This window comes from Arachis hypogaea, chromosome 13 (assembly GCF_003086295.3).
Source record: "Arachis hypogaea cultivar Tifrunner chromosome 13, arahy.Tifrunner.gnm2.J5K5, whole genome shotgun sequence".
Lineage (NCBI taxonomy): Eukaryota > Viridiplantae > Streptophyta > Magnoliopsida > Fabales > Fabaceae > Arachis > Arachis hypogaea.
Window position 1 is genome coordinate 6,063,907 of NC_092048.1, and position 71,413 is coordinate 6,135,319.

The 71,413-nt window shown below is 29.8% G+C and overlaps 6 protein-coding genes and 1 long non-coding RNA gene across 9 annotated transcripts; 2 read left to right on the plus strand and 5 right to left on the minus strand.

The window, feature by feature from the left end:
- The first annotated feature begins 258 nt into the window (after positions 1–258).
- LOC112736765 (linoleate 13S-lipoxygenase 2-1, chloroplastic) lies at positions 259–9,472 on the plus strand. The gene is made up of 8 exons (XM_025786353.2): positions 259–845; positions 2,634–2,902; positions 2,980–3,217; positions 4,304–4,627; positions 5,887–5,972; positions 6,047–6,459; positions 7,776–8,383; positions 8,920–9,472. The coding sequence occupies exons 1-8, from the start codon at positions 446–448 to the stop codon at positions 9,336–9,338; spliced, it is 2,757 nt and encodes a 918-aa protein (XP_025642138.1). The 5' UTR covers positions 259–445; the 3' UTR covers positions 9,339–9,472.
- A 1,219-nt stretch (positions 9,473–10,691) lies between these two features.
- On the plus strand, positions 10,692–20,801 carry LOC112736764 (linoleate 13S-lipoxygenase 2-1, chloroplastic). Its single transcript, XM_025786351.3, has 9 exons — positions 10,692–11,518; positions 15,361–15,629; positions 15,846–16,083; positions 16,154–16,495; positions 16,592–16,677; positions 17,008–17,118; positions 17,249–17,550; positions 18,815–19,081; positions 19,870–20,801. The coding sequence occupies exons 1-9, from the start codon at positions 11,071–11,073 to the stop codon at positions 20,627–20,629; spliced, it is 2,823 nt and encodes a 940-aa protein (XP_025642136.1). The 5' UTR covers positions 10,692–11,070; the 3' UTR covers positions 20,630–20,801.
- Positions 20,802–25,087: 4,286 nt separating this feature from the next.
- Positions 25,088–29,946, minus strand: LOC112736769 (beta-glucosidase 13-like). Its single transcript, XM_072213086.1, has 13 exons — positions 29,431–29,946; positions 29,036–29,105; positions 28,864–28,922; positions 28,552–28,627; positions 28,347–28,424; positions 28,114–28,201; positions 27,680–27,860; positions 26,693–26,808; positions 26,347–26,570; positions 25,873–25,904; positions 25,628–25,730; positions 25,439–25,547; positions 25,088–25,352 (listed from the first exon to the last, which is right to left on the minus strand). Exons 1-13 carry the CDS (start codon positions 29,608–29,610, stop codon positions 25,181–25,183), a joined length of 1,488 nt encoding a protein of 495 aa, XP_072069187.1. The 5' UTR covers positions 29,611–29,946; the 3' UTR covers positions 25,088–25,180.
- A 750-nt stretch (positions 29,947–30,696) lies between these two features.
- On the minus strand, positions 30,697–35,768 carry LOC112736768 (beta-glucosidase 12). Its single transcript, XM_025786357.2, has 12 exons — positions 35,507–35,768; positions 35,364–35,433; positions 34,526–34,584; positions 34,366–34,441; positions 34,180–34,257; positions 33,835–33,922; positions 33,549–33,729; positions 33,325–33,440; positions 32,015–32,235; positions 31,501–31,532; positions 31,181–31,392; positions 30,697–31,010 (listed from the first exon to the last, which is right to left on the minus strand). Exons 1-12 carry the CDS (start codon positions 35,678–35,680, stop codon positions 30,839–30,841), a joined length of 1,479 nt encoding a protein of 492 aa, XP_025642142.1. The 5' UTR covers positions 35,681–35,768; the 3' UTR covers positions 30,697–30,838.
- A 5,045-nt stretch (positions 35,769–40,813) lies between these two features.
- On the minus strand, positions 40,814–43,638 carry LOC112732491 (beta-glucosidase 13). Its single transcript, XM_025781235.2, has 6 exons — positions 43,464–43,638; positions 43,234–43,349; positions 42,040–42,263; positions 41,887–41,918; positions 41,526–41,737; positions 40,814–41,092 (listed from the first exon to the last, which is right to left on the minus strand). Exons 2-6 carry the CDS (start codon positions 43,242–43,244, stop codon positions 40,921–40,923), a joined length of 651 nt encoding a protein of 216 aa, XP_025637020.2. The 5' UTR covers positions 43,245–43,349; positions 43,464–43,638; the 3' UTR covers positions 40,814–40,920.
- Positions 43,639–49,742: 6,104 nt separating this feature from the next.
- Positions 49,743–50,492, minus strand: LOC140178058 (uncharacterized). The gene is made up of 2 exons (XR_011870171.1): positions 50,143–50,492; positions 49,743–49,990 (listed from the first exon to the last, which is right to left on the minus strand). It is a non-coding gene; the product is annotated as an uncharacterized lncRNA (long non-coding RNA).
- A 2,727-nt stretch (positions 50,493–53,219) lies between these two features.
- On the minus strand, positions 53,220–57,141 carry LOC112736766 (cyanogenic beta-glucosidase). 3 transcript variants are annotated; one of them, XR_011870169.1, is made up of 13 exons: positions 56,813–57,082; positions 56,656–56,725; positions 55,931–55,989; positions 55,721–55,796; positions 55,542–55,619; positions 55,368–55,455; positions 55,011–55,266; positions 54,698–54,813; positions 54,385–54,602; positions 54,180–54,211; positions 53,916–54,018; positions 53,689–53,838; positions 53,220–53,579 (listed from the first exon to the last, which is right to left on the minus strand). XR_011870169.1 is itself a non-coding variant. In XM_025786354.3 (13 exons), the coding sequence occupies exons 1-13, from the start codon at positions 56,969–56,971 to the stop codon at positions 53,408–53,410; spliced, it is 1,536 nt and encodes a 511-aa protein (XP_025642139.1). In that variant the 5' UTR covers positions 56,972–57,141; the 3' UTR covers positions 53,220–53,407. The 3 variants fall into 3 exon arrangements, 2 of the variants coding, with proteins under 2 accessions (XP_025642139.1, XP_025642140.1); XM_025786354.3 differs by having other exon boundaries at positions 53,689–53,797; positions 56,813–57,141; XM_025786355.3 differs by having other exon boundaries at positions 53,689–53,797; positions 55,931–55,996; positions 56,813–57,029.
- Positions 57,142–71,413: the final 14,272 nt, after the last annotated feature.

The window sequence follows — 71,413 nt, forward strand, 5'->3', positions numbered from 1 at the left end:
TATTTTTCAATGGTTAGGAACAAAAATGTCCGCGGGACAAAAGGTGAGGGACCTATTTGTCATTTTCTCTAAATAAAACAAATTTAGATTATTTTTACCTATTTTTTTATTATCAAATATTTCGATTAAACAAATGTGAAAACTTAGGTGCAGTCGACTTTATGTGAAGTTGATAGTTGAGAGTCGTTAAATGAAAATTTAGTCAAACCAGTCAAATCATCTAACAGCTTTCAGTTATCATCTTCATGTGAAGTCCTTAAACAAATAATGATGAAAAACAACTTCTTCCTTCCCTAACTTCATCTTATCAATCCCTCGCTCTCACTAAATATTTCTCTATATATAACCCATTTTCTTCATCCAAACCCCAAAAACATAAAGAGAATTAGAGAGAGAGGAAAACAAATACACACACATAATACACATTATATTCATATATAGAAAGATGATTACACCACAAATTCAAGTAACAAATTCTTCAAGCCCAACCTATCTCATATTTAACAAGCCAATAACAACAACAAGCCTCCATGGTAGTGGTGGTAGTAGTAGTATCTACCCTTCTTTTAGGGTTAGGACTAGTAGGCCAATATCATTCCGAAACCGTAGAAGGTGTAATAGGTATGGTTTAAGTGGTTGTAATAGTAGCAAAACAATCAAAGCTGTGGCTATGACTGAAGAAGAGAATAAGAAATCAATAATGAAGGTTAAAGCCACCATAAGAGTTCAACCAACCGTTGGAGGGATATTTTCGGAAATGGCCATAGAACGAGGGCTTGATGATATAACTGATTTGTTTGGTAAATCATTACTCTTGGAGCTTGTTAGCTCAACCCTTCATCAAAGTAAGTCATGGTTCTTCAAACCAATTTCAACCAAATATAATTTACAACATCTTTTTAGTTTCATCTCATGGATATCTTAACAAAAACCTATTTGTGCTAATATTTTTTGTTTGTACATTTTTCTACTATATATTCAAGTGTGATTATATGAAATGAGTTTAAGGTGTGTGTTGATTCAAATAATATATATATATATATATATATATATATATAAAAATTAAATTTGTTTACTTTAATTTTTAAAAACTTATGAAAAAAAAAGTTTTTGGTACATTTTTGAATAATGTTAGAGAACTAGTTTTTTAAAAGGTGGAAACTCAAGTGCAGTCGACTTTACGTGAAGTTGATACCTGAGAGCCGTTAGATGAAAATTCAGTCAAATCAGTCAAAATCATCTAACGGCTCTCAATATCAACTTCACGTGAAATCGACTTCACTTGAGTTTTCACCTTTTTAAAATTTATTTTGTTTATCTTAAAGTTTAGATTATAAATTTTAAATTTTAAATTTTAAATCTTTTAAAAAATTGAGATTTTTAAAATTAAAAAATTAATTAATATTGATTAACTAAAATTAGCTTTTTTTTATGTTTTTTAAATATTATTATCTGATTTAAACAAAGTAGAAATTATTGATGGGAGTCAAGTTGCATGGGTGATGAATTATTAGACCTTCATTTATGTATATACTATTTGCTGAAAGGTTAAAGACTTAAAGCCACTGCTTTTTGATTGAAAAAAAAAAATTCTATTTTATTTAAATACAAAAACATAAACGATACAAATATAAATGCTGCGTTAGACTATTTCTCTATCTTGATTACTAAGAGGCTAGAGGTTCATTGATATATTGTTTGCTTTTTTCCCCTTAAACATATGTATGAAAATACTCATACAGAACATTGCAATTTAAACTTAGAGAAACCTAAATGTGGAATCAAGTAGAATTGAACATTTTTCTTTTATTTTCTCTCTGTATAACATGAGTGTGTGTGTTTTTTTTTTTCAAATAGATATTTTTTTCTTATGTACTAATTGTCATTCATTTTTGTCCTATATATTTTTCTGGTCTAAAAACATCACCAATATTTTGGGAAAAGTCTTCCAAACAAATCAACCAAAATGAAAAGAAAAAGAAGAGCTATACATCCACAATTTTGTCATATCACAGACTCCACTAATAAATTCAAATTTCAAGCAACAAGATATTACTATTATTGAAAATCTCTCTCAAATCCAAAATCTCATTGCAGGCAAATCTCACAATATATATATATATCTCACTGTCATGAATCCCACCAAACACGTTGCAAGTTAGATTTAGGAGAATTTTGTAAGAAAAAGAGTTAATTTTTTTACAACCTTGCATTCTCACAAAGTAGTAGTAGTTTATATAGAGTTTAATTTTAGGTGTTTGCTATGGTGTCTAATAAGAAGTGCTAAAAATGAATATCTTATGCATGTTTGCATAAATTCTTATTGCACAAGGCTACAATGTGTAAAATTCCTGCGAAAACAAAAGAAGGAAAAAAGATGCGTGCTCAAGCTTACTTAACCTTAAAGACGACAAAATTAATATTCCACGACAAAATTATGATGTTGCACTTAAAATAAAAAAAGGAGTATTTAAGGGACAAAATAAATCAATTAAAATGGTCTAAATTTAACTTATTTATGAATGATTATTATATAATAAATTGTTACTACAATTAATAAAAGTTAAATAAAATAAATTAAAAAAAAATTCCCTAACATTACGGATAATTGACTGGTTTTGTTAACTGAATAGCGACGGGGCTGGAGAAGGAAACGATAAGCGGTTACGCCCACAGGACGGTTCAAACAGCAGAGGAGGTCAAGTATGAGGCTGAGATTGTGGTGCCACATGGTTTCGGAGAGATTGGTGGCATTTTCGTGGAGAATGAGCACCGTAGAGAGATGTTCATTAAGGATATTGTCCTTGATGGCTTTGAAACTGGTCCCCTTCGCTTCTCTTGCGACTCTTGGGTTCATTCCAAGTTTGACAACCCCGTTAAGAGGCTCTTTTTCACCAACAAGGTACCTTCTTATTTTTACCTTACTTTTACAAGTTGTTATTCCATACTTGTTTCTTACTCATTATACCTACTACACAGTCATATTTGCCATCAGAGACACCAGAAGGATTGAAGAGGCTAAGGGGAGAGGAGCTAGAGCTTCTCAGAGGGAATGGGCATGGCGAACGCAAGAGCTTCGACCGCATATACGATTACGATGTCTACAACGACCTTGGAGATCCAGACAACGATATCGAACTCAAGAGACCTGTTCTTGGTGGCAAACACAATCCATATCCACGTCGTTGCAGAACTGGAAGACCTCGCTCCAAAGCAGGTAATATAGGTTGAAATTCAGGTGCAGTTAATTTTATGAAGCTAATAGCAAATATTCGTTCAATGATTTGATATGTTTAACTAATGAAAAAGTATGGAGAGTTAATGGAATATTTGTACAATGTGTATACTAGAAGTTTAGGGTGTCCGATTCAGTATTAGAGATATAATCATTACTGTTATCTTTTATTATTTAAGCTTTTTGCCTTGTGTAAGTGGTCCATCATCTTCACTTGTAAAGACAAATATAGCTAGATGGACAAATAACACTACCCTGGTCCTAACTAACCTTATCCTTCTTACAATCAAGCGTGCCTTTCTGCTTTCTTTATTTCATATGCCACCAAACTTCAATCATGACTATTTAAGTGCAGAAATAATTTAGTTAAATATATTAAATTATTTATCAAGTTTTAAGTTTTAACTATCATTCTTTACTTGAAAACATAGTTATGGACACATGCATGGATGGATATAATCATAGAAATAGCAAATACAACAAAAGTTCTTATGAGATAGCTAGACTCAACAAACATTTCAAACTAATATAATAACTGGTTAGGGTAATGTTAGGGAGACAAAAAAAATAGCCAGAACTTGCTTTATTTATTATTTATTAATTGTTGCAACAATTAATGAATGCTAAATAAGGTAAGTTATGACTGTTTTTGGCTGATTTTCTTTGGCTATCAAACATTTTTGAATTGGTTAATACTCATGTATACCTACAATTATTTTTCGGAAATATTTGGTAACCAAAGAAAATCACCCAAAAATAGCAATAACTTGTCTTATTTAGCATTCATTAATTGTTGTGATAATTAATTAATGTTAAACAAGGCAAGTTCTGATTATTTTTTTTGTTTACCTAGCATTACCCTTATTTTTAGGTGAAGTTTACCAATAGTTAGATAATAGTTTAGTTAAATATATTAAATTATTTAATTAAATCGTCAATATAAAATGAAAATTGTGAAAATCATGGATGATATGATTAAACAATATATGGTGAATATATAGAAGCAGTGCATACATGATAATGTGTGTACATTTGTGATGATGACGTATGCATGTGTATTTGCATCAGACCCGTTATCGGAGGAAAGGAGTAGCAGCATCTATGTGCCAAGGGACGAAAGCTTCTCAGAAGTGAAGCAGTTAACGTTCTCGGCGAAGACGGTGTACTCGGTGCTGCACGCGGTGGTGCCGGCGGTACAGACGGCGATAGTTGACAGGGATCTAGGGTTTGAATTGTTCTCACACATAGATGATCTTTTCCATCAAGGGATTGGCTTGCCTCCTTCTTCAAAGAACAAAGGGGTTCTGAGTAACATGTTACCCAGGCTTATCAAGTTCATCAACGAAACCCAAGACGACCTTCTCCGTTTTGAGCCTCCCGCACCCATGGACAGTGAGTATATATATTACGGTAAAAACTTAGGTGAAGTCGATTTCGTGTAAAGTTGATATCTGAGAGCCGTTAGATGATTTGACTGATTTGACTAAATTTTCATCTAATAACTTTCAGATATCAAGTTCATGTGAATTCCACCTTTTACTTGTTACCTTTTTATTTTAAAATTACAATTATTAAATAATAAAAAAATATGACCTAAATTTGAGCTGCATTTTATAAGCGTTACCAAATTTCATAATAATAATTTAGTAATGATAGTCATAGTAGCATTTAACTATATATATTTATTATTATTTTCAATAATCAACTCATCACGTTAAAATATAAGTGTTAGAATTCATAATAAACTATAGACGAAATATTTAAATTACTCTTTGAAAAATTTTAAATTTAATATTTTGATTTTTAATAAACATTTTTTTTAAATCTTAGAAAATTGCTCTTACATATTGGTCATTCTTTTGCTTTTAATTAAATTTTATTTTAGAAAAAAAAAACAAATAGACTCCCCACCACTTGTTAAGTCAAAGATAAATAAATTTTTATTAATTAAAAATATAAAAAATGTCTCATCTTTTAAAATACAAAATATCTAAGTTCTTTTATTCATTAAGGGGCTCATCAATTGATTGATGATGAGATTTAAACTCTCAATACTTATTTTAATAGACGAATAAATTGACTACACCAATCTCACACCATTAAAACCATTTTGATAGCTATTTGATGGTTACAAATCACAAAAATTGCTGACTCCTAGCATTCCTCAAACTATATGTTGAAATGTATTATAATATACTCAGACGAATCTATTTATAGAATAAAAAGACAATATAATAATAATCATAATAATAACGCGATCAACTTAATTGATTAACATGGAATTAATGGTTCCGCTACGTTACCAACAGCATATCTGCCAACTTCTGCCAACTCTTATTTATAATTGTGTTTTATGGAAGTGTGTTTGTGGATGTGTCTAATAAAAATGTCTTTTTTATAACTGTGTTTAATAGAAGTGTCTTTATAAATATATTTTCTGGATGTGTCTCTTTATATATGTATTTAAAGTATATTAATTATTAGACACATCCACGAACACACTTCCATGAAACACAATTATAAATAAGAGTTGGCAGAAGTTGGCAGATAATATGTTGGTACCCTATACTTTTCCTGGAATTAATAAATCAACTTAAAGTTAGCCCAAATATACTTTGAACAATATGTATATATATGTACGTGACACGCAGGGGACAGGTTCTTTTGGTTTAGGGACGAAGAATTTGGAAGACAAACTCTTGCGGGTCTCAACCCATGTTGTATACAACTGGTGACGGTAAGCTATCTACCTTCACCATCATTATTATTCCTCTTTGCAATGAATTAATTGGTATGCATATATATATATAGGAATGGCCATTGAAGAGCAAACTGGACCCAAATGTTTATGGGCCTGCGGAATCAGCAATTACGAAAGAACTAGTTGAAAAGGAAATCAGAGGATTCTGTACGGTGGAAGAGGCTATAGAAGCCAAGAAATTGTTCGTATTGGACTACCACGATTTACTATTGCCAGTGGTAGAGCAAGTAAGGGAGCTTCAAGGGACAACACTATATGGATCTAGGGCACTCTTCTTCCTTACACCCGAATCCACACTCCGCCCACTCGCTATCGAGCTTGTTCGCCCTCCCATCAATGGAAACCCTCAGTGGAAGCAAGTCTATACCCCCACGTGGCACTCTACCGGTGATTGGCTTTGGAGGCTTGCCAAGGCTCATCTTCTTGCTCATGACTCTGGTTACCACCAACTTGTTAGTCACTGGTTCGTATCCATTCATCCACACAACAAATTAATCCAACACTTAAGGTAGCGTTTGGTGGAGAGAGAGACTAAAAGACTGAGACTGAAAGACGAGACTAAGAGACAGAGACGGAAATAAATCTCAGTATTCTGTTTGGTGCAAAGTGGGAGATAGAAACTAAAACAAGAATGAAACTCTAATTTAATTTGTACAAAAGGTAAAATTGGAATTAATTAATTGAAATGAGCGTATTTTAAGTATAAAATGTTATTAAAGTTTCAGTCTCTATTTCTAAAAATTTCAGTCCCCTGTGTCCTCACTTTTTGGAGGTATTGAAATACTGAAATTTTTGGGACAGAGACAGAAATTTTAGTACCAGTCTCTGAGCCAACAAACATAATACTGAGTCTCAGTCTCTCCGTCTCTGTCTCAGTACCTCAAAACAAACGCTACTTTAGTTCAATAAATTGCCTTTTTTGACATGAAACATTTAGTCTCCAGAAATTTTACCAGTCAAAATTAGCTTAAGAGTAAAACAGAAATGTTTGGTAATTAAAGAAAATCAGCCAAAAACAGCCATAACTTGTTTTATATAGTATTTATTAATTGTTGCGACAATTAATGAAGACTAAATAAAACAAATTTTTTTTGCTGTTTTTTTATCTCCTTAACACAGAAATATTTGGTAACCAAAGAAAAATAATCTTAAAAAATCAAATTTACTTCAATTTAACTCTTAAAATTAAACGCTTTCAATTGATTTTCTGAATTAGCTAGATTGATTCTTTCATTAGTTAGATAATAACACATGATATAATTATTTTATCACACATCATTTAATTAGCGATTATTTACTTAATTATTACGAATGAACTTATATTTTTAACTATGAAATATATGAGCACAAACCATTTTAACAATACAAAATATAAATTAACACTCATGAAAAGTTGGATTAGTATGATAAAATTTGTTTAAAATGATAGTTTATTCAACTATTATTGCATCTTTCAGAACCAACCATTTTGCCTATTAATCCTGTAAAGAAATATAAACTAAGTTGACATTCGTTAATTAAAGATTGTGTTAGTTTGATAAGATTAGGTTAAATAGTTTTTCGAACTAATAGTTCAACTTTACTTAATTATTATTCATATACATGTGACATTTATTTGATGGTAAAAATTCACATGCAGTAATCTTCATATAAAGTTGATTAAATTATCATCTAATAGTTCTCAAATATTAACTTCATATAAAGACAACTGCACACGTGTATCTTATTTGATTGATTTATGAATCACATGCTTACATTGTTGTATATAATGATGTTCAGGTTGCGAACTCATTGTTGCACAGAACCTTACATAATAGCAACGAACAGGCAATTAAGTGCAATGCACCCAATCTATAGGCTTTTAAATCCACACTTCAGATACACAATGGAGATCAATGCACTTGCACGTGAAGCCCTAATCAATGCAGATGGGATCATAGAAACAAGCTTCACTCCCAAGAAATACTCTATCCTCCTAAGTTCCATTGCTTACGACAAACACTGGCGATTCGACTTGCAATCCCTCCCCAATGACCTCATCCACAGGGGGATGGCGGTTAAAGACGATAATGCCCCTCATGGTTTGAGGCTCACCATAGACGACTACCCTTATGCCAATGATGGACTCATCCTTTGGGATGCTCTCAACGGATGGATCACTGATTATGTTGACCGCTATTACTCCGATTCCGATCTTGTCCGCTCCGATGAGGAACTCCAGGCATGGTGGCATGAGATCAAGAATGTTGGACATGGCGACAAGAAAGACGAGCCATGGTGGCCGCTTTTGAACACCAAAGAGGATCTTGTTCAGATTCTCACCACCATTGTTTGGATAGCTTCTGGCCACCACGCTGCCGTCAACTTTGGCCAATATGATTATGCGGGTCAGTATATAATTTATCACAAATAATTCTAAAACGGTTATTGTTGATAGATTGTTGGTTACAGAAGAAGAGAAAGTATCCGAGTCAGCAGATTTTGTGGTTTTTAGCCATCAATGATGTTTTTAATGGTGTTAGATTACATCTAATGATGTAGAATCATTCAATTTTCTTTTGATGGTTAAGTGTTGGCCAAAATTTAACAAAAGTGCTGGTCTCTTAGCACTCCTCACAGAAGAACTTTGGTTACATACCAAAATCGATATGAAAATTGTTATCAAACTACTTTTTTTTTTTAATTTAAACTGACAAAATTATCTTCAACATGTCTCTCATATCAGAGCTTTTTTTGAGTTTGTGTAAAATTTGCATATGTTTTATTTTTCTTTTCATTTGCATCATGCTAAAATTCTCATATTATATCATAAAATCATTTCTGTTAAAATCTTAAGATGATAAGAAGAGAGAAATAAATGATTATGTTCAAACAGTAGCAAATGTATCCGATCCTAACATTCTGTATTATGTGATGAGAACAGGGTATTTCCCAAACAGACCCACAATTGCAAGGAAGAAGATGCCAACAGAGGAACCAACAGAAAAGGAATGGGAAGAATTCATGGAGAAGCCAGAGATGGAATTGTTAAAGTGCTTCCCATCACAGATCCAAGCGACAACAGTGATGGCAGTGTTAGACATATTGTCAAGCCACTCGCCAGAGGAAGAGTATTTGGGTGAAACCATAGAGCCGTCATGGGAAGAAGACCCAATTGTAAAAGGAGCGTTTGAGAAGTTCAAAGGGAAGTTGTTGGAACTTGAAGGAGAGATTGATAAGAGGAATGCCGATAGACAGAAAAAGAACAGAAATGGTGCTGGAATGTTGCCGTATCAGCTTCTCAAACCAGTTTCGGAGCCTGGTGTTACTGGTAAAGGAGTTCCATACAGTATCTCTATTTGAAGAGAGATCAAAAAATGTTTTGCTAACAATAATGCAACAATATGATGAGTTAGTAATAACATGTTTCTGCAGTAGCTAGTTAGTTCAACTATGTATCTTTTTGTTAACAGTAATGCAAGTAACATCTTTGTGTATACTAGCTATAGTTTGTTCGACTATGGGCATTTAAATATTAGAAAAGTATATGGAACTAATTTCAATAACTTAATTAATTATAAATATAGTAATTAATTTTATTTATTTATGATTTAAAATATTGATTATTAAATGTTTCACCACGTTCAAATTATGAGGAGATACGTTTAGTATCATTACAATGTGAATCATGGAAACTGATTCAATTAGCTTCCGTCTCTTCACCCTCCTTTCCCCTCTAAATACCTAAAATATGATAAATTAGAAAACAGATTCAAAACCATCCAATTTACAAAGAAAAAAATATCCTAATGCCTAACATAAATACTATCCACATAGAAATTTTGAATTCATACAGAGACATTTGAACAATCTTAGTTCTCTAGCATTATTGTTAAATATTTAATTTGCGGCGCCATATATACGGAACCACTCTTCTACAATGCATATGGTATCACCATCTAGCAGTTGTATGTGTAACATTAAACTTCAAAACCAATGTGATCTTGTTTTTTAATATAAATAAATATTAGAGATATAACAATTTATATAATTTTTTCTATTTATTAAAGTGTTTAGAAAAGTAATTTTATATAATATGATATTATAATTTCTATGACTCAAAATTCGATTCTTAACTTATTGACTCAAAAAAAAAAATTTATCATAAAATAAAAAAAAATTGTGCAAAAATTCACACAAATCCAAAGAAATTTTTATTTAAGAGAATGTATTGGAGAAATATATCCATTTATATATATATTTTAAATTTTTAAGAGAAATGACTCTTTGACAATATATATTTATCAAAGTTATAATACATACCAGATTTGCTATTTAAAAAAATATATATTTAAAATATATGTCATTTTTAAAGTTAAAATCCCTTGTTCAGAAAAAAAAAAAGCAGCAATAGCTCATCAAGTCAATTTAAAAAGACATTTTTGGAATATAATTGAAAAAATTTAAAGAACATAAATGGAATATATATATATATATATATATATATATATATATATATATATATATATATAGCATAAAGCTATTAATATTTGAAAAAATTTCAAACACTCTGAATCATTATGATTATCATTGGTATAATTCACAATTTAGAGAATGAGCTAGATTAAATAATATTTAGTTGCAAAGGAGAAAAGAGAGGTGAAATTTGTCTAATTATGCATGCCATATTTTTTAGAATTTTTTAAGGAGATTATTGGTCTAGTTTTAGTTTTGTTTATTCTGTTTTATGAAATTTATGTATTCTACATCAGTGTATGTATAAAAGCATATTTATTTTTAATTTCTCTATGAAAATCAATTTTTGTCTTAATATAATTAAAAATATTATATTTTAAGCTAAAAATTGCAGAAAAATATACTCATCAATTCACAGCCAGAACTATAGTTATGTGGACACAATTCAAAAACATGTTATATAAAGTTGTTCCTTTGAGTTATCAGCTGAAAAGGACGAAAAAAGATAAAATGATAAAGAAGAGTTCCCAACCTTCAATTCTTCAACGTTATTGCAAATATAAGAGGATATTGCAATAAATATTTTGGGCCATAGAACATAAAAACTGAACGGAGAAAGATGATAAAGCCTCATCTTTTGCATCAATCATACCAAAAAACCAACCATACCTTCTTCTCTCTTCATAGGCCATACTTCCATGGCGGCCGCGGCGACATTGGCGCCAACAAAATTAGAACTTTATCAACTCTTCCACTACTATGGCCGGCTCATGCGAAGAAGAGGGAAAGACTTAAGCGCCTTGTCCTTCCCCCTCCTCGCGCGCAAGCTAGCCCTAGTTCTTCAGCTACCACAAAAGACATAGATGATGATCATCATCATGTTATTGATGACACCAATGAGAATAAGGACATTGGTGTTGTGAATGTTAAAGCGGTGGTTAAGGTGAAGTTAACAAAGGCTGGATTTTTTTCAAGTCTTAGTTTGGACCGTGGAATTGATGATTTAACTGATTTGCTTGGTAAATCTGTCTTGTTGGAACTTGTTAGCTCCCACCTTCACGATTCTGGTAAGAGGATATATTTATAGTTTTTATTGTTGATTATTGATTTAGTTGAAAAAATACTCAGGGTCCCTGAAGTTACGCTCGAGCTTCAATTTAGTCATTGAAGTTTCAATTGCTTCAATTTAGTTCTTGAACTTTTCAAATTTTAATCACGTTAGTCCCTACAGTAATTTCTGTCACAGAGTAAATTAAAAAGTTTAGAGACTAAATTAAGGCTCGAGTGTAACTTTAGAAACTAAATTGAATATTATCTCGATTTAGTTGTTTGTTGTAATTTTGTGTGTTCTATTGTTTAGGGTTTCGTAGGGTTGGGTTATATTGAGTTCAAATTAAAATAACAAATAATCAAATGTTCCCAAAATATTTACCTAATCAGTTACTAGACATGCACTTAATGTATGTGCGTATTATTTAGTAATTAAAGCTCGTTGGATAAATAAGAGAAGAAAAATATTTTGGGGTCAAAGTTTGGGAGTTATAGGCAATTATAACTTTTTTTGGTTCACATTTATCAATTATTGTCGAAGTAAATGCATAATATTAGATGTAATAAATATTTACTTATGGATATTTCATATATAAAATTGTAGAGATAAAATTAAATATAATAATTTTATATTATTGTCTTCTTAGCATTATTACTCTAAAAGAATATGTGGTTAAATAAAAAGTATTAACTAAATACCAAAATTTGATGTAACTAACTAACTATCCACATAAGTTGTCTTTACGAAGATAATAAATAAAAGTTATTAAATAATAATTTAATTAAATATATCAAACTATTTAATAATTTTAATTTATCATTTTCACATAAAAATAAGTTTATATGAATGGTGACCAAAACTTCAATCCTCATTTTAATTATAGAAAATTTTTAAAATTTTTAAAATACTTCATATTCCATATTTGTTGAGTTAAATTTTCTGTTTTGCATTAAAATTTATTCGTTTATTTCACCAACATGAGTTCTAATTACTTAAAATAACCCATACAAAAAATTGAAAAATTTTTAAAAGTCACTAATTTTTAATAATTTTAGTCTGTATAAATATTAAATTATTTTTAATAAATAAATATTATTAATTTATATATATAAATTTTAATAAATATAAATATACTTAGGTCTATATAAATTTTAATAAATATAAATTATTATTAATAAAATATTAATTTAAAATGATAATATTTATTAATTATGTAGTATTGCTGTAAAAAATTTTAGGTATATGTTTTTTAGAAAGAAGAACGTGAGTGCTTATTTGTTTATATGTGACAACATAAATGTATAGAACATGTACATGTAAAGGGTACATTAAGGCCATATCCTGTATACATGTTCTTTTTGAAAAAAATGATTATGAAAAAGAAAACTATTATGAAAGGCAAATATATTAATAAATTAACTTAATTAACCAACAACTATGTATTTACATTTTTCTCTGCACATTGTAATAAGTCTCCTGTATGTCCTCATTTTTAATCTGTTTCTTCTTTCGATGTACAATTTTCAAAATGTGACTCCCACAATATACTAAAAAATTATAGCGTATTTTAATACTAAAAGTGCTTAAAATATATTATATAAAAATATATAAAAAAATATAAAAAAAATTAAACATATTATAATTAATTTCAGTATAAAGTTGTCAAACATAAATAATATTAATATAAACTTATTTTTATTTAAAATTAATTCTATAAAATTACTTTTATTCAAACTCTAATTTAACAAATTACAATCTAAACACACACTAATTAGTTAGAGTGAATTCAACTTCTTCCTTATAAAGTAGCCAGGTTTTATCAAACAAAAATCTCATATTAAAAAAAATTATTAATTTTTAAGTCTAATATAATAGGAATTTTTTTTGTTTTCTTTTGTTTTCTCATTCTTTAATAACCATATACTTCTAACGATACATGGCAATCAACAAAACCCAATATTAATAATCAATATTTAGCCAGATAAATTATCACTGGTCAATTTTGAGCAGCCCCTTACTGTTGAAGACCACAAATAATTTCCATTGCAAAAAAAAAAAATCAATTTGTACGATTAATTAAATAATTGTCTTATATGCACAGCAACAGAGAACGAAGAGTTTTTGAACAAATAAATTCTTGTAATTTCACTATCCTATATTTGTCCTTATCTAGGTAACTAGGCATACGATTTAATTTTTCTCTCAATTATGCATGTGCAGAGACGGATGTATATATATCATGGACCACCCTAATAACGTGTCAAAGCATTTTAATTGAAAATGGAAAAAAATGGCATGCATATGATTACCGTTCAATGCATGGCCCTAGTAGAAAATAAAAAATGACATGTGAAAAGTTGCAATAATTAAAGAAGATATTTTGTCTATACCACAAAGCACAAATTGATTGAAAAGGACAATCTATATTAAGCCTGGGATAATCTAAAAATCCAACAAGAACTTAATTTGTTATGCCCACTGTTTAGTTAGGGACCACTTGATGATTGTGATTCCCAGTTATGGTGATTGACGTAACTAAACAGATGAGACTTGAAAATGTATATAACAAAGAAAATTAATTTTGATACATATTATTAGATTTTTAAAATTATTTTGTATTCAAAGTTATCTATTAAATTAATTATTATATATTTATATGTTTATATATATTAATTTATCTTTTTTTTAAATAAATAAATAATTATAAATTAATTAATTTTATCATAATAAAATAATAAAATTTACAATAAATAAATAATTAAATTTATTTATAACAATATAATAAATATTTTTTATAAAATATTAAATATATATTTCTGTACATAATAATTTATTAATAATTAATTTTTTATACTACAAGAAAAAAGAGCTATTTTAACACTTTATTTTTTAACACCATAATTAAATGTCAAAATTAATATATATTTTTGACAATATCACAAATGTCAAATTTTTTATGTTTTCTTGATGAATAATTTAACAGTAGAAAATTACTCTTCAATTTTGACACTCATTTGTTTTTAATTTACTCCACTATTTCTCTTCTTCTATGGGCTCTGTCAATTTTGGCATCATACTACTCTCAGTTTAGAATCATACTACTCATTCTTTATCTTCCAAAATATTAATTTATTATTCAGTTTCAAGATCTCATCTCATTCTTTGTTAAAAAATTTTGTTGAGAATATTTTATGGTCAATAAATGTCAAAATAAATAATATTTTTTACGGTTAATAAGTATCACAGAAAATATATTCTCAAATTTTTTTAACAAATTATTTTTGACAGCTAATATTTATCAAAATAAGATTTAAACTTCTTTCACAATTACTTATATGTTAAAAATATTATTTTTGACAAAATTTTTATTAACATATTTTTATAGTTAAAATAGTGTCAAAATTTATTTTTTTGACAAATTTTAATTCTTTTTTTACACATATAACTGTAAAAAATAATCTATATTGTTGTAGTATTATATACACGTACCAGACTAAATTTTTTAGTTGAAAGCTTAGAGTAAATAATTCACAAACTAACTACTGTGATGAGTGCACAGTTGCACACTACTCCTGTTTTCAAATGAAATCTATCTAGCTACTTTAGTGCATTTTTAATTAGTATAATTTTTTTTTAACGGAGAACCATATATTGTCAGAGTTTCACATTATTAACAAAAGAGTTTATTACAATGTCAAAATTTTTTTAATTAATAATATCAGTGAATTTTAAAACTTAAATTTTAAATTTTATTTAAAATATAAATTCTAACAATAAATTTTAAAAATAGGATTATTATTTTGTGTTAAATATAATATTGATTGACTTATTAATTAGTTACATATATTGTGGATTTAGAGGGTGGAAAGGAGAAGGAGACAATTAAAGCATACGCACACAAAGCAGGGGGAGATGAGAAGTCGGTTAAGTATGAAAGCGATTTTGAAGTAGCAAATGATTTTGGAGAGATTGGTGCAGTTCTTGTTGAGAATGAGCATCACACTGAGATGTTCCTTGAAACCATTACCCTCCATGGCCTCCCGGAGGGTCCTGTTCATTTTGATTGTGCTTCATGGGTTCATTCTAAGTTCGATAATCCCACCAAAAGAATATTCTTCACCAATAAGGTACCTTTCTACATTTATTTGTGTAATGCTAATAAAATTCTCGATTTTTGTATAATATAGAATAAAAATCAATTACTTATATAATATATATTTAAATATATAAATATTTTTGTATTCACAGAATATTTTTGTTTAAGATTTGTTGCTAATTTTTCATGGAGGCAAATAAATAATAGATACTAAAAGAAATATAATGTTGGTTAATTATTGTTGTAGTGTTACTTACCATCGGAAACCCCGAGTGGTTTAAGAAGATTAAGAGCAGAAGAATTGAGTAACCTGAGAGGGAATGGAGAAGGAACACGAAAAAGCTTTGAAAGAATTTACGATTACGACATTTACAATGACATTGGTGATCCAGACAGAAGCCTTGATCTTCAGAGGCCTCCGTTAGGCGGCAAAGAACGACCTTATCCCCGCCGTTGCCGAACCGGCCGTCCACACTCCCAAGCAGGTAGGTAGGGTAGAACCTAAACCCTAAATCCTAAATTCTGAAATTAGTTAACTAACTTGTGATGTGACAGATCGTTGGTCAGAGAATAGGAATAATGGAAAAAAATTCTACGTTCCAAGGGATGAGTGCTTCTCGGAGGTGAAGGAGCTAACGTTCTCAACAAAGGCACTGCACGCGGTGCTTCTGATACTGGTTCCGTCGCTGGGGAAAATCATCAAAGACAAGGATCTTGAGTTCCCGTTCTTCCATGAGATTGATTCACTCTTCAGCGTCGGACTTGATTTGCCTTCTGAAGCTGATGATGCAACTGAGGAAGGATTTCTTGGAGCCATGATGCCTAGGCTTGTCAAATACATTTCCGGTGGTGATCGCCAAAATGTTCTTCGCTTCGAGACCCCTGAGACAATGAACAGTGAGTGTAATTTGGAATGCCTGATTCACTTATTTAGGTTTCCTTTGGATTTAACAAAAGTTTATTCAATGTGTTTAATTAATATTTATTTTGCAGGGGATAGATTTTTCTGGTTTAGGGATGAGGAATTCGCTAGACAGACTGTTGCTGGCCTCAACCCACTTAGCATAAGTTTGGTCAAGGTATATGCTTTCACCATTATTTTAATTTATTTTAGACTCATTGGTTGGATTCATTTTTTAACAAGCGTGGTTGTGCACCACACAGATTGTGATGATAAATCTTGATTAATTATTTTGTAATTTATCTTTGATTAATTATTGATTCGTTTTTACTATTCTTTTTCCTAAACTAAGATTTCACCTTCTCCTAAAACACCAGTAACTTTGTAGGATTTTCTTTTGAACCATATATATATATACATCATTATCAGTGCATTTTAGGAATCACATTATATTAACTAACTATTGTGGAGTAATATAATTGAGAGAATTTACTTTCTTGATCATCAGGAATGGCCTTTGAGGAGCAACCTTGACCCAGGTAAATACGGTCCACAAGAATCAGCAATTACTTCTGAAATTATCAATAAAGAGATAGGAGGAATAATTACCGTAGAAAAGGTTTGTTTAATTATTATTTTAAAACAATATATATATATATATATAGAGAGAAATTAAAGGAGAAATTGAATTATATAAAGTGGTTTATATGTGATAGATATGAAGCTTTAATTTAAGTAAAATTTGGCAGGCTATTGAAGAAAAGAAGTTGTTCATTTTGGACTACCATGATATACTATTACCATATGTTAGCAAAGTAAGGAAACTGAAGGGGAAAACACTGTATGGGTCAAGAACTTTGTTCTTTCTAACTCCAGAAGGGACACTGAGACCTCTTGCCATTGAACTTACAAGACCTCCTATGGATGGAAAAAAGCAATGGAAGCAAGTCTTCACTCCTTCTTGGCACTCAACAAGTGTTTGGCTATGGAGGATTGCTAAGGCCCATGTTCTTGCACATGACTCTGGCTATCACCAACTTATTAATCATTGGTACGTACCAGTTATTATTAATTAATGATATGAATTAAATTTTGATATACAATCCGTGTAATATGTAAATCTAATCAAATAACATCAAGTCACAAGAAATAATTATTTTTTATGTTAATAAAGTAAATAGTCATACAAAACGAATGTGATTAGATGACGAGATAAAACATTTTAAAATTAAAAATTTAATTTGATGTGCTGACAGTGTAAACAATTACATTCGTTCTTTTGGATGATCATTTATGCGATCAATGTAAAAGATATTTATTTTTACTGATGTGGTATTACGTAATTGAATGTACGTGTAAAATTACTTTATACTAACAGTGCATCAAAATTAAAATCTAAAACGGTTCCGCTAGAGAACCAACTAGAATAAAACCAACTAAGGTAAAACTAACTCTAACCAATTAATTAAAAAACAGGTCTGTTACAAAAAAAAAAAAAGAACTTTTCACTATCCTAATTTTTTAAATTTTAAAATAAAAAATAGCTTAATTAGCTTATATTATAGTTAGTTCTTAGACTTTTTCATTCTAAAATTAAACTCACAATAATATATAATCCACCACAAATAATTCAGTCTTATTAAATATTTTACTTATTTAATTTCCTTACTATTTGTTAGAATAACAACATTGTATGTATCCAACAAAGAGAAATGTTAGGGGGTTTAGGGGTCAGCAATTTTTGTGATTTGTAGCCATTAAATAGCCATCAATGATGGTTTTAATGGTGTGAGATTGGTGTGAGATTTCATCTAATGACTCACTTTTCTTTACTAGTTACATGCTGGCCAGAATTTAACAAAATTGCTGGCCCTAGACTTTTTTCCCAAAAAAAAAACGAGATTTAGTAAAACGGGATAATGAACTTATTATGATAGAGTGCTATTATTAGTTAGAAATAATTAGGATGTTAATTATTGCATCAAATTTTAAGGAATTTGGTATGTACAAGATAATTCATCTAAATAATTGAATTAAATTATTTGGATTCAAACATACGTTAAGATATTAAAAACTATTATTTTCATACTAAAATCAGTTGTTATATATTTATATATAAATATATATGTAATTTAATTTATTTTTAATATATAATTTTTTAATCTATATTTTATTTCTCTTATAATAACTGATTTTAATAGTTAATTTTAATATAGCGTATTATATTTAATGTAGTTAAGTTGACGTTACTAGCTAGTAATTCAAATTTTCAAATTAATCTAAATTAGATGATGAAACATCTTTTTCTTTTGTAGGTTAAGAACTCACTGTGTGACAGAGCCGTATGTTATTGCAACAAATAGACAACTTAGTATAATGCATCCTATATATAAATTGCTACACCCTCATTTTCGTTACACATTAGAGATTAATGCATTGGCACGAGAAGCACTTATTAATGCTGATGGCACAATTGAGAGCTCATTCGCACCGGGAAAGTATGCCATGGAGATTAGCTCTGCTGTCTATCATCATCATTGGCGATTTGACATGGAATCTCTACCTGCAGACCTAATCAGAAGGTAATAATAATAATAATAATAATAATAATAATAATAATAATCAACCTTTTAACTTAATAAATTATATATATATAATGAAAAATAAAGAATACCTGTTTGTTTCCATATTTCATGTGAATTTGACAGAGCAAAAAAACCAAAATAGTAACTAGAAAAAGAATTTAATCTTGATATCATCATGTTTGTATAAAAATATGATATCTACTCATATACAAATGTTAAAAATATATTTTTATAAAAATATTTGTGTTAAAAATGTGATTTATTTATTTAGTTATACTTTAAATAAAAATAATACTTTTATAACATATCAAAATTAAATCCTATCATTCATCTAATGATAAAAAAATATCTTTATATAAAATAATTATAAAATGTTTCTTAATCTACCTAAAAATATTTCATACCAAATAATTGCAGCAGTATTATAAAAAATTTGCGAGAGTTTCTCTTTTTATCAAAATTCTCTTATATATAAGAAATTTTACAAAGAGACACCATATAATATATATGAAAACATTGCCGAAATAATTATTTGTATATTTATTATTTGAATAATCATTTAAAGAAAGGAAATGATTGATTAAAAATATAAAACTCTTGATACTATCACCATTTTATCAAAATTAAACTTAATAAATAGTATCATCATATGATTAAATAACAATATAGATAAAACTCTTTACACAACGCATCAAATAAAAACTAATTTCATCTTTATATATAAAAGAAAATATTTATTATAAAAAAAATAAAAGCTAATATATTTTTGCTATGGATCATGACAGGGGAATCGCCATAAAAGATCCATTTGAACCACATGGGCTAAGACTAACAATCAAAGATTACCCTTTTGCCAATGATGGACTCCTTTTATGGGACATTATCAAGCTATGGGTGACGGATTATGTGAACCATTATTACCCCAATTCAAGTGTTGTGGAGCATGATGAGGAGCTTCAAGCATGGTGGAAAGAGATAAGAACAGTTGGACATGGTGACAAAAAGGATGAACCATGGTGGCCAATTCTCAAGACTCCAAAGGACTTAATTGGAATTCTAAGCACAATAATTTGGGTAACTTCTGGTCACCATGCAGCTGTAAACTTTGGTCAATACACATATGGTGGTTACTTCCCAAATAGGCCAACAATTGCAAGGACCAAAATGCCCTCGGAAGACCCTTCAGAAGAAGAGTGGAAGGAGTTCCTTAAGAAGCCTGAAAGAGCACTTCTTAAGTGTTTTCCTTCTCAGCTTCAAGCAACAAGAGTCATGGCCGTCTTGGATATTCTCTCCACTCATTCGCCGGACGAGGAGTACATCGGCGAGAAGATGGAACCTTCTTGGGGTGAAGACCCTGTTATAAGAGATGCATTTGAAAGGTTTAAAGCCAGATTGAAGAAACTTGAAGTACTCATTGATGAGAGGAATGAGAATACAAAGTTGAAGAACAGAAATGGTGCTGGTATTGTTCCTTATGAACTTTTGAAGCCTTTTTCAAAGCCAGGAGTCACTGGAAAGGGGGTTCCTTGCAGCATTTCCATTTGAATTTTCTAATTTTGTTAATTATACCATCTAAAATACTCTTAATTAATTAGTAATAACTAGATTCTTATAATGTTATTAGTGTGTTTGAGATTGAATATGTAAAAGAATAAAACTCTACGTCTAAACAAAATACTTATCCAAGTTGTTATAATAACTTTTTAATTTAGGTGCTTCTTCTCCTTCTCCTCTTCTTCGTATTTCTTTTTTTTCTTTTTCTCCAAATTTGCACACACAGATTTTTCTTCTTTCCTTCTTCTTCTCCTCCTCCTCTTTCTTCTTCTTCTTTATCGTCATCACCAATAATACTAATATTTTGCAAATGTCTTTATTAGTTCTGATTTTCTCTACTGTCATCATTAAATAATTTTGGTTCATTTCTTAATTTATTTCAGTTCTTTGTGTGTTGATTGTCGGTTCATTTGTGCGTTAATTCCAGTTCATTTTATACTGCTAATAAGTAATGACCAAATTTTTTATTCACAAGTGAATCAAAATTAACACACAAATGAACCAAAATTAATTCACAAATAATAAACTAAAAAATGAACTGAAATTATTTAATGATGGCACCAGAGAAAATCAAAACCAATAAAGATATTAGCGAAATGTTGGTTTTGTTGAGATTAAATCTACTTGGATAAACTTAGATAAAAAAATACTTAAATATGTAGCAATCTTAATCTTATACATAAAATATATGTTTTTATGTACGTTATGTGTTTGTTTTATTTAGGTTTAATTACTTTGCAGGTCCTATAGTTTCACCGAATTTTCAATTAGGTCCCTATACTTTTTTTTCTTTTCAATTGGGTCCCTATACGTGAATTTTTTTTCAATTAAGTCCCTGTTAACGTTTAACGTTAAAAAAATGTTAGTGAGTTGTGAAATGACTTATTTACCCCCTTTCTTCTCCCTATAAACAGATTTGTGTCTGAGTTATTTGAGGTTTCTCTTCTTCTCCGTTTTTCATTTTCAATTTTCATTTTTCCTAAATTTATGGCTCAAAGTCAAGGAACCTCATTTATTTTCTCTTCGGAAAGCTGTGTTTCCAGGAGCTCCAACCCAAAGGAAAGAAGACACCTGTGTTTCTGTGGAGAGGCAGTAACAATCCATCATTCCTCAGTCATTTCTGACCATGATAGGAGATATGTTACTTGTGGAAAGATACCAAAATGTAACTTTTTTGAGTGGATTGATGATTTTGAGTGGATTGAGGTTAATGAAGGTGCAAAGAATGGGTAGCCAAAGGAAAAGAAAAGGCGGGTTCACTGTTTTTGTGGTGACACTCTGAGTCTTCAAATTTCAGGAACAACAAAAAATCCTAATAGAAGATTTATTTCTTGCCCTAACAGAAGATGCAAATTTTTTGAGTGGGTTGATGAAGTTGGTGCAAGAAGTAACGTGTCTGCTGCTGCTGTTGGAGTTGTTGGAACACAAAATTTTGCTAAGTTGGAGGGTGAAATGTGGAAATTGGATGCACAAGAAAGAAAGAAAGATAGAGAGACTAAACGTGGAGATTGAGAGATTAATTGTTGAAGCCAGAGAAATAGATGCTTGTGTGAGTAGATTATGTGATGAGTTCAATATTCTCCAAGAACAAGTTGGGAGATTGGATAACAATATGAAAATTCAATGTAAAATGCAATATATGCTATTTATGTTTTTGCTAGTCTTAATAATTGGAATGTGGTTTGCAAGATTTTAGAGTTATCTGTGCTATGAAATTCTATGTAAGAGGTTCTATGGCTTCAATCCAATTAAAGCTAATTATATTTAGTTTGAATAAATTTTACATTTTAATGTATTTTGTGTGTGTATAACAATAAAATGATAGTTGGGAAGAAACTTTATCAATGTGAATATTTAAAGTTTTACAATTGACAACAACTTACAGAAAAAAGTGGCCAGATAATATGTTACATATATTTTCATTAAATAAGTGTTCCTGTACCCCTTACTTATACAAAATATCACAGCATAAGTGGTCATATATGCCACATACCTAATCTAAAATAAAGGTCCAAGAAGTGCAACAATTAAAAGTGGTCCAACCTAATTCCAAAATATCAAAATAGTGGTCCTCTCCACATAATAAACAGTGGCCACAGAGACAATTGAAAACAAAATATACTATATAATAGCAACCCCAACAACCCTAACTATAAATTTAATCATACTTCAATCATCACTTAGGTCTATATATAGAGTAGGTGCCCCTTTTTCTTCCTCACTCCTAACTTTAGCCGCCCATTTCTTCTCACATCAAACACTTTTGTCTTGAATAAAGGTTGAGAAGATGCTTTAGGTGGTTGCTGAAAATTTGCACTTGCCACAACTAGGGGAGGCTGGCCCTTCAAGAGGTAAGGCTTGTTGTGAGGTGGCTGTGGTTGGAGCCTGAGAATTTATGTATAACACAGCATAATCAATTTATAATCCTGTTATAATCTATTTATAAGGTAGTATAATCTGTTTGCAATCCACATTGATAAAACAACAATTTATAACATAGCATAATTTATAATCTATTTTCACACACCATATGTTATACTATGACAATCTAATCCACTAAACACATCAAACATCCTATAATTTTGATTAGAAAACAGTAAAACAACCGTTTGTATATTCAAATTTATAAAATATCTGACACAATTGAATTGAGACAATGTCTTTTATTATGACTATAATTGCTTTTTCTATCTTGGTTAAAGAAAAGAACAGAAAAAAAAAAAGTAAACAAAAAATAAGTCCAAAAAGTTTGTTATTAGCACCAATCAATTTAAAAGCAATGATACAAGATGAATCATCCAATGAAAAGAAAACAAACAAGAAATAAAACTCCAAAGAAAAGAAATATAGATATTAGATACCAATACTCCCAAATTAGAGCTTAGGCAGCATATTAGCATTACTTTTAATGAGCGGGAGTGGGGTTTTCAAAGACCAGACCAATGTGATCAATATTTTCAATTGACTTAACATGAGCACATAATTCACTTTGACCAAACAATAATATGAACACACAATTCACTTAATGCGCGCGGGCACACACACTTCACTTCAAATTCAATACTTCATCATGATCATCAGCTATATTCATCTATGAATGATCATGACTTTGGAGAGCATGATATATATGGTCAAACCGGTAATGTTTATATGTTCAAAAAAGAACCGTCGAATTATGCATCTTTCAGAGCAATTTGTAAACTTGAGAGTAACGCTCCAAATCAATTAATGCTGTTAAGAGAAACAAAATTAAACTATTACAAACCATTAAATCAAAACAATCCCTATACATAAATATTGATACCCTAAACCCTAAATAAACCATTAAATCAAAATAATCCAGAAATTAATTCAACAAATACATAATTAACCAATGCCATAATTTTAAAGAAATAAAAATAGCATAAATATCAAATTTTAAAACTGAAAAAAAGAGACTTTTTTTTGTTACCTGTTTGCAGACCGTTCGAGTGCAGGGAGAAGGAGTAGAGGCACAATGCGGAGACGGGAGGCCAAGTGCTACAAGGCTCGGCACGGTGCGGCGCGGTGAAGCCAGGTGAGGGACGACGACGCCTTGGACGGACAAGCGCAGAGGGAAGGAGGCGACGAACAGTACACCACCACGCGTTTGTTGCAGTTGATGCCAGACACGGACGCCGCCGACGGACCGACGCAGAAGACGCAGGAGACACAAGAGAAGACGAGAGCAACTTAGGTTTTTTTTTTCTTTGGGATGAAATGTGAGGGGTGCTTTTGGTATTTGGAAAAAAATCATATTAGTTCACTTGGCCACTCCAGCTAAATGAGAGAAATATTTTTTTTTTACCAAGAATATTCTGTTATGTTAAACGTAATAATGACGGCAGGGACTTACTTGAAAAAAAAAATTAACGTACAGGGACCCAATTAAAAAAAAATATATAGGAACCTAATTAAAAATTCGATGAAATTATAGGAACCCGCAAAATAATTAAACCTTTTATTTACACATGGACGTTTACATCGAAAACATATTCTAGGTTTTTAGAGTTTTTTCTTAAGGTTTTAATAAGGTGGTTTTTATTTTTTAGTACGAATATATTATCATAATTATTTAAATATTGTTAAAATTGAAGTTATATTTTTTTATAGTTTAGTAATATTTTTTAAATAATATTTTTTAAAATATCATAGTCATATTAGAATGACTTTTTTAATATTGGATGTTTAAAAAAAGATATATTTGATGTTAATTTTGGTTTTGAATATGTTTTATAGGTTCAATTAATTTTTTATATTTAATTTTTAGGATAAATTACATAAGTAAATTAATTGAGAATCAAAATTACATAAATATTCTAAATTGAATTTATTTATTTATTTTTATCAAAGATATGACTATAGGAGATTCGAACCTGCGACCTCTTAATTGAGTATGGAAAGACTATACTATTTAAATTATACCTCATTGACCCTAAACTGAATTTAATTACATGCATATTTTGTTTGATCCTTATCGAATCAATTAAATTCGATTTATACTTTTTGGTTTGCAGTCCACTCTCAATTTCTTTTGAGGAAGTTCCCAAACCAACGAGCAGAAAGCTTTTGGTGTCTTTTCAAATTATCTTTGTAGTCAATGAAGACAAGTCCAAAACGCTGATTATAGCCACTGTTCCATTCAAAGTTATCCGAAAATGTCCATGCGAAATACCCCTTTACATTCGCACCACCCCTTTTAATTACAACAATAAATATATTATTCATCATCATTCAATCTTAATTGTAAGAAATTAATTAATATGAGCCAATGCCACTTACTTGATTGCTTGTAAAACATGATAAAGATGGCGATAGTAATAATCAATTCTGTATGTATCCATAAGGGCCTCTTCAAGTGTTAGTGTTGGATCATTAAACTCATCCATACCTATACATTATTATTATTATTTATTAATAGAATAAAATAAAATGGATATTGGAAGAAATTAAATAAAATAAGTAGCGTACCATTTTCTGTGATGTAAATTAAAGGGTTGTTATACTTTTCCGTTGTGTACAACAATAGCTTTTCAATTCCCTTTGGATATACATATAGCCAATGTGAAGCAGCCTATATATATATATATATATATATATATATAGAAATTGGATTTAATTTGTCATTCACCAAATATATAAATAAACAATGAAATAGTATACAAATTAATATATAATTAGAGTAAATCAATAAAGGAGAATTTAGTCATCCTTACCCTTTGTCCAATGGGTCTACCATCACGCTCAGCTATCATAAATCAAGAGTCATAAGAAATTAAAATTAAATATTTTTCATATCATAAATTATATATATATGGTAAAAACTCAGGTACAGTCGACTTCACGTGAAATTGATAGTTGAGAACCGTTAGATAAAAATTTAGTCAAATCAATCAAATAATCTAATGGTTCTCAGTTATCAACTTCACGTGAAGTCGACTGCACCCGAATTTTCACCTATATATATATATGTTGCCTCTATTTTTTCTTCTTTAAATAAGTAATTTTATCGGAGAGAAAAATGCATATATAAGATATAGAGAAATCATATATGTACAAATTTGAAATTTTTTGTACACTATAATATATATATAATTTTTTTATTTGGTATTAATTTTATTTAAAAAAAAATTATTATATAAAAAATACATAAAAATGAAAAATATATATAATCTATAGAGTGTTCTTACATGTTATATCGCATTGGGGATCAGTGGCATACATAGGAGGTTTGGTTCTGTCAAATGGTTTGGTTAAATGGGCAGCATAATTAGAAGTGTAGTAATTTATTCCAATGAAATCATATGAACCAATAAGTATCTTTGCTTCCTCTTCAGTGAATTTTGGTAGCCTATTTCCCACATAAGTTCTCATGGATTTTGGATAATCTCCTTTTGTTAGTGGATCCATAAACCTACAATAAAATTAATCGGATATATCATATGAATTAAGGTTTAAATTAATCGTATTTATCTTTAATTTTAATTAAGAATAAAATTAATAATGCAATAACTAAAATAGTCATCATTATTTTACCATCCAAATTGAAAATCAAGAGCTCGTTGGGCAGCTTCTTCATCTATGGTTTTGTTTGAGAACGGTATGAACCAATTAGAATTCAAGGTGATGCCTATCAAGCCTTTTTGACTAGCCTGCTCACATTATTAAATTCAATGTTGTAATGCAAGAGATTTCATAGAAATTAGGGCTCTACATTTTAAATTCAAAATGTAGTTAATCAGTTAATTAAAAATTCACTACATTTTGGATAGCCAATTTTTTAAGGGTAACGTTAGGTAATCAATAACTTTTTTTAACAACATGAACAACTATTAATTAAATTAAAACACATTATATCTCCAAATTACTCATCTAAATTTTAATATTAGAATAACCATCCGTACACCTAGTAAAATGAACATTCGATATATTCATTGTTCACATTATTTAGTATTTTCATTGTCTACCTATACTTTTCTATTTTTTAAAATGATTTTAAAAATCATAACTATATTTATTTGAATTTTAGTTTTAAAAACCAAACTCTAAACACTAATTTTTAATTGGCTAACCAAAATCAAAATCAAATGTGTGAGATTGTACAAAAATCAAAACCACATCTATTAAATTTATGACACAACGTTTAGATTCTTTTTTTTTTTTTATCACTCAAACCCGCAACCTCTTAATTGAGTATGGGAAGACTATGCCATTTGAGCTATTACTCATTGGCTCACAACGATTAGATTCTTAATCCATCAATAAAATATTTTTATATAAACTAAAAATATTTTTTTAAAGTGTTAAAAATTAGTTTATAAATTAAAATTGACTTTATATAAAACTAATTTTTTTATGTAAAAACGATTATTTTTTAAAACCATTTTTTATTTTTTAAATCAATTTATTAATTTTATAATCAGTTAATAATCAATTTTATCATTTAAAATGAGTTTGATTTATTAACTTAAACCGAATTTTTAATTAACTAAAAACTATACTTTACCCTAAGGCCCCATGTACCTGATATTTTGTTTTATAAAGTTTTACAGCAGCAGCATGAGCAAGGAGTTGGTAGTGTGAAGACATGTAAGGTTGTTCCATTCTCATGCTATAACTCCATGGCTCATTAAGAGTAATCCAATGCTTCACTCTCTCTCCAAAATTTTTGAAGCACATATCTGCATACTCTTCAAAATCCTTTCTGAAAAGGTATAAAATCATGACAATATAATTAATTAATTTTTTCAATATATTATATTTAGTAGACATACATTAAATTTGAATCCAGGTTAACAACTTTAAAAAAATTACAAATTTTAGTGACAAAAACTTTTATTTCATCATTTTCTAAAACTACTCTCGGAAAATATAATAATTATATTTTTTTCATAAAAATAAATATTTAAATTAATAAAAAATATATATAAATAATTGTATCTTTAACTATCACTTACGTAATATTAGGGCTGTTAAAGCCCTTGTATTCATCTTGCAAGGCTTGTGGAAGATCCCAATGAAAAAGGGTTACAAATGGTTGCATTCCTGAGATAATCACAATATTATTTAATTTAATTTGATAATGAATATCAAGAAAATCAAACATTGATAATATAAATTAAATGAGTATATAATATATATATATATATATATATATATATATATATATATATATATATATATATATGACCATTGGCTAGTAGCTCGTTGATAAGTTTGTTGTAATGTGCGATGCCTTCTTGATTTATACCCTCACTAACTTTCCCTTCTGCATTTTTGTTAGAATACATAGTTAATATAAATCAAATTAAAAAAATTCAATTAATTAGATGAAACAATAACACCATAATTAAGGATGCAATTAGTAAATCCAATAATATATTATATTTTCTTACTTGGTAATATTCTTGCCCAAGAGATGGAGAATCTATAAGCATCAGTGTTCATATCCTTCATGATCTTAATATCCTCCTAGTAACATACACAAATATGGTTTAAATTGAGAATATCTATTTCTTTCTTTTTTTTTTGGTTGATACAACCATATCCCCAATTTTTCATTATCATTCTAAATAACATGTAATTCAATACGTACTTAGCATAGATATTATTTTAGAATAAGCATATAAAATCAATTATTTTTAATTATTCAACATTAACTATTTTTTTTTATTTAATTTCAAATGTATATATGGATGGGATTATACCTTATAGCGATGATAGTGATCAATAGCTATATCCCCAGTGCTTCTATCTTCTATTTGTTCTGAATTCCATTGATGCATCAATTATGTTTTGCTTTATTATTCATATCAATTATTCTCAATTATAAAGAAACAAAAAAAAGCATAATGAATTAATAACATCTTTTAATTTTACCTGGATGACTATGAGTTAAGTTGTCCCATGTACTTGCTCCTTTACCATCTTCATTCCAAGCACCCTCAACCTCCACCAATTTAAAAAAAAAAAGAAATTCTACTTTAACATTTTAATATTTAATCCATATTTGTGTACATGAATTTCATAATTGCTTGTTATTATTGGTTAAATGCATACACATATAGATAACAAGATAAACATACATATGTGTATTAAAATTTTGAAACTATATTATATAGTCTTTTCTTAGCTTTTTTAATAATAGTCCTTTTCATTTTGTGATGAATATATCTAGACGTAATAAAAAGGTTTAAAATTAAAAGACAATCATTAAACAATGGAGTTAATTAATGAATGTAGTGTAATTTAATTAGTTTAGACAAAAGATAAACCTGATAGGAAGAAGTGGCAGTTCCAAAGACGAAACCTGCCGGAAAACTGCTTCGATTTAGCGAAGAAACGTCGAGAATCGGCGAACCGGCTACGGTGGTTGTTACCGACAAGCAAACAAGAAGAGGGAACACACCAAGGAGGAGAAGATTTAGATTATTGTTATGAAATGCCATAGCCATTCACTACTATTTGTTACCTCAATTAAGAGTTATGGACATATGAAAATGTACACTAATACTACTACTTATATATATTTGAGAACCAAAAGCAAAAAATCAATTTGTACAACTCAAAATGATAAGATCAAATACAAATTTAGAAAAAAAAAATGGGACAAATCTAACAAAATGAGTAAAATCCACACAACAGTTTATGGAGTTGTAATGTAACTCCCTAAAGCTGGGGTATGCTATTTTTGTTAAATACTTCATTATTTCAGGTACATATATGGTTTGGGTACGGACATATGGTTAATATTTAATTATTTATAGTAGACATGCTTTGGTAAGCTAATGTATGTCTAACTACTTGTTTTTTTTTTTTTTTTAAACTTTAAAGTAATAATATTAATTTTGAGTTGATTGTTATGGTGTTTAAAAATGTTAATTTATTAAAAAAAAGTTAAAAATTAATATTTAATTTTAAAAATATAAAAAAAAAGTATTTTAAAATACTTAAAATTTATTAAAAAAATTAGATATCAAATTATAAATACCATAGAATTTACCTAATAATTGTACGTTAGCAAATCGTATAAAAAAATAGAAAAATATAGGTAGACAAAAAAAATATTAAACAATGTGAACAATGAATGTATTGGATGTTCATTTCACTAGATGTGTGGATGGTTATTCTAATATTAAGATTTAGGTAGGTAATTTAGAAGTACAGTATGTTTTTATTTAATTGATAGTTGTTCATATTGTTTAAAAAAATTATTGGTTATTTAGCGTTACCCAAAAAATATATGGGTCTGTTTTTGGTGAGTCCAAGTGTCTTTGGACATTTCTAATGCACCAAGTCTTTTTGGCAAAATTTAACCAAATAAAAAATAGATTAATTAGATTAATCTGTCTAACTATGAATTAATATCTGATTGAATCTGTTGAGCATTTCATTTCATGAGCTTATCTTTTAAAAAAAAAAAAAGATCCATTTAAAATAGGTAAATGATTTAGCCCGACTACCTTGATACATTTTGACAATTCCACTTGACAATACCTTGGAAACACTATGGATTCATATGGTAGTAGGTGTTTCAAAAGTTTTCATCAACAGCGAAAATGGCCATGTTTATTACATTATTATTTGGAGTATGATTACCATTATTGGTCATTCATATAAATGGCCATGTTTATTACATTATTTGGAGTATGATTACCATTATTATTACATCGAGAAATAAGTCTAATTTTTTTTAAGAAAATCCCTAAACCAATGACCAGAAAGTTTTTGGTGCCTTTTCAAATTATCTTTATAGTCAACAAAGTTTATTCCAAAACGCACGGTGTAGCCATTAAACCATTCAAAGTTGTCCAACAATGACCATGCAAAATACCCTTTTACGTTCGCACCATCCCTACAATAATAAAAGCCAATAATTAAACAAATCGAATAAAACAATTTTTTTTCGCGATATCTTCTAATTCGAAAAGTTAAAAACTAAGTAGTAATTAGTATCAATCAACCTAAAAAGTTTATAAATCGAATAAGAGATACCAAAATATAACTATGAAGTTAAAAACTTACTTGATTGCGGTTGAAACATAATAAAGGTGGCGATAATGGTAATCAATTCTAAAAGTATCGATAAGGGCCTCTTCAAGTGATAGTGTTGGATCATTGAACTCATCAATACCATTTTCTGTGATGTAAATTAAAGGGTTGTTATATGTTTTCGTTATGTACAACAATAGTTCTTCAATTCCCTTTGGATAGACATATAGCCAAGATGAAGCAGCCTGTGTACATTTTGGATTTATTAATTATGATTCATAAAATAAATACATAATAATATAGTAAACAAATTAACATACAAATAATAATGAAGGAGAATCGTGCATACATACCCTTGGCCCAATGGGTATCCCATTTCGCTCACCTGCATAAAAAAGAAAAGGAAAAAAAAGTGCATTTTTTGTTTCAATAATATTTATTTTTTAATAGGTTTAATTATTCCGTCATTTTCTATAATTTTATCAAATTTTTAATTAGGTTTTTATATATATATTTTTTAATTAGGTCTCTATACCAAATCAAATTTTGTAAGTAAATCCCTACCATGACAAAAACATTGAAATTAATGGAATCTTTTGTTAAACTATACAAAATATTCAGTCAAGTATTATACGACATATTCGTTTTGTTTAACAAAATATTCTGTTAATTCTAACATTTTTGTCACGGTAGGATCTTAATTACAAAATCTGATATGGTACGATATACGAACTCGATCAAAAAAAAAAATATAGAGACCTAATTGAAAATTTAATAAAATTATAGGACCAACATAGTAATTAAACATTTTTAATATACCAAAAGATTTATAAAAAAATGAAACATTTTATCTTAAAGTGTACTTACTTGTCAAATTGACATGTTGATCGGTCCAATAGGTAGGATCGGTGTCATTGTTTGGATGGAATAAATGAGCAGCATAATTAGAAGTGTAATAATTGAGTCCAATAAAATCAAATGAACCTATAAGTTGCTTAGATTGCTCTTCGGTGAAATTTGGTAGCCGGCTCCCCACATACTTCTCCATGGATCTTGGATACTTTCCTCTTGTTATTGGTTCCATAAACCTGATGTATGTGTGTGTATATATATGATATTTCTTTTCAATTTGAAAATTTTTATGTTATTATGAAACTATTACCCTAATCTAGTGTATATATATGTTGAACCTTAGATGAATATCAAGAATTTATTATATATAATACAAGAGGTTACTGTTTCAAAACCAATTAGAAAGTCAACAAAGTTCAGTAGTCAATCTTAGTCAATAACTAATCATTTGATTGTATTGTATTGCCAAATAAGTTTATTTATTTATTTATTTATTTTGAAATTATCGTTTTAATTTATTCATTCTTTTATTTTTTATTATTGGTTATTTTTAAATTAATGGTAATTCCTTCAACTTTTTCTAAAGATTTTTACACATTTTTTTAAAAATAAAATTAAATATTAGACATATAACTATTTATGTGTCTCTTCTTATTATCAGTTTAAACTTTTGAAAAAAGTTATTTCATAATATGATATCAGAATCTCTGATTAAAATGTTTAGAGTTTGATCATTGTTCGACTCAAAAAGAAAAAAAAATTTAACATAAGACAAATTATAAAGAGAGAAAATATATGCAAAATTTAAGTAAATCCAAAAATAGACCTTTGCTTAAAAGAACATATTAAAATTAGGTTTAATTATTTTATTAATCTTTATAGTTTTATTAAATTTATAATTAGGTCCATATATTTTTTTAATTGAATTTTTATACTATTTTTAATTTTATAATTAGGTCTTTTTTAGTATAAAAAATATTAAAATTAATTAAATATATTTTTATATTGAATATATTTATAATTAAAAACCTAATTCGATCTTTAACTGTATGTATTTTGAGAAAAATATTATGTTAATTTTAATATTTTTGATATAAAAATAACCTAATTATAAAATTAAAAGTAATATAGAGACTCAATTAAAAAAAATATAAAAATATAATTAAAAATTTGATAAAATTATAGAGACCAAAATAATAATTAAACTTTAACATTATAACTATTCATGTGTCTTTTATTATCAGTTTAAATTTTAAAAACAAATTTAAGTCTTCGGAAAAAAAAGTTTCATGATATTAAAAGAAGAGGAGTATGGCAAATTTTACCATCCAAAGGCGAAATCAAGAGCTCTTTGAGCAGCATGGACATCCAAAGTGTTGTTTGAGTATGGCAAGAACCAACCAGAATTTAACGTGATGCCTATCAAGCCTTTCTGAGAAACCTGATCACATAATAAGAATATGTAATTATATTACAAGGCACTTACAATAATGTTAAGAAGAAATAAAACTATGATTTTAAATTATTAGTGGAAATAAATGAAATAAACCTGATATTTAGCTTTATAAATTTGGACAGAAGCGGCATGAGCAAGAAGTTGATAGTGTGTGGCGAGGTAAGGCTTATCTACACCAACACTATAACTCCATGGTTCGTTTAGTGTAATCCAATGTTTCACTCTATCTCCAAATTCTTTAAAGCATAACTCCGAATAATCTTCAAAATCCTTTCTGTAAAAAAGTATATATATATGTACATACAAATCAATATATATAATTGTTTCAACTTAAATTGCAGTTATGTGTAGAAATTCTTGAAGTGACATCACTACTTACATAATATTAGGGCTGTAGAAGCCACTGTACTCATCTTGTAAGGCTTGGGGAAGATCAAAATGGAAAAGGGTCGCAAATGGTTCTAGACCTGCTTGTCAATATATAATATCAAAATAAATTTTTTATATATAAGTTATATTTTTGTTTTTAGTCGATTCAGGATCTTAAGACAGCTCGTAAATTTTTGGCGAGATAAATTTAAACTTTATAAATAAATCTTAATTGTTAATGAACTGAAATATGAGTTGAATTTAATTTTCGTGAGTCGAACTTGATTTTAGGATTGCTCAATTTAGTTCAACTCATTTCTATCTCTAACCATGAATATAATAATTAAGACCGTACCATTAGCGATAAGCTCATTGATAAGGTTGTTGTAATATTTTATTCCTTCTTGATTTATGCCCGAACTAATTTTTCCTTCTGCATATAATATTGATGAAGATATGAGATATTCAATTATTAGATGAAACCCGTAATTAATTAAGGATGTTGATTAGTAAATATAATATAATAATAGTGTCTACTTACTAGGCAATATTCTGGACCAAGAAATAGAGAATCTGTAGGCATCCGTATTCATATACTTCATGATCGCAACATCTTCCTAATAATATTAAAGATTGATAATATATATGGATCGTATCCTTTCAAAAAATTACTTATTAATATGTACATTTAGGTTTTGTACCTTATAACGATGATACTGATCAACAGCTACATCTCCATTGCTTCCGTCTTGTACTTTTTCTGTATGTCATTACAACTGCTATTACATACCATAAAAATAGAATACATATATATAAATGTTAGAAATATAACTATATATGTACTTCTTAGTTATTGATTACTAGTGGAGTAATAAATACTAATATATTTATTAATCTATTCTTCATTTTTTTGTGACTATTTATTCAATTCTTCATTTATTCGAATGTATATTAATAAAAAAAAACGTTTTAATATATAGACATAATAACATACATATACCACAAGATGACCAATAGAAGGCCAATAATTTACATGTAACCTATGATGTACGGACACGGGATACGACATGATACGAGATATGCTGACACACGAATTTTAAAATCTTATAAAACATAAGGACACGTATACATATAAAATATAAAACATTTTTTAAATAAATCGTAATGATATTTTGATATTTTATTGATATTAAAATATAAATTATTTTTTTAATTATTTTTAATCTTTTATTTTAATTATATCAAGTATTTAAAATATTTTTTATTTTAATAAATAATATACTATATCTAAATTTATTTCAAAAATACATGTTAAGAATAAGACTGGACATGCTGACATGTAATAGTATTTTTTTGGTATGTTCAAACATGTCCGAAATTTTTTTTTATTAAAATAAGGTTAGACACAACGTGTCGGATGAGTTAAGGTTAGACACGGCAACTCAGCGAAGTGTCTGTGCTTCATAGCATGTAAATGAAGTAATAATAAATAAATAAATAAATAAAAGAAAAAGACCTAAATCATTGTTTGAATGTTACCTGGGTGTTGATGAGTTAAGGTGTCCCATATACTTGGTCCCCTGCCACCTTCATTTGCAGCACCTTCATACTACACCATCAATAAATAAATAAACACATTTAATTAGTTTCTTAATAAAAATAAGGTATATATTTAAGAGTACCTGGTAAGCAGAGGAGGCAGTCCCAAAGATGAAACCTGCCGGAAAACTACTCCGGTTTAGCAACGTAACGTCGTTGGAAAGAATTGTCGAACCGGGTTCGGTTGGTGCGGACCATGAGTTGCTAACAAGAAGAGCCAAAACACCAAGGAATGCAATTGCCATACCCATACCCATATTACACTAATTGGAGGTTGCTTTAATGCTTCTTTAACTTTGAATTATATTTATAGGTAGCCTTGTCGTGTTTTTGTTAAACTCTACCTACACTCTCGTTTCTCTTGTTTAATTTATTCAAATAATTTTCACTACTTTAATAATTAGCATTTCAAAAAAGTTAAATTAAAAACACGTGTATATGGAAGCGTTAAGAAATTTAATCAAATATATTAATTATATTTTTTAATCAACTATATATATTGACACTCCAAGTGGCCTGCCAAATGTTATATATATTATTTGAATTCAAATTGGTGCAATTGATAATTTGATATATATCTATGATAAACGTGGTGCACAAGAAGACAAATTCATAGGATTTAATTTAAAAGAGTTATTCACATTAAGACACTTAAAACATTTTTTTTTTAAAATATTTTTTAATAATTAAAATTTAATAGATATAATCAATTAAATTATATTATTTTTATCAAAATTAGATCAGACAAATCGATTTGGCTAAAAAACCGGCAAATCAAACTTTGAATTAGTTTAAATTAATATTTTTTATAAAAAATAACTACAATACCCCTATTATAGAAAATGATTAAAATACTTTTATTATATATATATATATATATAATAAAAATATTTTAGTAATTTTTTATAATAAAAATATTGTAGTCATTTTCTATATAAAAAAAAGAATATTAATTTAGATTGATTCGAGATTTAGTTTATTGATTTTTGATCAAATTGAATTATTTGGTCTAATTTTAACAAAAATAACACAATTTAATTGATTATATATATTAAATTTTAATTATTAAAAAATATTTAAAAAAAAGACATTTTAAATATTTTTATTTGAATGACTACCCTAATTTAAATAACATGATATGAAAGAACAAGTCAGCACATACAATCCATGCAATAGTATTTATTATTTATCTGCTCCTAGATAGAGTGCATGCTATTTATATCTTTCTATATGGCAGTCTTAATAAATAAATAAATAAATATATATATAAAGAAGTAACTAATTAAATTATACAAGACAAGAAGCATGTGCACCTCATGCAATAGTTGAGTGAAGTTGTAAACAGAAAACACATGCATTGAACTTTGCTTGTGTCACATGTAATGTCTAACTAAACGACCTTATTATTGAAGCCTTGATCTTGTACGAATAGTGTAATAAGTAATTTAATAATAAAAATAAGTTATTGCCTTCTTGAACCAGTGAGAGGATTATTTCTAATTTTGTATGGATTTAATTATTTGATGTTTTAAAATAAAGTTTTCAACAAAGATAAATGCAAAATATCATTTCAAATTTAAGATTATTTAATATTAGAATTGGTCATTCATTCATACAAATGGTCACGTTTACATTATTCGGAATAAAATGACCATTATTACATCAAGAATTAAGTCTAATATTTTTTAAAAAAATTCCTCCAATTTTCATTAACCCGAGAGTTGTGCGAAAATTGTGCGCGTATTGTGCCTTTGGCACAAAACCACTCATACATACGTGGCGCGTACGCGTTATTTTCGAAATAAGTCATCTACGCAGACGCGCCATATACACGTACGCGTCGCGTCCATTGCATCACCATCTCCGCGCTCGGGCGTGGATGCCCTTCTTTCACTAAGCTTCTTTTCTTCTCCTCTTTCCATTTCTTTCCTTCTCCTTTCTTCTTCCATTCTTCTACCTCTCATCCAACACTTCCACACACTATTGATAACCATCTGTTTTAGTTAGTTAATTAGTTAGTTAGTTAGTTAGTTGATTAGTTAGTTTTAGTTTAGTTTTCATTTCATTTTCTCTCTTTTCATTATAAGTGTTGGATTATTGATTTTGTTTACTATACATTGCTGCCTTTTATTGCCTAAATGCTATGTTAGCATGAATGTTTTTAGATGTTCATTGTTGATTCTATTGTTGAGGTTATATTTTGCTACTTGGTTTTGAATTTTTCATACCTAATCTTGAAAATACTATGTGATGAGAATCGCCTTCGAGCTTGTAACTCTTTGTGAATTGCATGATTTGGCCACTATGTAATTGGAATCCTTTTCCTCGATTAGGCAATTTCTTGATGGATGTTGTGCATTTACCTTAATGCATTGTATTTCATGATCATATGCATCCATATGCTTTTAGCTTGAATGCTCTCATGCTTCTTCAATACTTGTTTTACCTTACAAGTTTACTTAAAGCATCTTAAGCACATTAGGATGAGTGGAGTGCTGGCGTCTTTTGTGACACCGCTTTTTATGCTAATGTGTGTTCTAAAAGGCGCCTAGTTTAGAACTCACACACCTATTTGTCATTAATGTCACACTAACTCACTCACTCAATTCTAGTGATTAGTACTTCAATCCAACAATGTATGCTTCCTTGCTTTTATGCTTTCTCATCTTACGGTGTTCTTTTTTGTTTTTCATGATTGATGTACCACAAGCAAAAACAGAAGCAAGACAAAGAATACGCAGCACTGGTTGATCTACCAGCTGAAGGTAGCAATCCGGAAAGTCGCCGTACCCCCTTGTTCATCTTTGGATGCACCGAGGACGGTGCAAACTTTTAAGTGTGGGGAGGTCGTCCGACCATTCGGTGTTTTTGGGTGACAAATTTCTAACCCAACACTTTTGCATTTCATTTTAGGTTTTTAGGATTTTTACTTGCATTTTTTTATTTTTGCATTATATACATAATAAGTTTAGTCAAAATAATAAAATTTTTCAAGATTTCTATCCATAAGGCACCAATTGATTTGAGTTAAAAATTTTGTTGAACTTGCTTGAATTATATATATATATATATATTGTGGAACATGATTTTTGAGCTAAGAACACAAGCAAGTGAGATTTGAGCCTATTGGTGTGGTTACATCTTATAACCACTTATTTTTCTTCTTGTGCGATTATTCTCTTTCTATGATTGTAATCTTTGATTTGTTTGATTCTTTATGTCCATTATTTTGTGTATTCATGCACTTATATGATTGAGGCCATCATTTCATTCAACTCACTTACCCAAAAAGCCTTACCTTTTATCTTCCATTGTTAGCCAATTTGAGCCTACGCTTATTAACTCGCTTGTTCTTAATTTTAGCACACTACAAGTCCTAAAGCGAAAAACAATAAAAGTCTTCTATTTGGATCTTTGATTAGCTTAGGCTAGTGTGTGTAACATTTAAGTGTGGGAAATCTTGGGACATTGGTTGAGAAAAGGGTTGTTTTGTATTTTTGTTAAAAATATTGGGAATTGGATACATGCTCATGTATTGATCAAATGTATAGACCTTATGCATTGATGCTCTTGTATATAGTTTGAAAGAAAAAAAATGGAAAAAAACAAAAGAAAATAAAAAAAAGAAAAGAAAAAAAATAGAAAAAGAAAGAAAGAAAAAGAAAAAGAAAAAGAAAAAGAAAGAAATAAGAAGGGGACAAAATGCCCCAAAGCAAAGCTCAATAAAATCAATGCATAAGTGTTGTGAAATGAAAAGGAATACATGAATATGTGAAAAAGTGAGAAAAATGGGTAGTTAGGTTAGCTTTCAATTGTATAGGTTGTCATAGGTTAGGTGGGAAGTCTAAACTTATCAAAGATTCAAATTTCAAACTCACTTAACCATATATGCATCCTACCTTGACCTTAGTCCCATTACAACCAATGAAAAGACCTCATGATAATTGTATGCATGTATAGAATAAATGTTGAGTGTTAGAAGAAAAACAAATTTTAGAAAGCATAATTAGGAGAGGATTGAGAGAATCAACCCTAAACACTTGAGCGACTAGAGTGCAAACACTTTCGGTGAGGGTTTGATGCTCAATTACATGTTTTCACCTATATCATCATTCTTCATGCAAGTTTGTAAAAATATTTAATAGCTCAATTCAATTGTGGTTTGGCATGGTTGTTAATACCTTTAGCCCTTGTGCATATATGTTCTCTTGAAAATTGATTTATTTTGACCAAACAATTGCATGCATTTAGATAGGTTGCATATAAGTAGATTGCATTTAGTTAGATTTCATTGAATAAATATTGATTCCCTTTGTTTTCTTCTTGTTTTAAGCATGAGGACATGCTTGGTTTAAGTGTGGGGAGGTTGATAAACCCCATATTTAGGGTTTATCTTGTGCTTGATTTGGGAGATTTTATGACCTTTTACCCACATTTATTCAATGAAATAGCATGATTTTATGATTGTCTCCTAATTTGTGCTTAAGTGTGAAAACATGCTTTCTAGACCTTTAATTAGCTAAATTTAATTCACCTTTGATTCCACTAGATACCTTGATTTGTTTGTTAGTGATTTCAGGTTGAAAATGTTAGGAATAGATCAAAGGAGTGAAGAGGAAAGCATACAAAGTGGAGAACACATGGAAAAGCCAAAGAATTGGAAATATTCATCCACGCGCACGCGCACTGTACGCGTACGCGTGGATCGCGAAAACCTCAAGAGACGCACACGCGTGCTGTACGCGTACGCGTCGGTGGCCGCACGTGATTTTTAAATAGAAAACGTGCACAGCGATTTCTGAGAGCTATGGGGCCCAATTTACAACCAACTTTGGCACCAAAATGCATAAAAGGACCAAGGATTGAAGGGGAATCATCACTTAGTATCATTTACACTCATTAGGATTAGGATTAGCTCGTTTTAGAGAGAGAAGCTCTCATTTCTCTCTAGGATTAGAGGTTAACTAAGTGGTAGCAATGGACAATTGTGGTTACAATTGAGGAGGATAACTAGGATAGGACTTAGTTCTCATATCTTGCCAAGAGCTTTGTTAGTTGTTAGTTTATTTTCTTTGCCATTTATATTTTTTGCCTATTATCCCCAAAATCCCAATCATAACTCATAACCAATAACAAGGACACTTTATTGCAATTCATAGGAAGAACGACCCGAGATTTAAATACTTCGATTTATAGATTTTAGGAATTTGTACTTGTGACAAACAAATTTTTATATGAAAGGATTATTGATTGGTTTAGAGACTATACTTGCAACGAGATTTCATTTGTGAATTCTTGTACCAGTGAGAGGATTATTTATAATTTTGTATGGATTTAATTATTTGATGTTTTAAAATAAAGTTTTCAACAAAGATAAATGCAAAATATCATTTCAAATTTAAGATTATTTAATATTAGAATTGGTCATTCATTCATACAAATGGTCACGTTTACATTATTCGGAATAAAATGACCATTATTACATCAAGAATTAAGTCTAATATTTTTTAAGAAAATTCCTAAACCAATGAGCAGAAAGTTTTTGGTGCCTTTTCAAATTATCTTTATAATCAACAAAGTTAATTCCAAAACGCACGGTGTAACCATTGCCCCATTCAAAGTTGTCCAATAGTGACCATGCAAAATACCCTTTTATATTCACTCCATCCCTACAACAATAAAAGCCAATAAATTACATAGATCGAATAAGAAATAAGGTTTAATTATTCTGTTATCTCTATAATTTTATCAAATTTTTAATTAAATTTTTATATTTATTTTTTTAATTAAATACTACTTTTAATTTTATAATTAAATTTTTTAAATATAAAAAATATTAAAATTAACAGAATATTTTTTTAAAATATATAATTAGATTTTTAATTATGTGTTCAATTTACAAAAAAAATATTTTATTAATTTTAATATTTTTGATATAAAAATGATCTAATTATAAAATTAAAAATAGTATAGTAATTTAATTAAAAAAATATAAAAATCTAATTAAAAATTTAATAAAATTATAAAAAATAATAGAATAATTAAACCAAAAAATAATCAAGATATAACTTTGGAATTAATAAATAACTAAAGGTAACTTACTTGATTGCGGTTGAAACATAATAAAGATGGCGATAATAATAGTCAATTCTAAAAGTATCCATGAGGGCCTCTTCAAGTGGTAGTGTTGGATCATTGAACTCATCGATACCATTTTCTGTGATGTAAATCAAAGGGTTGTTATATGTTTTCTTTGTGTACAACAATATCTCTCGAATTCCCTTTGGATATACATATAGCCAAGTTGAAGCAGCCTGTGTCCATTTTCGATTTATTAATTATTCATATATAAAATAAATATATAACAATAATAACAAAAATAAGAAACAATAATGAAGGAGAATTTTTTTTTTTTTTTTGGACGTGTATAATGAAGGAGAATTGATCGTGCATATATACATACCCTTGGCCCAATGGGTATCCCATTTCGCTCAGCTGCACAAAAAAGAAAGAAAAAAAAAGGGTACATTATTTTCGGTTTCAATAATATTTATTTTTTAATATACCAAATTATTTATTTGAAAATGAAACATTTTATTTAAAGTGGTATACTTACTTGTCGTATTGACATGTGAATCGGTGAAATAGTTTGGTTTGGTATTGTCATTGTTTTCATGGAGTAAATGAGCAGCATAATTAGAAGTGTAATAATTGAGTCCAATAAAATCAAATGAACCTATAAGTTGCTTAGATTGCTCTTTGCTGAAACTTGGTAACCGGCTTCCCACATATTGCTGCATGGATTTTGGATACTTTCCTCTTGTTATTGGTTCCATAAACCTGTATATATATATAATATTATTTTTCAATTTGAAAAAATAGAAGTTATTATGAAATTAATCACTAATGTAGTGAAACATGGTATAGTATAATATGTACGTATATATATAAATATGTTGAACCTTAGATTAGTAACGAGAAGTTATATATAATACAAGAGGTTAATGTTTTCAAGGACATTAGTAAGTCAATAAAGAATTTAGAACTAATTATTAGACCATTGTCAAATAAGGGTCTATTTGGGTGAATTTTTAATAAAAGATATTTTTTAAGTTATTTTTTTTAAAAAATTTATAAAAAAATAAAAATAATTTTATATTTTGATAACTCATGTAAAAAATTTTTTTTATTTATTAATTATGTTTAAGTATAATCATATAAAAGTATTTTTTTTATTTATTTATTACATAAAAATATTTTTTAAAAAAAATATAAATTATAACTTTTTTAAAAAAATATTTTTATTTTTATTATTAAAAATTTACTAAATATACTAAAAAAATAAAAAATAAAAATTTTTTATTAAATTTTTTTTATTAATTTAATAATGTCCAAACAAACATTAAAACCAAATCATTTAAAAAAAAATTTTAAATTAATTATTCGCTCCCTTCCACTTTATTTTCTTTTTTTTTTCCTCAATGCTACAAACTCTCACCACCAGCCACCTGGCACCATTGCCAACTGTCATAGTTGGTCATCCACTTTTGTTAGTTACTATCTTGTCCCGTCATCTCTAGCCATTCTAAATTTTAAATCTTAAAATTTAAATTAATTTTACTTTTTTCACTTTCAGATATTTTTATTTAAATTTTAGATGTTTTTATTTGTTTTTAATTTTAGATATTTAATTTTTTTTCTAATGTCTTTTTATGTATTTTTTAAAATAAAATAAAATTCATGCATAAAGGAATAAAAGTAATTAATAGTTTACAACATATAATAGAAGAGGGCATTATTAGTTTATTACCATCCAAACATGAAATCAAGAGCTCGTTGAGCAGCAAGGATATCCAAATTGTTGTTTGTGTATGGCAAGAACCAATTAGAATTTAACGTGATGCCTATCAAACCTTTCTGAGAAACCTGATCACATAAGTATATATATTAAGGTTAATGTAATTACAAGGCACTCACAATAATGTTAAAAAGAAATAAAGCTATGATTTTGAATTATTAGTGGAAATAAATAAAATAAACCTGATATTTAGCTTTATAAATTTGGACTGCAGCGGCATGAGCAAGGAGTTGGTAGTGTGCGGCGAGATAAGGCTTATCTAAACCATAACAATAACTCCATGGTTCGTTAAGTGTAATCCAATGTTTCACTCTGTCTCCAAATTCTTTAAAGCACAACTCTGAATAATCTTGAAAGTCCTTTCTGCAAAGTATGTACATAAAAGTCAATATATATATATATATATATATATATATATATATATATATATATATATATATATATATATATGTGATTCAACTACATTCTAAGATCACTTTTCAGCTAAATTTATCTTCAAGTAATAAATATAATAAGTGAGAACTGAATTTTTTTTTTATTACTGTGTCATCTGTTTTAAAATTTATTATACAAATACCACTTTTTTTGTTACTAAGGTGATAATTGATGATTTGTTATTTTTAATTATAATTAATTATTCAAATAAATTTTATTATGTAAATTCTAAAAAAAGTGAGTGCAAAATATATTAATTTATATGTACATGTAAATTTTGATAAATATAAATGCAAATTAAATTATATGTTTTTTATGTATAAAATTTTTGTAAATATGAGTATAAATTATTGTTCATTAAGGTAACGTTTGGTGGAGAGACAGAAACGAAAGACTGAAACTGAGAGACAGAGACTAAGAGACAGAGATTGAAATAAATCTCAATATTCTGTTTGGTGCAAAGTGAGAAACAGAAATTGAAACAAGAATGAAATTCTAATTTAATTTGTACAAAGGATAAAATTAGAATTAATTAATTGAAATGAAGGTATTTTAGGTATAAAATGTTGTTAAAGTTTCAGTCTCCATCTATAAAAATTTTAGTCCCTTGCGTCCTCATTTTTTGGAGGTACTGAAATACTGAAATTTTGGAGATAGAGACAGAAATTTTAGTACCAATCTCTGAACCAACAAACATGATACTGAGTTTCAGTCTCCCAGTCTCTATCTTAGTACCTCAAAACAAACGCTACCTAAGTACTAACAAAAAATAATATTTACACAACGTGACTCCAAAAAATAAATAAATACAAATTAAATAAAAACCATGACCTAAAGTTTGAATGTTACCTGGGTGTTTATGAGTTAAGGTGTCCCATGTACTTGGTCCCTTGCCACCTTCATTTGCAGCACCTTCATACTACAAGGCATTTAATTAATTATTTTCTTAATAATAAGGCATGTATATATGTTGATTGTTGATTGTTGAGTACCTGGTAAGAAGCGGAGGCAGTCCCAAAGATGAAACCTGCCGGAAAACTACTCCGGTTTAGCGACGCAACGTCGTCGGAGCATGAGTTGCTAACAAGAAGAGCCAAAACACCAAGGAGGAGAACAAAACCTCTATTGCCATGGAATGAAATTGCCATACCCATACTCATTTTACAATACAATGTCGATGTGGTGTGTGTGTTTGTGGAAGCTAAATAAATAAATATGACAAGGAAAAAGACAATACTAAGGTAGGAAAAGTATGCTCATGTGAGAGAGAATATCATGATCTCTTGCAACTTGCAAATGCTGCTTTAAATTTTGAATTTATTTAGGCTTTGTCGTGTTTTATTAAACTCTACTCTCTTGTTATTTAGATTTTTTTATTAATTTAATATTTAGTGATTAATCTTATATATTTTTAGTATAATTAATTATTATTAATATTAAACTAATCAAAAAATAATTTAAATAATACTCTTTTGCAAACTAGAATGGTATAAATCTAATCATTTTAGCTTACAAACATTAATAAAAAAAAAAAAGAAAACTGTAGCAGAATTTTAGTAAAAAAATTAACAAATTGTTCTTTTGAAACGAACTATTATAAAATAAATGAAATTAGACAAATATTTTTTACTAATAATGTGACAGTCCACTTTAATATATTTGTTTTTTTATCAAAGATAAAATTATTGACAATGTGAATGACTGATTGTTATACTTTTGAAGCAACAAGCCAATAAAATTCATTAAAAAAACAACCAATTAGCTTTGAAAGTTGAGCAAGGAAATTTTTTTTTCTTATTTTAAAATTTTTTAAATAAAATATTTGGTGATTAACCTTATGTATTCCAACTATAATTAGTCTGAATTGTTTCTCTATTGCCGTCTCTGTTATCTCTGGTTCTCTTTGGTTCTCTGTTCGTAGTTTTACGTTGAGTTTCAGGTTCTCAGCTCATTAGTATAGGATTTTCTGGAAATAATGGAATTAGTAGAGTAGATTATGACACACTAATATAAGACTTGACGAGGCTCATATTCCAACATTTGTATCGAGTGGAAGTTGAGAGAGAAAGAAAAATGAGTTCTTCTCATTTTAAAAAATTTTAAATAATAAAAACAAAAAACTAAAAAAAATGTTTAGTAGTTAATCTTATGTACTCCTGATGTACTCATACTATAATTAGCCTGAGTTGCTTCTGCATCACGGTTTCTGTTGTTTTTGCTCTCTCTTTTATTGTCTTGTACTCTACTTTTTTCGCTCTCTCTCCCCATGGTCTTATATGGAGGTTTGTTCTCAGCTCATTAGTATAGAATTTTTTACGTTGGTGTTTAATGATAGAGATGAAGACCAGATACAATTTTGCTTTCTTGAGTTGTTGTATATTGGAGATTTTCTATATTCTTTTTGACAGCATATTCATATAGGATGGATTTGCAGTATATTAGATCCTAGGTCAGAACAAAATATCTTCAACAGTTTAGTAGAAATTAACCATAGCTTAGTTTCTTAAGAATGTTTAGTAATGTATAAACAAGATCAGGAGTAGAAAACTATGAAATTCATGAACTTTTCAGCATCTATGTTCAAGTGTTCATTCTACAACTCTCCTTCCCCGTAATTTTAGGTTTCAGGTTCTCAACTCATTAGTATATCAGAAAAGAATAAAATCGGTAAAGCAAGATATGACACACTTATATAAAACTTTTACAAGAATTAGTTGAAAAAGAAGAATTTAACGTGCCTTCTTAAAATTCAGAAAGATATAGGGAAGCTCATATTCTGACATTTGTCTCAAGAGTGAAAGTTGAACGAGGAAGAAAAATGAGTTTTTCTCATTTTAAACATTTTTAAATGATTGAAAATAGAAAACTAAAAAAATGTTTAGTGATTAACCTTATGTATTCCTGATGTACTCTTACTATAATTAGTCTGAGTTGCCTCTACATTACTATCTCTATTGTCTCTGGTCCCTCTTTTTTCTTTTTTCTCTCTCCCCATGGTTTTCTGTGGAGTAGACTATGATATAACACACTTATATGGGAACTTTTTATAAAAATTGGTTTAAAAAGAAGAATTTAGCCTGTCTTCTTGTCTTCTTAAATTATAGAAAGATCTGGCGAGACTCGTATTCCAACATTTATCTCAATTGTGAAAGTGAGAAGGAAGAAAAATGAGTTTTCTCATTTTAAAATTTTTTAAATGAATAAAAACAGAAAAACTAAAAAAATGTTTGGTAAACCTTATGTACTCCTGATGTACTCCTACTATAATTAGGCTGAGTTGCTGTTGTCTCTATTGTCTCTGGGTCTTGTACTCCGCCCTCTCTAGCTAAAAGCTTTCAAGTTCTCAGCTCATTAGTACAAGGTTTTTTGAAAATAATAGAATCGGCAGAGTAAGGTAAGACACAATCATATAAGAACCTTTTACAAGAACTGGTTCAAAAGGAAGGATTTAGCCTGTCTTCTTATAATACAGAAAAATCTAACAAGACTCATATTTCGACATTTATTTCAAGAGTGAAAGTGAGAAGAGAGAAAAATGAGTTTTCTCATTTTGAAATTTTTTAAATGAATAAAAACAAAAAACTAAAAAAATATTTAGTAGTTAATCTTATGTACTCCTAATGTACTCCTATAAATATTTTTAACTAATAATGTGGTAGTCCACTTTAATATGTTTATTTTTTTATGAAAGATAAAATGATTGACAATGTAAATGACTGGTTGACATACTTTTGAAGCGGCAAACCAATAAAATTCATTAAAAAAGATAACCAACTAACTTTGAAAGTTGAGCAAGAAAAAAAATGAATTTTTCTTATTTTAAAATTTTTTAAATAAAATATTTGGTAATTAACCTTATGTACTCCAACTATAATTAGCCTGAGTTGTCTCTATATTGCTGTCTCTGTTATCTCTGGCTTTCTATTCCACTATTCGTAATTTTACGTTGAGGTTTGAGGTTCTTAGCTCATTAGTATAGGATTTTCTGAAAATAATAGATGACACACTTATATAAAAACTTTTTACAAAAATTTGTTCAAAAGGAAGGATTTAGTCTGTCTTCTTATAATACAGAAAACTTGGCAAGGTCTATATTCCAACATTTGTATCGAGTGAAAGTCGAGAGATGAAAAAAAAATAAGTTTTTCTCATTTTAAAAATTTTTAAATGAATAAAAATAGAAAACTAAAAAAAATATTTGGTAGTTAACCTTATGTACTCCTGATGTACTCATACTATAATTAGCCTGCATCACCGTATCTGTTGTCTTTACTCTCTCATTTACTGTATTGTACACTACTTTTCTCGCTCTCTCTTCCATGGTCTTATATGGATGTTTGTTCTCAGCTCGTTAGTATAAAATTTTTTACGTTGGTGTTTAATGGTAGAGATGAAGATCAGATGCAATTCTTCTTTCTTGAGTAGTTATATATTGGAGACTTCCTATGTTCTTTTTATCACCATATTCATTTAGGATTGATTTGCAGTATATTGAATCCTAGGTTAGAACAAAGTATCTTCAATAGTTTAGTAGAAATTAACCATAACTTCTGTGTAGAATTTTCTAAAAATAATAGAATCGGCAGCTGTGACACACTCATATAAGAACCTTTTACGAGAATTAGTTCAAAATGAAGGATTTATCCTGCCCTTCTTATAACATAGGCGATATTTATATTCCGACATTTGTCTCAAAAGTGAAAGATTAGGGAGGGAGAAAAATGAGTTCTTCTCATTTTAAATATTTTTAAATGAAAAAACAGAAAAACTAAAAAAATATTTGGTGGGTAACCTTATGTACTCCTGATGTACTCCTATTATAATTAGTCTCTGGTCCCTCCCTTTTTCTTTTCATACTACACCCTCTCTAATTCTCTCTCCCCCGTGGTTTTCTGTGGAGTAGAGTAGGATATGACAAACTTATATAAAAACCTTTTATAAAAATTGGTTCAAAAAAAAAATTTAGCTTGCCTTTTTATAATACAGAAAAATCTGGCGATACTCATATTCTGACATTTGTCTCAATATTAAAAGTGAAAAGGCAGAAAAATGAGTTTTCTCATTTTAAAATTTTTTAAATGAATAAAAACAGAAAACTAAAAGAATGTTTGCTAAACCTTATGTACTCCAGATGTACTCCTACTATAATTAGCCTGAGTTGCCGCTGTCTCTATTGTCTCTCGGTCTTGTATTCCGCCCTCTCTGACTGAAAGCTTTTTAGTTCTCAACTCATTAGTATACGGTTTTTTTAAAATAATAGAATCGGCAGAGTAAGGTAAGACACACTCATATAAGAACCTTTTACAAGAACTGGTTCAAAAAGAAAGATTTAGACTGCCTTCTTATAATACAGAAAGATCTAACGAGACTCATATTCCGACATTTATCTCAAGAATGAAAGTGAGAAGGGAAAAAATGAGTTTTCTCATTTTGAAATTTTTTAAATGAATAAAAACAAAAAACTAAAAAATGTTTGGTGGTTAACCTTGTGTACTCCTGATGTACTCCTACTATAATTAGTCTCTGGTCCCTCCTTTTTCTTTTCGTAGTCCACCATCTCTAGCGCTCTCTCCCCGTAGTTTTCTGTGGAGTAGAGTAGGATATGACATACTTGTATAGGAACCTTTTATAAAAAATTGGTTCAAAAGCAAGAATTTAGCCTGCCTTCTTATAATACAGAAAGATCTGGTGGGTGAGACTCATATTTCGATATTTGTCTCAATAGTGAAAGTGAAAAAGGAGAAAAATGAGTTTTCTCATTTTAAAAATTTTTAAATGAAAAAAAACAGAAAACTAAAAAAATGTTTGGTAAACCTTATGTACTCCAGATGTACTCCTAAGGGTGTAATCGGTTCGGTTCGGTTTTAGACCGAAAATTAACCGAACCGACCTGATCGGTTTTACAAAGAGGCCAACCAATCGATTGGCTGTTGTTTGAACAACTGAACCGAATCGAACCGAACCAACAGCGGTTTGATTCGGTCGGTTTTTTCGGTTTTTTTACACCTAATTATCAGAATTTAAAATATCATAAAATGAAGTTTAAAACCTTCAATAAACTAGAATAACAAGAGTATATCACATCTAAATCCAATACAAATTCAACTTAATTAAACATAAAACAAAGACAATTAAAAATATCTAGCAAAACAACATAAATAAACACAGTTTAATCCGAAACATTCACTTTAAAACAAATAAAAACCAAACAACCACCATGTTTAATCTGAATCCACACCAGACTCATCCTCATCTTCTCCGGTTGGTGCAATTTCTACAAAAATAAAACAAGAAAATCAATATAGATTATAAACATAATATAGATTATAAATTATAAACATAAACCATGAAAGGAACTACAAATTTCTTTTTTTTGTTAAGCACTCTAGCTATTTGGGATAAGATAGGATACTTGCTAAAATTTACCTTCCACCAATTCAATGTGTCAAAAGTATTTTGATCACGAGACTTCTCTAAACCATCCATCAAATACAAATCCACCTCATTCTTGCTGCTCGGCGAATCGTTTGCTGCTCGGCGACGGACTGGTTGGATGTTGGAGTGCTGCTCGGCTTTGGCTTTGTTACGACGGCGACCCTGCGACGGCGATGAATGAACGACTTCAAGCGACGATTGGCGACTTCTCTGTCTCCCTCAGCCCCTCCTTCTCTCAAGCATGGAGGTCGGAGGTGGAACCTTCGAAAAATGGGGGAGAGAAGTGTGGTGACCGGCAGACTGGGTTTAGGGTTCGCGGCGTAAAAGGAGAAGAAGAAAGCTAGGTTATGTGGCTGAGTTGCTTTTATACCTAGCTTAAAGGGTAACTTAGTAAAAACACACTTCGCTGAACCCTCATTCTTCGATTTGGTCCGGTTCGGTTCGGTTTTGGCAAAGGCAAACGAAAATCGAACCGAACCGATTAGTTTAGTTCGAAAAAAAAACAAAAAAAAACCGATTTTTGGATTTTTCAATCGGTTGTTGTAAAATTCAGTTCGGTTCTACGATAATTTTTTGTCCGGTTCGGTAACTTACACCCTTGTGTACTCCTACTATAATTATCCTGAGTTGCCGCTGTCTCTATTGTCTGTCGTTCTTGTATTCCATCCTCTTTGGCTAAAAGCTTTCAAGTTCTCAGCTCATTAGTATAAGGTTTTTTTAAAATAGTAGAATCGGCAGAGTAAGGTAAGACGCACTCATATAAGAACCTTTTACAAGAACTGGTTCAAAAAGAAAGATTTAGCTTGCCTTCTTATAATACAGAAAGATATAACGAGACTCATATTTCAACATTTGTCTCAAATAAGAACCTTTTACATAAAATTACTTTTACTTTTTCATAAGATCTTTTAAAAAAAGATAACTCGAAAAAAGATCTTTTTTTAGAAGCTCACCCAAACAAGCCCAAAAACAAAAAACTAAAAAAATGTTTGGTGGTTAACCTTATGTACTCCTGATGTACTCTTACTATAATTAACCTGAGTTGCCTCTACATTACCGTCTCTGTTGTTTCTGATGTCTCCTTTGTCGTCGCTCTCTCTCTCCCGTGGTCTTATGTGGAGGTTTCAGTTCTCATCTCATTAGTACAAGGTTTTCAGAAAAGAATGAAATCGGTTATAAGAACCTTTTACAAAAATTGGTTCAAAAAGAAGGATCTAGCATGTCTTCTTAAAATACGGAAAGATCTAGCGATGCTCATGTTTCAACATTTGTCTCAAGAGTGAAGGTTGAGAGAGAGATAAATTTTTTAAATGAATGAAAACAGAAAACTAAAAAAATATATGATGATTAACCTTGTATACTCCTTTCATACAGTTTTTTCGTGGTCTAACATTCTTGCCAATATATTATCCTCGTTTTATTTTGGATTGTAATCTCTAATAAAAAATAAGTTTCATGAGCAAAAACTCCAGTCATAATGAATCCTGCCATGTATTAGTAAAATCTTGCACTATAAACGTTGTGTTGAGCTACCAAGAAAGTAATAACTCTTAAAGAGGTTAGAGCAAGACCTAATTGAAAATAAAGTGAATTATTGATGGTATCATCAAGACCTTTTATGTCCACGCCCCAATCTATCCTTGGATGTGTGCTTCTAAGAGATCTCTTTTATAATGTGGTCAATCCCGAAAAAGAAAAAGAATCACAATAGCTAAATGATGATACGTATTGGTCACCCATAAATTTTGCTTTTGTGGATGGAATCCCTCAATAAATGTTAGAATGGCAGTTTCTGGCTAGCTCATATTCCAGACATTTGTTAAGACTGAAAGTGGAGAAGAAAGAAAATGAGTTCTTCTCATTTAAAATTTTTTTAAATGAATAAAAAAAATAAAAAATATATTTGATGATTAACTTTATGTACTCATTATATATTCGTACTATAATTAATAAAGATAATATTATTTGTACATCAAAATCAGTCACCAATATATTTGTGTATAAATACATGTGTAGTTTAATTTATTTTCAATGTGTATTTGTATTTCGATATGTATTTTATACTAATGACTGATTTTGATGGCTGATTTTAATATACACGTAGTATAACTCAATTAATAATTACCATCAACATTAATCTAATAAAAAATTAATTTAGGTACCATGCCTTTTCTTGGTATCCCTTTTGGCCTTTTCTTGTTTAACTTAATTAAAATTTTCATTACTTTACCATTTCGAAACACGTGTATATGGAAGTATTTTTTGTGAAGGGACAAGCTAACCAGCTAGCATTTAGAAATTGAAAAACAACAGATCAACATATCATTTTAAGTAACAAATATACACATACACGATTACTCATTTGAATATGATAATTTAAATGTTGATGCGTATTATATTAAGCAATTTAAGTATAAGGAATCAATCTAATACAAGACTAAAACACAATTGAATATGCTTATTACTAGGTTGGTCCAGTAATAGGAGGAAGAGAGTGAAATGTTACATGCTTCAAATTTGGTGGGGTTTACCTATATTATTAGTCTGAATACTTTATAAGAATCTTCAGCTTCTTTCATGTTCAAAATGGAAAAGTTATTTTATGATGGAAACTTAAAATAATGCAACTAATACAACTACTAAAATCCATTATATATATTTTGATATTTGTGCAACAAATTGAGCCGGCCAAGAATTGACGCTCGAACTACTAAGAATTTGAATTCGAATCAGTGCAATTGATCTATACTTTTAGAACATGGTGCACATTTTCCTCCAACAAGCTAAGACAAATTCAGCATTTAATTTAAATAACATCATATGAAAGAAGGAGTCATCATATACAATCCATGCAATAGTATTTATCTGCTTTTAGAGTGCATGTTATTTGTTTCTTTCTATATGGCAGTCTTAAAAATAAATAAAATATATAAAACTTCTAGTTAGTGTCTATACCGGCCTGGACATAAATTTGACGAATTCATCTTCTGATCTCTGCCGGAGAATACACAAAGAAGTAATCAAGTAAGCTAATGTTTTGACATGGAATGAATAATAGACTCAGAAAATGGTTACAAAAAAGACAATTTTCTCTCTTCATAGAAAAATACTATACACCATAGCATAACACAATTCCAAAAAAGTCTGATAAGAAACAAGACAGGGTGCACCTCATGTCATAGTTGATTAAAATTGTAAACAGAAGACACATAGTCACATACATTGGTCTTTGCTTGTGTCACATATATATGTCTAGCTAATGCTTTTTGAGGAAATTCTTGAACCAATGAGCTGAGAGTTTTGGGTATCTTTTCAAGCCATGTTTAAAATCCACAAAGATGAGTCCAAATCTCACAGTATAGCCAGAGTCCCATTCCATGTTATCCAACAATGACCATGCAAAATATCCCTTTACATTCACACCATCCCTTGATTGGGGAAAATGAAGAAGAGAAACCAACCTCATAAAATACATATAATATGAAATAAATAAATAAACAAATAGAGAAGCTCTTTTCATAATGCATTATTGCTTACCGGATTGCAGTGTGAAGATAATAAAGATGACGATAGAAGTAATCAATCCTATAAGTATCTATAAGTGCTTCTTCAAGTGATAGCGTTGGATCATTGAACTCATCATAGCCTAAAATTTGATCTTGTTAGAATTTCATTTGCAAAATCAACCTGTAAATTAGAAATCAAATAGCAGGGTGTCTGAGAGAAAAAGGGAAGAAAGAAAAAAAATGATGTCTTAGCCTTACCATTTTCAGTAATGTAAATCACAGGGTTGCTGTACTGCTTCTTGATGAAGAGCAATAGTTCACGAAATCCTCTTGGATAAATGCATAACCAGTCTGAAGCAGCCTGCATAGATATAATTAATCATTAAAAGAGAAATGGTTGTTGAACATAATCATCATTGTAGTCGGTTTCGGATATATTGTTAGATTAATGGAATCAATAATGTAATATTATGCATAGACAAAAAGGAATGCTAAAGTGCTAAACTACATTACATAACATACCACTGGACCAAGGGGATTGCCATTGTGTTGATCTGTCATTATTTGTTTTTTCAAAAGAAAAAAAAAAGAGAACAATGTGAATACATGCATTTAGTTTTCTTTCAATGTTGTTGGCCATTTATATTAATAATGAAGCAAGCAGGGGCAAAACACATAAGCTATTCGATAATTAAGATGTCATAATATGAGATAAGGCTTTGTTTACTTGAAGTGTTAACAAGAGCATCAGTTTGTAGAGCTGGTTTGGCACTGCGCAGGTGAGGCGCATAGGCGGCATACAAGGATGAGTAATAATTTAGGCCCAGAAAATCGAACGATCCCCTAAGTTGCTGGGATTCTTCTTCAGAGAACTTTGGCAGCCGATCTCCTACCATAGATTGCATGCTTTTTGGATACTCACCTTTAGTGAGTGGCTCCATAAACCTAAACCAAATAGTTTCAATAAGTTATTTGTTTATCTCAGTTGTTAATGCTTCTTCTCTTGAAGCTTTGAACAGTTTAAATACATATAACCTTACCATCCAAACATAAAGTCCAGGGCTCGTCTTGCAGCATCACAATCTGATTTTGCTTTCGAAACTGGCACAAACCAGTCAGAATCTAAGGTAATCCCTATTAAACCCTTTTGAGATGCCTGAACATACATTTTGAACTACCTTAGACATTTAATAATAACAGCATTCTAAAGTACACACAAAGATTAAAGAGTGGTTCTCCACCAAAATGAAACTGAGAAGCTTTGAACTCTAAACCATCTGGCTAGTTCATAAAGTTTATAACATAAGAAATCATTTTATGAATGAGAAAGTTTTTCAAAAAAACACAGAGAACCTGATACTTAGTCTTGTACAGCTTGGCAGCAGCAGCATGAGCAAGAAGTTGGTGGTGTGCAGCCAAATATGGCTCAGTCCCCGAATCACCTCCCGTGCAATTCAGTTTTAGCCAATCAGAACACCGCCCTGGTGCATACCTACCGTTTGCATAGCCATTCTTGCTCACACTCTTGGGTTCGTTCAAAGTGATCCAGTGTTTCACTCTGTCACCAAATTCCTTGAAACAAACTTCAGCATAGTCCTTAAAATCATCTCTGCATCCTCATATGAACAAATTATCATATATTTTGCTAGAAGCTCTCCCTCAATATAATGATAGATAAACTACTCTGGATGGAAAATTAGGGTCACTTACGCAATGTGCGGGCTTAGAAAACCACCATACTCGTCTTCCAAGGCCTGAGGAACGTCCCAATGAAAAATAGTCACAAATGGTTGCAGACCTGCATTATTCTTAAGGATTATTTATGATTAACAGCTTCATGAATATAATAATGGGATAGAAAAATGTTGAACTATCAACTATGACCATTAGCCAATAGCTCGTTGATGAGGTTGTTGTAGTATTCAATTCCTTTGTGGTTTACACCTCCACTAAGCTTTCCTTCTGCAAACAGTTCACAACAAGAAATTGAAAACGGCTGATTACCATTTACTACTACTGTTATCTGGGTGGCAGTTAACATGAAGCAAATTAATAAGACTTACTTGGGAGTATTCTTGACCAAGAAATGGAGAATCTATAAGCATCCAAATTCATATACTTCATGAGTTCAATATCTTCCTAAAACACACATGTAGACCATTCTATCATGATTCAAGTATTCAACACATTTCTACTCATACTCTTTCACTTATATTAAAAAACTACCCATATATGTGGCATTACATTACAGTTCAAAGTTTCAAACCACACACCTTATACTGATGATAGGAATCATCAGCCACATCTCCATTACTTCCATCTTTAATTTTTCCTGCAAGCTATTCCATTGATAAATAAGCCCGAACACCGCATGTAATTAGCTAAAGGCTACACCATCATCACGGTCACTTTTTTATACATCTTTAAAAATTAATATACCAAGACAGATATTAAGAAAATCGAGATTTCACGTGAAATCAGACAAGTAAATTAAATACTAAAACCTAAAATTATAACAAAATTTAAATTGTAAAATTGTATGAACTAATTAAAATTTTGTAGAATCATAGTATCAAAAGATTTTAATAGTTAAATCGATATTCTAGCAAGAAGGCACAAAATTCAGTAATCATGCAACAATTGAAGAAGTAGGGCTAGCTATGTTTGGTTATGAGAACATGACAAGAAAAGATACTAAAAATAAGACACAAAGAACAGAGACACAAAAATTAGTATACTTGTATTTTGTTTGGTGATAAACTATAACAAATTATAAATGTCTAATTTATTCTAATTTTTTTCATTCAAAAAATTTAGAAATAAAAAATATAATTACAAAAAATTAACAAGAATAATAAAAAAATGAAAAATAAATTGCCTCTCATGTTAATATCTCTCCGTCCTTTTTGAATAAGCACGAAGTTTTTCGAGACAATATTTCTGTTCATACTCATCTACTAAATACGATTCTGTGCGTCTATATCGAGAAAGCGCAAACCTGGGTATTTATGGGTGAAAGTATCCCATATAGAGGGTCCTCTACCACCTTCCCTGGCTGCACCTTCATACTGCAAATAATGAAAATCACGTAGCTTAATTATTACTACAATTCAGAGAGCAATAAAATTAAGAAGAAGAAGATTGAATTGAAGTGCCTGGTATGCGGAGGAAGCAGTCCCAAAGATGAAGGCATTGGGGAAAGTGCTCCGATTGAGAAAAGAAACATCGAGAATGGTGGCCTCACTCTCAATAACACAAATGCTAACAATCACGCCAATTAGTGCATGCACCTTCTTCGATTCCATTATCAACATTTCACAAGCTCACACCATTTCTCACTCTCTCTGCTTTTATCATCAACTGGCGGGACCAGCCACTTCACATATCTTATATGTCTATATTTCTTTATTCTTCATTCTAATTATTTTTACGGGTATAACATTATAAGTGTTATTAAATTTCCAATTACAAATTGTGTATCAACAAATTGAATTCCCTATTATAATAACACATATTAATCAAAATAAAACGAAAAGATGATAGATCTTCATACATCTCTATTTTCTATTTTTATATATACTCTAATGACCCTAAAAAATATCAACAAAATTCAAATCATATCCATAATTTATTTACAGATAAATGATATTAATGAGTGAATTACACTCATAAGTCATAACATTAATTGTTAGCTAGATATTTTCTTGAGAAAATTCTTGATCATTTTTGTAATCCACCTGAGTCATCATTCCAAATTGTATAGTATAAAGCCTTCTACCATTTTCAGGAATATACATACAAAAATTGCTATATTTTTTTAGAAAATAACATTCTTCTTTTTCGAGAAATTTGTAAATGATATTTATTTTTTTTCTATTTATAGTGTAATACATGCATAAAAAAATAGGTGTATCGCGTCTTTTGGCTAATTTTTGTTGTATATTGATTAAATATATGTGTAATACGTTATTATCAGAAGATTAGGTGTTTTTCTTTGATATGGTGTTTTTTTTAATTGATAATATTTAAATCAGACGATCCGATTTATTTAAAAAAAAATAAATTACAAATCGGAGGGTCCGATTTATATTTTTAAATTTTTTTATTTTTTAAAATAAACATCGGACAGTCCAATTTTAATATTAATTTTTTTTTTAATTTTCAATGACACAAATTGGACCGTACGATTTGTGATTGTTTGTTTAAAAAACAAAACAATACAAATAAATGGGTGCTTCTAATTTGTCATTTGTGTAACCACACCAATGTAAAACACTTCTCTCCTCACAGCATCTTGTTATACACCTCTCTCTCACACACACACAAAATAAAAAGCCGCCTCTTTTTTGTAGTGTTGAGATTTTTAACCTTCTTGTTAGAGAATCCATTGTTAACCAGGCTTATGGGTGTCCGCGGATCGGATCGTATATAGCCGAAAATTCGATCCGATCCGCACAATTTTTATCGGATCGGATCAAATATGATATCCGCGCCTTTTAGTGCCAGATCTGATCTGTTCCGTAAATGTGTAAATCGGATCGAATATCGGATATATTCGCATAATTAAATCTTCTCTTTTTAATCATATTTATATGTAAAAAAATTCAATAAAAATATTTCTTTTATACTTTTAAACTTATTTATTCCTAAAATATTTTTAATCAAACTCTGTCTAAATAACAAAAATAAAAATAATACAATATATGAATAATAATTACTAACTAAAACATACAAACAAGTAAATATAATTACCAAACATATATTTATTTTTTTTAATTATTATTGTGCGGATCGGATACGCGGATGTAGAGCAAATATCCGCGATCTGATCCGATCAATTAAAAGCTGGCTTGTGTTTACTAAATTTTATTTATTTTCACGCACATATTTTTCGCCATTATATTGCCATTAGAATCCTCGTGTATTTCTAACTTCTCATCCCAACCTTCACAAATTCTAACACAATCTTCATATATTTTTTATTTTTTAACCTAATCTTCACAAATTTTAACACAAATACATCTCTATCATATATTAGCATAAAATAAATTTTTATGATACTTATATAAAATTTTAAAGTTAAAAAATAAAGAGTTTATTTATTATGTTTATGTTTATTATGAATTTTTATTTTAAAATATTATATGAAAATTTAAAAAATTTAAAAAAATATATTTTTCATTATAAATATGTTTATTATAATCTTTTTAATTTTTAAAAGTTGTTTTACCAAATATAATTGTGGTGTCTGTGCTTATTAAAAATTATTTTTAATTTGATTTTACTAAATGCAAGTGCTGCAATTTTTAAAAAGCTGTCTTTAAAAGACAGCTTTCATAAGCCACTTTCAAAAAGTAAAAGTTTTACCAAACCAAGTCATAAAGCTTTTTAAAGTTGGCTTGTACTTTTCAAAATTTAAAGGTCTAATATAACGTCATATATTAACTAATTTTTAAATTTAATACTTACATTTATGTCTATTATAGTATTTTTAAATTTTAAAAACTATTTTACCAAACGTAATTGATATTGCTTGTGTTTATTAAAAGCTATTTTTTATTTGATTTACCAAACTTAGATGCTACAACTTTTAAAAAGCCATCTTTTAAAAATTAACTTTTATAAGTTACTTTTAAAAAATAAAAATTTTACCAAACTAAGCCTTAATTTAGCTTTTGAAATTTGAAGTTAGATTTAAATTGATTCATAAAATTATAATTAACTTAGTTCGGTCTCAAAATATATAATAATAATTTATGTTAGTTTTTGAGTTGATTTATGTAAATATTATGTTAATTTTACAGGTTAGCTTACTAAAATTTGAATCTCTACTTAGATTTTATGTAATTAAAATTTATTAAATCTCTTAAAATCTTTATTGGTTTATAACATCTTCATAAATACGATAAATAATAAGTTTAATTTAAAAAATTTTTTGCTTTAGGAACAATAATTAAGTTTTTACAACTCTAATAAATTTTAATCACATAGAACTTAAATAAAAAATTTAAATCACGATAAATTAATGTATTAAACCAATATTTTGTTAATAAATATTAGTTTAAAAATTAATATGAATTACGATTATAATTTTTAAAATTTAATATCTATTAAAATTTTAAAAGTTAAATTAAAGATTAAATTGAATATTAATTCTATTTGACTATGATAATATCAAATATATAGAGAACTTAAAATCTTCGAACCTTTATAATTTTTTTTTTTGGTTGACTTTTGAACCTTTGTATCTGATTGCTTGGGAGGTTTTCTGTTTTTTCAACATTGAATTATTAGAAGTAATTTTTATCATGTATTATGCTATTGTGGGCTTCTACAGAGTATTAATAACATTTTATTTTCTTTTATATTTTTTTATGATATTTTTAGTCGGATAGATTAAAGATTAATTTGTTGTAGGTCAAAATTTTATTTAAGTGTTTATTATTAGACCAATTAATAAATTTCAATACTTATTTAAATAAATTAATGAACTAATTACAAGAACCATCCAATTTGATTTATTTTTTTATAATTAAAGAGAAAAATGTTTACATCAAATCTTTTGTCTTTTTTATAATTAAAGAGAAATTTTTCAATACTTGGAACCTTTTTAACTTTGTATTGAAAAATTGTAACCGCCATAGCCGCTTCTGAAACTGTAAACCTAACAAAACCCTAATAATTAACATTTTGCTTTATTATTTTATAAGCCTCTTCGCTTTTTCTTGCTTGGATTACACTAGAATGGAAAAGGGAATCAAGGTGTAAAATAAATTTGCAGAACAGAACCATTTACAAATATAACAAATTTAGAGCTAAAAAGTATATTTGCTACGTTTGGCGAGATAGAAATCGTTTATATTTCCTCCTAATATAAATTCGTAGTAACTAATAATTAATAAACATCTTTTTTAACTACTAAATTAAAAGAGAAGATTGATTAATCATATGAAAGCCGTAATAAGAGCAAAGCTCTGTTTCCAGTTTCTAAAACAAAACCATGTAGCATATTAGAAACTAAATCACTAATAAATAAATAATAATTAAGAAATTTGTTAAAATTGCGTATGAACATGTTGGGCAAGGGGAGCTCAATCATGTGAGCCTCCACATCGAGTATCAACTTTCCCTCTTTTTAGCTCATCCGTCCGGAGCACCTTTGTCAGGAAGATTTTTGATGATTCACCAAGACATCATATTCAACTCAAAACCTTAAGATAACAAGTTAATAGGTCTCTCATCTTATAAATTCCTCACTCTTCCTTGCTTTCTTTGATGTAAGACTAACTTCATACACTCCTCACACTTGCAACATTAACAAAACATGGAGAATAACATAAAAATAGAGAAATTAAGAAGAAATTAGAAATTAAACTTGTAAAATGATAAAACTCAGTGAATACAATTGTAATATTTTGCTATATATACAAGCACTAATCCTAATAGGATTGTATTATTGCTGCACTAATTGACTTCACAGTTCAACAAAAACAACAAAATCTACTACTAACAATTTTCTATATATCTAAAAATAACAACCTACACTAACAAATTCTAACTAATAGAATAAATAATAATTTGCAAGAATAATAATATTAAGTAACACCCCCGTAAACTTTGACGATCGGGAGAGAAGAGGACAAACAAGTTTAAAGTAACCTGCACGGAAAGGCCCATGAACAATAGGTTTTGTGAGAATATCAGTAACTTAATTGTTGGTAGAAATGGGAAGATGATGGATAAACTTTCTTGCAATTTGTCACGGACAATATAGCAATCGGCTTCGATATGTTTTGTATGTTTATGAAACACAGGATTAGTAGCAATGTAGATAACTGAATTACTATCACAATACAAATTAATAGGCTTTATGATTGGAATACCAAGATCTTGAAGAATATAGCTCGACCATTGAGCTTCTCGGGTGGATAGAGTTAAAGCTCGATATTCTGCTTTTGAAGAGAAGGCTGCAACTGTTAATTGTTTCTTATTCTTCCAAGTAACCAATGATGATCCTAGATAAAAGCAATATGCAGAGATTGATCTTCTAGAGTCAACACAACCAGCCCAATCAGAATCAGAGAAATCTATAAGGTGTAAATTAGAATCTGCAGAGAAAAACAGATCTGTAGCAGAAGAACTCTATACATAACGCAGCACTTTATGTGCTGCCTTCTAGTGTTCATTAGTAGCACAATCTAAAAATTGGCTTAGCTTCCCAATGGCATAACTTATATCAGATCTAGTATTTGATAGATATAAGAGCTTGCCTATAATCCTTATATACTGACTAGAATCAGTAAACAATTCTCCAGTATCTTTACTAAATTTTGCTCCATAATCTATAGGAGTGGTGACAAGTTTGCAACCTTCAAATCCTGTTTCCTTAAGTAAATCAATGACATATTTCTTTTAATACAGAGCAATTCCTGTCTTGGATCTTGCCACTTCTAAACCAAGGAAATATTTCAAGTCTTCCATATCTTTGATATGAAATCTGCCATGAAGAACACCCTTGACTGATTCAATTTCACTTAGGTCATCTTCTGCTAACACTAAGTCATCCACATACACTATAATTGCTATGAATCTAAGTGATGTGGTCTTGGTGAATAGGCTATAATCCGATTTGCACTGAGTGAATTTCAGCTCAAGCAAAACCGATTTGAGCTTACAATTTTATTGTCTACTAGCTTGTTTTAATCCATACAAGAATTTTTCAAGCTTGCAAACTTGACCTGGTGAGGCTTCTAAACCTGGAGGCACCTTCATATAAGCCTCTTTATCAAGCTCACCGTGCAAAAATACAATGTTGACATCGATTTGTTTAAGGTACCAACCTTTTACCGCTGCAACAGCCAGCACCACTCTCAAGGTCCCTAGCTTTACTACTGGACTGAAGGTGTCTTGCTAGTCAACACCAGCCACTTGTTTGAATCCTTTGGTGACAAGTCTTGCCTTGTGCCACTCCACTGTATCATTCGGGTGATATTTATTGCGAAATACCCATTTACATCCAATAGCTCTCTTTCCAATTGGTAAAGAAGTTAGCTTGCTTTCTTCCAAAGCACTTAGTTCAGCCTTTATTGCCTCTTGCCAACAGGTTTGAATGATTGCATCCTCATAGGTTTTAGGCTCTAAATTATGAATAGCAACAGAAAATGCAAGATGCATAGGAGAAAGCTTAGTATAAGACAAGACATTAGAGAGAGGGTGCCTTTGAGCAGTGAATTGTGACGAAGATGGAATAGTGTTAATGGTTTGACATTCATAATCCTGAAGATATGCAAGATGTTTAGTTTGCGTAGTTGATCTTCTCACATAAGCAATTTCAGGTATAATGGAGGATTGAGGGCAAAACAGTAGAATTATTAGTTGAAAGCTCTTCGTGTGATGCAGATGTTGATTCTAAATTATCATGAATTTCAGTATAAGGTAGAATTTCTTTATTTTCATTTGATTCAGATAATGCATCATCATTTGGATGATGCAAGCTTGGCTGAGAAGTTGCATCATTCGTGTTTAAAATTTGGATCTTAGTCCCTTCCAAAAATTCATAATAATAAAAAAAACGAGATGCATTGCGAGATAAACTAGAAGAATTTGAAGAATTTTTATCATTGGAATTATTAAAGTGACAGTAGAAAAAACAATTCTCATGAAATTGGATATCTTGAGATAAGAAAATCTCTCGAATATGTAAATCGAATACTAAGTAACCCTTTGTTCCCTCCCTGAATCCAAGATGCAAACACTTTATTTCCCTTGGATCTGGCTTGCCTTTATGTCTTACAAGGCTGCTAGCATACGCTAAACAGCCAAAGACTTTGAGAAGAAAAATATTTGGCAAAATCTTATAAAGAATTTAATATGGAGACTTATCTTTTAAGAAAGGAATGGGCAATCGATTAATCAAGTAAAATGCATGAGCAACATTGTAATTCCAAAAAGATTTTGGCAAATGAGTATGAAATATGATAGTTCTAGCTACAACGAGAATGTGTTGATACTTTCGCTCAACAATTCTCTATTCTATTATGGTGTCTACACAAGTTCTTTGATGAGTTATGCCATTAAAACTGTAGAAGTTAGGCATTAAAAATCCAAGTCCATTATCTGTGCGACTTGTTTTAACTATTGTATTAATTGAGTTTTAGCAAAAATGACAAAATTCTTAACCAATGATGAATCTTCTGCCTTAGTTTTCATGAATAAAATCCAAATGAATCGGGAACAATCATCCACTAGAGCAAGGAAATAGCGTTCTCCAGTAAATGAGGGAACGGAAACAAGTCCCAAAATATCAACATAAATAAGATCAAGTACATTGGCTGCAACATTAGAATTAACAAAAAAGGGTAAGCATTTTTGTTTGCCAAGAGGCATGAATGACATGGTTCTGAATTCTTTGTACAGTCAATAAACTCAAAATCCTTTTGTAATGCAATTAGTTTATCATGAGATGGATGTCCTAATCTAACATGCCACAAAGATTGAGAGAACTGGCTGTGAGAAATTGTTGTGATGTGAGGGAGAGCTTTAATTTCTTTGTGCAGAATGTACAAACCATCAACATTGCTAGTTGCACCAATCATCTTCAAAGTGTGCAGATCCTATATCTCACAAGCTTTATCAGTAAAACTCATTTTGTAATGTAAAGATGCAATAAGTTTTGAAACGGAGATGAGTTTGAAATTCAATGTAGGAATGAACAATGCTTTAATGAGAAAAAAAATTGTCTGAAAACATAATGGTACCCATGATGCAGCTGGTAATGAGTGCTCCATTAGGTAACTTGACAATAATTGGATCAACTTTGAATAATTACGAAAATCAGCCAAGTTAATGACACATGATCAGTAGATCCAGTGTCGATAACCCATGACTTATGTTTTTTAGTCGAAATATTTAGAGCCTTGACATGAGAATCAAAATGTAAAATATATACCATTCTACCTTTATGAGGAGAATGATTAGTTTTGGCTAAAATTTGGCTAACATTGTGAGAATGAGCCACATCTTGTCTGCTAAGCAAGGCCAACAGAGCTTTTCGTTGCTCTATAGTGAATTCATGAATGGTTGGTTCACTTCTAACCAATTGTTGAGCATTGAGATCATCACTGTCATCTTCAGTATTGTCTGTTGCAGGCATGCAATTAAGGACACAAGTACTTTTTTCAAATCGAGGTTTGAAGTTGGGTGGATACCCATGCCTCTTATAGCAATTATCCACAATGTGTCCTGATTTCCCACATTGAGTGTACTGTAATTTATTACGGCTTTGCCCTTTTTGAAAATGATTTCGACCTCCTTTGATTTTCCATTTACTGTCAGATTGAGAAGAGCCAGCCAAAATCTTAGCATCCAAGGCATTATCAAAGCTGAAGAGCTGTCTCTCTTGTTGAGTGATCATTGACACAATTTTGTTCACACTAGGCAAGTCATTTGTGAGCATGACCTGTGACTTAATAGTGAAATATTGCTCTCCAATATCACACAAATATTTTATGACTCTGTTATCTTCCCTGTGTTGCCTAACAATGCCTAATCCACATTCATATTTTACACAATCACAGCTAGGTATAGTTCTAGAATCATCAAGTTCTTCCCAAAAAAATTTTAGTTTGGTAAAATAAGCAGTGACAGACATGTCCCCTTACTTTATTACACGTGCTTCCTCATTCAATTCAGCTACTCTAAACTGATTACCTTGATAATAATGATGCTTAAGGTCATTTCATAATTCATATCCAATATTATTCTAAAGAACACTCTGATAGACGTTTGGACTAAGAGAGAGATTAATCCAAGCAACTACATATGTGTTGCATCGTCGCCATGCCTTAAAATTGGGATCAGTTTACTCAGGTTTCTGAATAGTACCATCAACAAATTCAATTTTATTCTTAGATGTAAGAGCATTAACCATAGCCTTACTCCATGCACTGTAATTTGAGACTGTAAGAGTCACATTGGTAATAGGTATACCTGAATTTTCAAATGAAAGTATGTAATAGGGGGCTTGAAAGATCTTGATTTGGATTCATTTAGTTGATTTGGCTCTGAATCTACACTACTTGACCGAAGAACATTGCAAATTGCTACATATCTATCGTAGGAGGACCTCTTATAGATCCAATACCTGGATTTGTTTTTGCTTCCATCATTGTGAATTTGATAGAATTAGCCTTTCTCTCTTGATCTCATTGATCGGAAACTCATTATCTCACTAATACGGGGAGGCAGTGAAATGACTGAGCTCTCATCAAACTCTTTGGTGTGAGTTCAAAAGAGAATAAGAAATAAATAGATGAAGAATATGAGCTGTGTAACAACCACCCCTTCTAGAAACAAAATTAAATTCGAAATTTGAAAATCAGTTAGGAGATAAGCTTAGAATTTTGAATTTATGAATAAGAACCTATTAACCACCCTCCGTTTGAAATTTAAAATATCCCAACCACCTTATCCCCAAATGTATATAAATAGGGGAGCACCCCATAGGTAAAAAATCACTCCTCTCAAATACTAATCATCTCCCTTCTCTCTCTACAAAGAAATAATATTCTGTGTGCAAACACAAGAGGCAAGCTCGAAGAAGCGTTAGGAAAAAAAAATAGGGAATTATGCCTTTCTCACTTTATGTTGGCATGTAGTATGCTCTAATTATTTTTCTTCCATCCATGCATGGTTACTATCTTTCATGTGTCTCATGGCATTAAGTACCTTTTTCTCATCCCTTATCCATATTGACCATGTCTATCTATTTTTGTCACTCATAATCTCTTGATTCATGAGTACATACCTTTCTACCATATTTTATTTAATTGTTTAGTATATCCTAATGTTATCCGATGCATTTACATGACTTTTCATATCATTATATCATCAATGTTCCTTTAATGTTGAGAGTACATACATTTTTACCATGTTTTATTTAACTATTTAATATACCCTAATTCTACCATGTGCATTTACATGACTTTTCATATCATTATATCATTAAGGTTTCTTTAATGTTGAGAGTACATACCTTTCTACCATGTTTTATTTAACTATTTAATATACCCTAATTCTACCATGTGCATTCACATGACTTTTCATATCATTATATCATTAATGTTTTTTTTAATGTTGAAAGTATATACATTTCTACCATGTTTTATTTAACTATTTAATATACCCTAATTCTACCATGTGCATTCACATGACTTTTCATATCATTATATCATTAATGTTTCTTTAATGTTGAGAGTACATACCTTTCTACCATGTTTTATTTAATTATCTAGTATATCCTAATTTTATCCTGTGCATTTACATGACTTTTCATATCATTATATCATTTATGTTCCTTTAATGTTGAGAGTACATACCTTTTTACTATGTTACATTTAATTATTTAGTATATCCTAATTTCATCCATCTTCATGAATGCTTCTTGTATGACCCTCTTTTTATGTATGCTTAAAATAACCTTGATTGTAAATTGAACTGAGGGAATGATCTTTCGGTAAGGGAAGGTGACCCCCAAAGACAAGATATCGATATGATCCTTCGGTAAGGGAAGGTGATCGATCGAGATGATCCTTCGGTAAGGGAAGGTGATCGCCAAAACGTTTGGGATAAGAACCTTCGATAAAGGAAGGGGACTCTCACCTTTTATACCGGTTTGAGCTCAATACCTTCCATAAAAGTTATAAGTTAAGAAAGGAGAAAGCATGAATGAAAGTTTGATTTTATGTTTTTTTTTAAGATTTATTTATGGTTATGTTGATGTTACTTAAGATGTTATCCTTTTTATTTTTTTTCTATGTTCTTTCATTTTTACCTATATGTTTTACGCTTTACAAGAGGTTCATATTACATGCCATATCATACGACTCCTTTTTAAAATCCCGCACGTGGGCTGGAGATAGATATGGAGGTGTTGCATAGCACTCCTACTGAGACTTAAAGTTCTCATCCCTTTTCTTTTCCCATACTGTCTCCAAAGGAACATGGCACAGCGGATAGAGACGACGCGGTGCCCCCGAAGGTAACTTCTGAGTATGACCCCTCGAAGTACGCGTGGGTCGTTACGACCACTACTACCGTGCTCCAACTATCTACTTAGGTCGAGAGTTCATGGAAAGAGAACCCCACCTGCCCGTCGTAACCTTCCTAGATAAGAGCACTTCAGCATTCAAGAAACGGTTATCTGAAGTGATACACCTCGAATCAGATTCCGAGACAGAGGAAGAGGAATCCAACAACCCTGGCCAGGAGGAAGACACCATGAAAGAGGATCCAGAGGAGGAATTGAACCCTTGCGGAAGTCCAAAGGTGGAATACGTGCCCTATTCCCCCACTTCGGCACCCCGTCGAGTCGTAGTTCATCCCGCACAATGGAACCGGATCTTCACTGCGCGAAAAGGTGTTGGAGGAAAATCACTGGTACCTCGATTCGTGAATAACTGAAGGGTCCTAATCAAGGATAGGATAGGACACAAGTATGAGAGCCTCTTCGACGAAATTAGTTAGAACGTATTAGTTTCTTTTCTTTGTTTAATTACCTCTAAGCATTTTATTTTGAACCGTACTCATGGATAAGTTTATTATTTCATATTTATCATCGTTTTAGTACTACTTATTTTCCTCTTCACGCGCACTTCCTCTCTTCCTTGCATAACGATTAAGTTCAGTCTCTTTCTCTATCGAGTGTGGCACCTTATTTAAAGACCCCTCAAAGAAAGGATATAACTTAGGGTGTTACAAGCTGAGATTTCAGAAATTTGTGAAGAGAATGAATCGTTCAGATCAAACGAAAGAAAGGGAAAAGCAGATTTACAAAGGTAGAATCGCGAACAAATGCTTCAACTATGAAGCTGGACTCATCATCCTCCTCTAATCACTTTAACGAATTGTGAATGAGAGAGCAAGTTTCTCATCCTTCTATCGGCATCTCCATGCCCCTCCATCCACACTCACTGAACCATGTTAAAATTGCATATGAGCATGGAGAAGAATATAAAAACAGAGAAACCAAGAAGGAATTGGAAATTAAACGTGTATAATGATGAGACTCAATGAATACAACGGTACAGTTTGCTATATATACCATTGTTTTGAAAATCGAACCGGACTGGCTAGTTCAACCGGATTAACCAGAAACCGGTCACCAGGGTGGTCTGGTTAGCCTCAAAACCCGCCTTTCAAAAAATCGGTCAAAAACGGTCGAACCGACAGTTAACCAGTTGAACCGGCCAGATTTTTAGAGGTCTTTTGGTTTGGGAACCTCCTCCAAAATGACGCCGTTTTGACCTTTAAAAAAAAAAAACTAAAATTTCTACCCAACGCAGCCTAGTCCCCCCAGTCCCACTCATCTCCTCTCCTTTCTCAAAATTGAAAGAACAAACAAAAGATGAAAAGAATCCTAGCAGCCTAGCCCCCTAGCCCCATAGCACGCATCCACCGCACCCACCGTAGCCCCCGCACCCACTGCAGCCCCCCAGCCCCGCAGAACCCACAACCACTGCATCTCCTCTATTCGAGCTCTCTCTCTCTGTTCGCTGGTGTAGCATCGTCTCCTTTGTCATCGCCGTCACTCCCCTTCCTCTTCGTTATTGGCAAGCACTGTGATAATAGTTAATTAGTTATGCTGTGTAGTTTGCTGAGTTAATTCATCACTCTCCTCTGTGTAGTTTGCTGAGTTAATTCGTCACTCCCCTCCGTGTCCGTTATCCCCTTTTTCTGAATTATTTTTCATTTTTTGTTGATTTAGTTTTATTGTGGAGTTTGCTGAGTTAATTTTGTTCATAATTTTCTATGGAGTTTGTTGATTTTACTGTGGAGTTTGCTGATTTTAGTTTTACTGTGGAGTTTGCTGAGTTAATTTTGTTCATAATTTTCTGTGGAGTTTGCTGATTTTACTGTGGAGTTTGTTGATGTTTTTTTTGTTATATGTTAAAGATGGAACAATCACAAAGTGATCAACAGTCATAGAACAATGCTGTCAATGCTATCCAAGAATCTCAAACTGGTTCTTCTCAAGGGAAATCTGATCCAGCTTGGCAATATTTTACTGTGAAATATGATAAAAATAACAAGGCACAATATACATGTATTTTTTGTTTGAATACTTACAATGAAAGAGGGATATATAGAATGACGTATCATCTTGCAAAAATTTCTGGACAAATTAAAGTTTGTAACAAAATGACTGAAGATGTTAAACTTCAATTCAAAAGACTTTTGGAGAAAAATAAAAAAATAAGGTAGAAAAAAGAAAATATGCAAGTGATTGTTATGATATGGAAACACAAGGACAAGAAGAATGTGAATTGCCTCATCCTGTACAGCCTCCAGCTCCTACAATAATGGAAAACAAAGGAAAGAGAAGATCTATTGCTGCTACTCCAATTGAAAGTTATTTCCAGGGAAGGACTACGCCAGGCTCTGAACCGACTTTGAAAAGTGTCTTGGCTAATAAACAAGTTGTGCACAAGGTTAAGTTGGGGCATGCAAAATAGGTCATTGATGCACGTATTCCATTCAATGCAATTCAATCACCTTACTTTTAACTTGCCTTGGATGGTATTGCTACAATTGGACCTGATTTTAAGGGACTGTCATATGATAAAATGAGAGTTTATTTGTTGGTTGATCTTATAAAAGAGTGTCAGTTGCTTGTTGAAAGCTATAGAAGCTCATGAAAAAGTAATAGTTGTACACTAATAGCAAATGACTGGATTGATCAAAGAGAACGTACATAAATTAATTTTTTAGTTTATTGTCCTCCTGGTATGTCATTTGTGAAATTATATTAAGTTAGAAATTATTGAATTTATATATTTAAAAAATATATAAATTTTTTAATAATTTTATTTAATATTTAATTAAACCGATTGAATTTCAATCGAGTCAATAAATTATTGAATCAGTAACTTTATTGGTTTATTAATCGGTCCGATTCTCGCAATTTTAATAATACAAGCACTAATCCTAATAGAATTGTATTGGTGCACTAATTGATTTTACAGTTCAACAAAGATAAGAAAATTCACTACTAACAATTTTTTATATATCTAAAAATAACAACCTACACTAACAAATTTTAACTAACAGAATAAATAATAATTTGCAAGAATAATAATATTAAGTAACAAAATTTAAGCAAATACAGAGGAAGGGAACAAGGATAATTGTGATGGCATATACAGCATAGCACTCAACGAATGGAATATGCAAATTAAAAGAGTGTTAAAAGAAAAAAGAACTGAAGAGAAATAGCATCACAATAGTTAGCTCCACATGCTCCAAGATTCTAACACACGCACAAACACACATTTACACATAATTTCAAAATTAAAAGTGAATTAGTTAATTGAGAAAAAAAAGTGTCCATGTGGATGAAAGATTAAATGAGCTATAATACCAGAATGAATGAATGATGAAGGGTTAAGCACTGAGTAGTGATTTTGAATGAACTAGATTTTGACCCACGTGATACGCACAGAATTTGAATTATAATTTTAACATAATATTTTTTATTAGATTTTATAAATTTATATAAATAAAATAGTATATATTTATATAAAAAATTTAATCAAATAATTATGATAAATAATATAGTAGTATATTTTTTATTTAATCATGTATGAATACATTTAAAATTGTCAAAAGTTAAAATGTATTAAGTAATAAATTTAAAAAAGTTACACAATATATAATTTTCTACTTAATTTTTTTTTGCTGTTGGTGTCTTCCTTTTTGTT

Excerpts from the sequence above, each read along its gene's own strand:
- LOC112736765 (XM_025786353.2), top strand. The coding sequence starts at position 446 with ATGATTACACCACAAATTCAAGTAACAAATTCTTCAAGCCCAACCTAT. Across the intron at positions 5,973-6,046 it reads GTTGTATACAACTGGTGACG|GAATGGCCATTGAAGAGCAA; the intron begins GTAAGCTATCTA and ends ATATATATATAG. Across the intron at positions 8,384-8,919 it reads TGGCCAATATGATTATGCGG|GGTATTTCCCAAACAGACCC; the intron begins GTCAGTATATAA and ends TGATGAGAACAG.
- LOC112736764 (XM_025786351.3), top strand. The coding sequence starts at position 11,071 with ATGATAAAGCCTCATCTTTTGCATCAATCATACCAAAAAACCAACCAT. Across the intron at positions 17,119-17,248 it reads GAATAATTACCGTAGAAAAG|GCTATTGAAGAAAAGAAGTT; the intron begins GTTTGTTTAATT and ends AAAATTTGGCAG. Across the intron at positions 19,082-19,869 it reads CCTGCAGACCTAATCAGAAG|GGGAATCGCCATAAAAGATC; the intron begins GTAATAATAATA and ends GGATCATGACAG.
- LOC112736769 (XM_072213086.1), bottom strand. The coding sequence starts at position 29,610 with ATGGCTATGGCATTTCATAACAATAATCTAAATCTTCTCCTCCTTGGT. Across the intron at positions 28,923-29,035 it reads CTTAACTCATAGTCATCCAG|AACAAATAGAAGATAGAAGC; the intron begins GTAAAATTAAAA and ends AATGGAATTCAG. Across the intron at positions 25,353-25,438 it reads CATGTTTTACAAGCAATCAA|GGGTGGTGCGAATGTAAAGG; the intron begins GTAAGTGGCATT and ends TGTAATTAAAAG.
- LOC112736768 (XM_025786357.2), bottom strand. The coding sequence starts at position 35,680 with ATGGGTATGGGTATGGCAATTGCATTCCTTGGTGTTTTGGCTCTTCTT. Across the intron at positions 35,434-35,506 it reads CTGCCTCCTCTGCTTACCAG|TATGAAGGTGCTGCAAATGA; the intron begins GTACTCTTAAAT and ends TTGATGGTGTAG. Across the intron at positions 33,730-33,834 it reads TTCTACAGCCCTAATATTAT|AAAGGATTTTGAAGATTATT; the intron begins GTAAGTAGTGAT and ends ACTTTTTTACAG.
- LOC112732491 (XM_025781235.2), bottom strand. Across the intron at positions 41,919-42,039 it reads TTCACATGTCAATACGACAA|CTGAGCGAAATGGGATACCC; the intron begins GTAAGTATACCA and ends TTTTTTGTGCAG. Across the intron at positions 41,093-41,525 it reads TATGTTTCAACCGCAATCAA|GGATGGAGTGAATATAAAAG; the intron begins GTAAGTTACCTT and ends TTATTGTTGTAG.
- LOC112736766 (XM_025786354.3), bottom strand. The coding sequence starts at position 56,971 with ATGTTGATAATGGAATCGAAGAAGGTGCATGCACTAATTGGCGTGATT. Across the intron at positions 55,267-55,367 it reads TTTCTAAGCCCGCACATTGC|AGATGATTTTAAGGACTATG; the intron begins GTAAGTGACCCT and ends ATGAGGATGCAG. Across the intron at positions 53,580-53,688 it reads TATCTTCACACTGCAATCCG|GGATGGTGTGAATGTAAAGG; the intron begins GTAAGCAATAAT and ends TCCCCAATCAAG.